We start from the raw sequence: 72089 nt of genomic DNA on the forward strand, positions 1-72089 counted from the left end.
TGGCGACCTTAAAAGTCTGTTTGCACTTGGACTAGTGTTCTTACATTTTTAAATCCTTTTGGGTCATAAGGTGTATTCGAAATCAAGCTGCTTTTTGCGACGTCAGGTCTGTTGCACATTTCATTAGCACTCGTGAATAAAATCAGTAAAACCGGGTCTGCTGTTATTTTGCTTTGTTTATTCTCCATAACTTTCCATATCTGGAAAGTAATCAAGAAATTTGTTATATGCTGCTGTTAAGACTAACGGCGGCGAAAAGTGATTGACAGTTCAAATGATATATGCCAAACAATCAGTATGGGGTGGCCTCTTAAGGTCTCTGACATGAATGACAATGCTACCATTTGAAATGCCTCTTTCTCTTTAGTAGCAATAGCTAGTATTTCATATACTAGCTAACAAGCTAGCAAAAAATTAAGGAAATATTTGGAAAGAAACAACAACATTCGACTACTTTTCCCGAAAACAAGTTCCAACAAACCGTCACAATATTCCGTGACCCAGAAACAGCTTTTGTGTACTAAATGCTGTAATTATACTAAATTCAGTAATTATTTCTGTTCCTTTAAAATAATAGATTCCATTTATTTTTAGCCTAAGCCGGAGCCTTTTGACAAAGTCAACGAACGAGTTATCAACTTAGTTAGATGGTGCTTTCTATGTTTCAAAAATCATGTTACAGCTTTCACATATCCTTTAAAACTATCACCCTATTTTCCTAGTAAGCGTAAGAATTTAGCATCTCACGGACTTTATTCAGTTCTTCTGTACGTGTACTTTTTTATCAACGTGCATACATTTGGTGCAGATAATACTGATATAAGATACCATAACTAGACTGGCATAGAGTTTTGTACCGCTGCCATGCTGGATATGATTTGCTTTGACTCTCCTGGTTAACATCGTCATTGCTTTTATAATGTCTGTGTAGTCTCTGATTTGATTTGTGTTGTCAGTATCGGTGGGTGTTGCCTTTGTTTTCCTCTGTTGTTGTTGTTTTGTCATCTTCCGTTGGCATGGCGTGATCACAAGTGCCTGACGTTGCGTTGCCTTTCCCAGCTGATTTTGTGTTATACAAAGTTAGTTTTTCTCGTAGCCACTCTAGATAAATAATAGGACAGTTGTTGCTATGATACTTGGAATAATGGAATCACAAATTCCGAATCAACTGCCATTATAGTTCTCTTGTACAACATCACCAAAGTACAGCATTTGTATCCTGTGACAATTACATGACACGATTTTTCATTTTACACTAGGGAACGATACAAATTACAAATCTACCTCAAGTATAAATGAGAAACCAATGACTGTACAAGAAATAATGGAAAGCTCGTAATACTGGATTTGTTTGAAAAATAAATGAATATTTTATGACAAATTGTCATTATCATGTCAATTGTCAAAGATCGTGAGCTATAAATATATTTAATCCATCCCAGTAGACTCTTTTACAGGGTTTCCCTTTTTTTATAATTTTTCTCTATATAAGATGGATCTGGAATACTTATTGTAATAGATATTCAAAGATAACACAAGAAACACATGTGCTTTGCATTTAAAATTAACGTTTTTACTATGTAGTCTGCTTTAAAAGCGATTGGAAAAAGAAACAACAAGAAGAAAATGTCATAGCTGACTATTGTACTTAACATTTCTTCATACTGACTATTCGTCGGTAGTTGGTATGTCGGCATTAGCGATCAAATCACAGATTACGTACGAGGACGACCGTTAAATCAGCAAATTTAAATGACAGAGTAAGATCATTGAGGTTCAGATTTTCAGTTACATCTGTTTAAAGTTTCATTTTCCGAAATAATAGGAAATAATCTATTTTTCTCAAAACTTACGTCGCAAATTGTGACAATATTGCTTGTTTTTTTTGTGTAAAGAATAGTTTTAAATGTATAAGCTTTTCAGCAATCACTGGCTCTAAAGACCACATGTGTTTTTCCCATTTTAGCTTTTACAGTGACCCACCTCCCAAATAAAGACAATATTTTGGCTCTCCCAAGGATGGTTTTTATATAGTCACACGTCAAATTTATATCAAATGAAACACTGGTAAAAGTAAAAAGCAGTACTGTTCAAACTTGTATTCTACTTAATGGGTTATATCTAACAATTCAATATTTAGTTGTACCGGTTTTGCGTCGACAAAACATTTTGTTTTACCAATTTAGTGGTCATACAAAGTGTTCTATTTACAGTATCTGTGTTGGTGTATATTATTTCAGTGGCTTTACAAAGTCTTTCATTTACGATTTCTGCGTTCCTGTAATTGTACTAGTTTTGCGTCAACACAAAAGATTTTGTTTTACCATTTCAGTAGCCGTACAAAGCCTTATATTTATGATTTCTGTGTTTCTGTAATTGTACACACTTTGCGTCGACAAAGCATTTTGTTTTACCATTTCAGTGGCCATGCAAAGTCTTATATTTATGGTATATGTGTTCCTGTAATTGTACCAATTTTCTGCCGACAGAGCAGTTTGTTTTACTATTTCAATAGCCATATACATTCAGTCGATTTACGAGTTCTGTGATAGATAAATTAATAACCATGCAGAATGTGGTAACTCTTGGGAGACTGTCTCATTCATTAAAAGCGGTTTGACTTGTTGATACATAGTAAAGTCAATATAACTCTGTCGTCATGTTAAAATGAAATATGAACTGAGCCTCGTATAACGAGTATTGGATTTATTACGAGTACTCAGGCTGTCGCGAGTCAACGAAAATAATTTGATTGGTTAAGAGAAGTTGGCACGTGGGAATCCAATTGTTTTTGCGGCTTTGAAATACATCTGCGAATATGTTAAAGCTGGATTCATGTTCAGTTTAAAACATAGCGTAGAACAAACAGTAGAGTAAAATTTTATTTCATCACAAATACCGGTAATAATGGAAAAACTAATAAAAGTTCTGGTATGTGTTTGCCTGTGCCTGGCTATTCTTAATGGTAAGTTCGAGTCATATTTACTATTTTCGTAAATTCAAATATTTTTAAATATGTTGGATGCATTTATTCGTTTGTAGTTTTTACTAAAAATGATCAGATTTATTATTGTACTATGTACACTTTAAGTTAGTTGATTGTTTTAATTTCAAAATCAGTTTTTCCTACAGCTTATCTGAAGGACAAAAGGAATGGGATGTTTTTGTTAAGCAATGACCTGTATAGGTGGAAAGGCATATATAGATTCTATAAATTCGCACATTTGGTCAGCTGTTTTAAATTATTGCATTTACGCATTTTGATGAAATGATGAACGAAATATTTCTACATTACTGTTAAATCATTTAATTTCGTTGGTATAACATTTCTTGATTTCGGCACAAATTGCTAATTCATGGGAACTTGAATTTGTGGCTTTAAACTTTGAAAGGGTTTTATTTGTTCTTTGGAACTGGTGCAACCAATCATGATACAGTGTGTTCACGCGCCATTATATATCGTCCGCATATGGCCGCCATACAACCGCAACTTCGCATTGAACTTAATTATTCGCCAAAATTAGTGAAATCAAACCGTATTTGGGTCCATCAAGTCCTTGTTTTACAAAAATGAACTAAATATCATTAGAAAGATATATTTATTGAGAGAAAGGAAACGCTTGCATCTAAGATTTTATAAAAATTGTTTAATATAAAAAGTTGCTTTAGATGAACTTTTACACACTTTATATAGAAAATAGAAGGGGAAAATGACGAAATGATGGCGTTATAAATCTTGGCGCGGGTCAGTCAAAATAAAAGATAAAAATTATTTTAAGAATAGCATGTGATGAAACAAATGATGAAAACGTATAAGCTTTTTACATCTAAGGATTCTCATTATTAATATTTTTGTTCTTAAGGATGTACGAGCGTTTTTTTTTTCAGGATATCCGCCATTTTGTGAAACGTTTCTCCGAATAGTGCTTTCTAACAAAAGTTTTGGCAAAAATTAATGATAGATAATTAAAATATGGCTAATAATGTACCAATTAAGCAAATAAATTCTACTTTTTGCGAAAAAAATTTATTTCACCCTTATTTTTGGCTGGTATTTGCCAAAAATTGACGTAAGATTTACAATGGGGTAGGGGTAGGTAATGTCAAATATCTATTAAAGAAGATTAGGTTTGGTTTTCAAATTTTCCTGACTGATACATATCATAATGGGCTATAATTGAAATAAAAGTTTTCAAGATGGCACATTATATTATCTAGAAAACATATATTAAAACAAAAAGAACAAAAAATATCAAAATTCACCAATTTTTAACAGATTTTTCTTAATAAATCTCGTAGATGCACGGTGACACAAACTTTTTTCTTTCCATTTTGAAGCATTGTTGTGGGTCATTAAAGCTGCAAAACTTCTTGAAAATCTTAACGTCAGAATTTTTTTTGTAGATCTAAATATGTTTTTTTTCCATTGACAATAAAGTGGGTGGGGTAATTATGACAATATGTAAAAATGAAAGAGAATTGTTAGTGACATTTATGCTTATATAATACTGGCATCACCTTGTATTCATATAAACCTGTAACACCTGAAATCCCTATAACATTAAGTGGGATATTATATGTTTCATAAAGTATCACCATTTTTCTAATTTTACAAAATTTCAGAAATGCTTAAGCAGTGGGTGAAGAAAATGCCCTATAAAATGAAAACGAGTTCGGTGACCTATGTTTTTTCTTCTCTTGTTTGTCATGGAAACAAATGTTCTTCAAGGTCACAGAGTATGAAAAAATTCTTTACGTTAGGAAAGATTCGCTCCTACATCGTTAAGTAAAATTAGTACTATGCCCTTCATATTTCTATATCTTACCGCTATCGATTAATGGATTTTTTAGCTAGAGTTTAAAATTCCTCGAAAATTCGGCCCTCACGAATATTAATGATTAAACAGTATGTGACATGATTAACATATAGCGCTCCACTACATCATGCTTTTAGTTGCCGCTTTTTATTCCTCCGAAAATAATAAAATTTCCTATATTCACATGGGATGAAGTTAAAGGATTTTAGCATGGTGTTAAACTGACAGAATTAATTGTATTGTTTCAGAAACAGAAAAAAAGCTAGATATAGAATTGCAGCAAACTATATTTTGAAGTAAATTAGATACCTTTTAAACCAGCCTCAATTTATGTGAAAAAAAAAAAAACCTGTTAGCATGTTTCTTATTGTCTTAAAACAAGCACGTTCCATTTATTAAAGGTGTTTGAAAATCCTGTCTTCGCTTGATTGTTTTAATGTTTATAACAAAACTAAGGAACTATGTACAGCTTTCCCCTTTTGCACGTTATACGGCAAAATGATGCAAATATTTTTTTAAAATTCGACTGAAATAAATTTACTTCTACTAAATGTTAACGGGTTTAGACATGTTTTGGTTATCCTCGTCAGGTTGATGTAAATGTAAATTCGACACAGAGACGCTTTCAGGAGAGAAACATTGAAAATCATGCAAATGAACATCCAGTTAATTACTGAATTAATTTAATAGTCCATCACGGTCCGAATCGATGACCATCAGTTATTATAGAATACGGTGGATCTGTTTTATAAGTCTCCAGATGAACATATTGCCTTTAGCAAGCACGCTCTACTTATTCTGCACTTTGTTTTTCTCCCTGTTGTCGCTGATTTCAGTTACGTTTCATAAATCTGGATTAACTAAAAAAAACAAAAGTTTAAAAGGAAAGTAACGCCAATGTTTAAAAAGGAGAAAATTTGTACCAGCCTCGAATTTTATGAATAAAAAAATGCTTTCGGGTAGCTAGAACATCCTTCTATTAGTAAAATTGAAAATTCGTCGTATACCGCCTTGATAAAAGGGATCATTCACTATGACCCATTGTGTAGGAAAACATATACCATAATGAGCAAAATAAGCAAATCATTCGAATTTCGTAAAATCATAAATTCTGGAGAGACGCAATATTACGTAAATTTTGAAATTTTGAATTTTATGGAACTTTACCAGTGATTCAAAAATCTAACATCTTGATTTTCGATTACTATTATTACTTAACCAAATGCACTAGGTATTTGTAATAGAACGGCCCATTGAAAGTTTAGGCCATTGACCTATTGAACTCAATAGGTATTTAAAAACATTTATAGAGTAAATTGTATTTTGTAAACTTCCACTACGGCTTAGTAGAAATCAGCTTGCATTTTGATGTTTACCGAGTTAAATATTAAACAAATTAAACAAATACTGTAACAAATGCCATTTTTTATTTTCATTATTCATGCAAACGGTACTTCTTTTGCAATTCCCTTGCTATCGTTAACAACTTTAATAGCTACACTTGGATACTTCGAAACCGCAACTGTCTAAATGTAATGCACTAAATCCTGTTTCCGCCATCGGCTTCACGACCTGATAGACAAACGACAACTGGAATTTTAATTAAGCATTAGATTTCAACTTCTTTGCTGTAAATCTACAGAGAAATATTGATAGCTTCAAGTATTGACTCAAAAATTGATGAATTTTGTGCGACGAGCATGGCAAAGAATGATTAAATACTCTTCTCTATTGAATATTATGTCATGAAAAACGACGTGTATTTTATATTATGTAGACAAGGGGAATGTAAACCTTTTCCCTACTCAATGTACTTATGAGTTGATGTTATTTGGAAGTACGACTTGAACTGAAACACCCTGTGAACTACACGATATTCAAGTTAAATATGCCATCATAATTTTAGCTTTGTTCTCAAGAAACAGCGTTAAGGAAAGTTCTTTGCTTGACAGATTACATTCAGTGTTAAAAACAATTATATAGGCTGCTTTGAACTTAAAGTCTCAAACATTAGGCAACTCAGTAAAAGTAAGTTTGCATTTTATCAGGTCAAAACTTTATGTAAATGCATTTTGTGTCATTCAGTTGACCTTCATTTTGGAAGTGTATGGCATCTGAAGCACATAGCTATGCTAATTGCGTCATGGTGAAGTTTTAGTAAAGTTTGAAAGGCATATCATGCTAAGTTCTGGAACGATTTGAATAAGAAGTGTTGTATTTATAAGTTATTTCAGTGTAATATGTATATTAAAATTATTTTTGCTAGTACAATCAGTATTAGATAGCAAATCGCATCTACCAATAGCAGCAAAAATTCCTGTTTATCTAAAACAGCGGAATCTTCAAAATTATTTCAATTTTGTGGGAGAAATATTTCGAATTCAGATCATAGATTTTCAACTACTTCATTATTACATTTCCTGGCGAACCATGGTCTACATAAACATTTTCTAGCTGTACTCCATTTTAATAATTCCCTTGTTTAAAATAATTTAGATATCAATTTGTCTTGTGACAGGGAAATCACTGAAAACAAGGTTAGGGGAATGTTTGTGGAACACACATATTCTGAATTACGTACGACTGATCACTTAACGTTTTCTCAAATGCCTTTGAATATAGATTTCTTGCGCTGTGTTTGAAAATCCCTTCAACAATTACATCTCTTTACAAATATTACGCACTACAAATGGTGTTACTTTAAAACATTTTTAAAAATGTAAAACATTATAAAGCACGTCGTTATAATGCATTTATAGGTCTGCCTTCCATTAATCCTGATTCAAGTGTTCTTCAGTTCAGTAAGTCTGAAACATTTGTAATAGACTTTGCATTGGAGAGACGGCACGTATATCAGAGAAATAATCTTAAAAGATTGTGTTGCATTTAAAACGTTTTGTTTTATCTGAACGTTTATTTTTAAATGTTATGTAACTTCGTATTATGCTTATCATCTCCTGTCGAGGACAAGGTCAAGTTGATATGTACAGTAAATATTCATAAACAAACCAATCTTTCCATTTCGTGAATGCAGTGAAACGTTAAATTCATTTATAGGCATTTGACAATGCTGGAAAGAGAGCAAAAGAGTTGTACTTTGATCATGATCAATTTGAAAGCATTACATACCTAAAATATCTTCAAAATTATTGTCCTATCCGCGGAAATTTCACAGATGGGGCAGAAATTAGTAAAATTCAAAAACTACAATTTTGTTTGTTTGTCTGTAAGTATATTTTTTTCAGATAACTTTAATATATGGTTTCAAACACTGTTTATGTATCTGTTTCAATCACTTGTCAGCATGGCCGGTGAACGCGGAGGCCTTGGGGAAATCAAAAGATACTCTTTTGGACACGTCTGTTTAGGAAAAGTATTAATGTGCGAACTTGGCTGAAATCCGAAATGTGCCACATTTCAAACTGTCGTCTTGCAAAGGAAGAAAAAACAAAAAAAACTCTCTTCTTTGAGTTCTGCTCAATCCTGGGCTAAAGGCACGGAGATTGCACTATCGTCCATATACAGGCTCAATCGAATCGAGCCTGCAAAATTTCATTTTTTTTGTCGTGTTGGGAAATCTGTGTGGAATTTCCATTTTTCGCTTCGTTAATGTTTTATATTTCATAGAATATGCGTTACCGGCAAGTAACTTTGAGGGACATAAAAGCGCAGAATATGCTTAGAATATAGGTTGTATATGTATCTTCTCAAAATTTACCCATAAAGCGTTTTACAAAGAAAACAATAACCCTGAAAAAACTTTCGGTATTTAGTGTTCTTCCGTAGTAATGTTTACAAAAACAACTAATGACAGTCTCCGTATGAATAACATATGTTAAGTACATTAGATAAAACAGATTACAGTCAAACCGGTATTTAAACAGCTAACCAAAGGGGCGACACAGTCTGGTTGCTTAACGCAGTTGGCTGCTTAAGACAAGTTGAAATAAGAACAAAATGTCAATTTGGAAAGTTGGATTACTGGCTATTCTTATTTCAAAACTTTTATCTGATTGGCGTAAATATATTTCTAAAAAGAAGACTTTTCTACGGATCATCCCTCAATTGTTTTGCTTACTGATTATAAATCGCGAAATTTGACTGATGAAACTAATTATCAGACGACTGCAGTCTGAAATGTTATTTCAGATACAGAAACGTGCTTTGTGTCCAGAGTTAATGTATTCTGGAATAATTCCAACGGATATTTTGAAACGGGTAGTTCATATTGACGTTTCAGATGCGAAAAATAAATTAACTTTTTGATTAATTTCGAAAGTATACTGGTACCTTTGAACTGACCTTTCTTGAATGTTCTATTTTCGTGAGTTTTGTTTCAAGTGTTAGAAAACGTTCTTCACGTGAATTCTAATTTATGCTGTCTTGTCTGTTAATTTGATTTTTTTTTTGCAAGTGTGAGATTGACTTACCGCAAAAGCATTTATTGTTTATGTGTTGTAATTTTCATATTTTGAAATACGAAATTTGAGCATAATATCTTTAAGCTTTTTTTTCTCATATTGTTACAACGGAGTATATCATGTGTGTGTTCTTTTTTCTTTCAAAAAGCATTCTACAGTTTAAAAACATCGCAGTGCATTTGATCAAAACTAAGTGCTGATGTCATTGTTTATTAAGATGGAATGATTTTACAATCTATTACATGGTACATGGTACGCATTCATTTTTCCCAGTAATTTTAACCTTCCCAACGGTAAACTTTGCGAAGTTTGAGAATATCTATTATATGTACCTTACTCTGAAAGTATTACTAAATTGTCATTTTGGCACCAAGCTGTATTGATCCAGAATCATTCCTTTGCATTTGGTTAAAGGGTGGCATCAAATTTTAACATGTAACAATCAAGTTGAGGATGAAATGACATTTTTGTTTGCCCGCTGTGGTAGTATTTGTGCTAAAATAACATGTTTGTAGGCCGATGAAATTTGTTGCAGAGAGGGCGTATTCAAGTAGCACATTAAATTCAAAAGTACATTAGCTTCGTCATTGTCAGGAGTAAGGAAATCGTAAAGGTCGAGTGTGCATGTGATTACCATGGCATAATTATTCAGAAAACAATGTTAGTGTCTAGCAATTATAAATATTTCTGCAGATGACTCTCTCCGCAGTGCCATAATCAGATGACGCAGTTTGTGATAATTATATTTGCTTGTTTGGTTTTTGGTGCAGCTCAGTGTAAGACCATGAACATTCCAAAAGTTAAAAGTTTGAAACTGAGTTTCTTAATATGGAAGAATATGTACAGTATCATAACTAGTGCGGCACAAGAATAAGTTATCAGAAGCTTTTTTACTTGAAATAAATCGTTCAGTTCTTCCGTTTATATGTGCAATGTAGTGTTTATAGGTGTGGAGAGTGAGAGCCTTATTGCGTTTACGAACATTCTTATTTTATTTTTTAATTCACATTGCCTTGACACATTTAGTGTCTCGTCCCTTTCAAACTCCACTAACAGAAGTAATTTGAATAACAAACTTTAAAACGTCCTGTCAAAGCGCAGGCTTTCCATTGTCAACGCCCGAAAAAAATGAAAATGCACGTATCTCAGAAGACTTGCCGTATGTAAAAATAATGTAGAATATCATGTGATGTGTGTTTCGTTTAATAAATTTCATGTGAATAAGACTGAGTTAATGAGAACAGATTTTCTGTATATTTTTATCAATAAAAAGTATTAAATTGATAAAACAAATAATTATAATGAAAGGTTACAATATCAGATTTGAAATTCTTGTAGTAGATGCATTATTTTTGAAAAAGAAAAAAATCAAGACGTCCTTGTTGGCTAGTTTTGAAGTTATGACATCACTGTACATCTTTTGTGAACGACCCACGTAGCTTTTTAAATCAAATATCACGTTCGGGAGGTCATCCTTTGAGGTTACCAAAAATACCGTATATATAAAGTTACTGTGTAATCAACTTCAGTAATAAAGTATCTTTTGTTTATTTGTCGACCTGGGGAACATCGTCCAGTTTGAGAGCACATATGCCTCATTTTCCCATTCTTAGATATTATGTTAAGTGACACTGATTAATCTTTGCAAATGACAAAAATGATTTTAAAAGAAACTGGCATCACTATCCAGACAGAATACACAGGACAAAATATGAACCACATGGGATAAAATATTACTCAGTGTGAGAGCAAATGCGTCTAAATTTCCCACGCTCTTTCTTTTCAAATCTGTGCTAGTGATACTTTGAAATTCACTTTGTATGATTTTCTGGCTAAGGAAATGGTTCTGAAAGGTCAAATTAAATATTCATTTGTCTATGAATCTTGTGTACGTGACTAAAAGTATTAATGATATTATGCAATATATTATATATTTACTTGTTTCAGTGTAAGATTGAAATATCTTTCACTAGTAAATATCAGATGTAATATTTTCACGATTGGCATAGCCACGAGTGACAATGTAAGATATGGTGTTCATGAGTGAAAGATAATTGAGCCGCGCCATGAGAAAACCGACATAGTGCGTTTGCGCATCCGCGCAGTCTGGTCAGGATCCATGCTGTTCACTTTCAAAGCCTATTGCACATAGAGAAAGCATTAGCAAACAGCATGGATCCTGACCAGACTGCCCGGATGCGCAGGCTGGTCTGGATCCATGTTGGTCGCAAACGCACAATGTTGGTTTTCCCATGGTGCGGCTCATTTTGATCTTACATGTAAAACAAACACATTTTCTCTGTATTTCACGTTTTGACTAAATATTTCCATTTTACAGTTTCTTACCAGTGAAAATATATATTTGATATTTTTCACTGTGGCAATACCAGATACACATTTTTGTATATTTCATTCTAATATGAAAAATATGTAATAAATATTTGTAAATACGTTCTTCGGTCTTTTATCAAATATCAGTTTGTGATAATTAGGATGCAGATATTTTTTTTGCTTTGAAGATCTTACCCTGTCTTACTAGCGCGTTCAGTTTATCAGGAAAGTCGCTTAGGGAAAATATATGGAAATCACGCAGTGATACTACACCAGATATGAACACCACTTAATAGTCGTGTGACGCATTTTATCATTTTCACTTATAAATTTGTTTCAAACTTCAATAAAAATGTTCTACTGATCAAACGCATCTCTCACTGCTATTTAGAATTAACTGTCTCCCAATGGTCACATCAAACGCGACTTACTAAAAAGCATTTTATAATTTATCTTAACACAACAAATTAATTGCTTTCTATGCATAAACGTCCCATTCCATAACATTGCAGCCTACAAGTTTGTCAATGTTTAATTAGAAAAAAACAGCCAAGATAATGACACTTGAAATTAAAAAGGAATGTACTCATGGCATTCAGTTTGTCAATTGTCTGCATTATTTTCATTTGTCACTGAAAAGTTGTTTGAAAATCTGAAATTTATTCAATGCCAACTGTGACAAAGTCTCCTACGAATCAAAACAACGTTTCTAGACCGCATCGACGAAACGTAACGTTGAATGACGTAAAATGGAATGACATTCCATTCTTGGACAAGAACTGGTACAAAGTCACGAATGTTGTTGATGACATGATGCTTTTCTTGCTCTCTGTCCAAAATGGTCCCATATGTGCTTCATTTGATTAATGCAATTGACTGGATTCATGTCTAACGAGCAAACCGACAACTGAATTACGTTGAAATTATGTCTGGCGAGGTATTATTGCGTCAGACGAGTGTTATGTGACATTGTTTTATCGTGAATGCTGATGTAGGAACGGAACCATCACTGGATAGAAAACGTCGTAAAGTTAACGCTTGGCATTTGGATTGTAAGAAATGTTGACCGGGTGTGTTTCCCGACCCCCGCTTTAACCCGCACCAAACCATAAAATTGCCCCCACCAAACCAATCTTGCTTCAACATCTAATTATCAGTAAAACGTTCATCTAGGTTGTAGGAAACGCGTACCCTATAACCAACAATACTAAGATTGAAACGGGGCTCGCCGCAAAACAACAACGTTATCCATAGAACATGAGTCCAACGTAAATGAGATTGATCTAAGAACAGCCGAGGGTTAAGATTACGATTATATATAATCGGGTCAAAGTAGGGACGTCAAGCCATAAATAGAATTGTGTTTGCGCTCAAACGGTTAAAAAGCCTTTGTTTATATATTTCATATTAATTAAAGATAATTGTAGCAGTTTTAAACATGTTACTTAGATGCGTTAACGTCATGCACCGATCTTGATATGCTGTCGTTACCAACGGCCTTCCTGAGCTAAAGCTATATCTGACTCTTCCAGATCGATGCAAACGCTATCGCAGATTGATAATTTTGGTGTGAAATTGTCTTGCAAAAGCACTGACATTTAGCCGTGGAATCATATAAACGAGGCGAATTCAATCTGAAATGTGATTGATTGCTTACATTAGGGTTCATTAAAACAGCCATAGACAAACAAAACGTGTAAAAAATGTCGCTCCATGTGCACGTCTTAAAGGTTCAGTAACACCATTTTCGTCAGTTTCGAGCACACATATCTGATAAAATGTTAGACATGTTAGAGAAATAAAGACGCAAGTGTGCGTGTATTTATACTGGAAAAATTCTCCAAGCTATTCCTGGATGTTAAAAAAGTAGAAAATATAAAAGTGCACAGTTACGCGAACCGGCATTCATGCGATTAACTCTGCTGGTCCCACTACAAGCATATACAGACAACACGTTCGAAAACGGCCTACATGCATAAGTGCACTTGAAAACATCACAAGCATATATAGCGCGCGTCCGTACACAACATACAAACTTTTTTTTATCATATACCTATATAAATTCTGTCAAAATTATGGCTTTTATTTTACAAGTAAATACGACAGGCAGGAAAAAATCCGTATTTTTGTCCTGTATGTTGCTGGACTGCTTTCATTTAATATGCATGACCTAATACAGTTCTCTAAATGGCGCATACGAAAACTCTTCGCTAATATTTTCTAATACTTATAACATCAATAATATCGAAATATGACATCTTATCAGCATGTCCAGATTTCCTGCCATTGTCTTGAAGGTCTGTCAATAGGCAATCAAAAATACTAAAAATAATGCAATGAAACCATGGTCACGTGATTGAGAGATGTGATGAAAACGCTAATATTGCGCAGGTAGACATCAGGAAATACCCACTTAAACTTTCATTTTACCTAGCAGCTCGGCACAAACTTTGAAGCATATAACGTAGATTAGAATCATCCACAGAGAGTTCTCGTAACAATCAAGAATAAGTAAAGCTTACAGCCGGCATGAAAATGGCCTTTAAGAGCCCGCAGATGCATATCCTCTGAATTGCTACCATCATACCACAGCGTTTAGCTCTTTTATAAGTATAGAGTTAATTGTCTTGAAACAATACAGCGCTCAATCTTGATCGTTTCTAGCATAATATAAATAAATACTAATCAAACACTAATCTAAAGCATAAAAATCCTGTTCAGATCTATTATAGGATCCTTTTCCATCTTATGATAAAAATACACAACAGTCGCAGTTCTGGATCTTTAAATAACAACTCTAATTGAATTCTTTATATTTAATTCCCAATGGGTGTAAATCAGTAAAAGAATCCACTTGAAATTTAAAAACACCCATACACCTTGTTTAATAGTGAAGCGATATTGTCATTCAAATAGAATCAATTCAGTCTGATTTTTTATTTCATGACCAGGAAATTAAAGCAGGATTGCCGTATTGTTTCATAGAATGTGCAGTTTTTGTCGTGTTTTCCAAACAAAATATCTGTCTGAGCAAACAAGGCTTTGATTAAATTCACTTTCTATCGAAGATGATTGCCTTTACAAAAGAAGAGGAATAACGCAATACCGCAACACGACAATAGTATTCATGGTATCTTCAATTTACGGTTGGAATTCTAGCTCCGGCAGACGATAATTTACAAATGTGAGAGATTGGAGAAGGTAGGATGGCAAATGATACTAAGTATTTATTAGATTTGTAATTCAATTTTTACCGCAATTAGATAGCACATGTTTGGGCAAAGCTTTGATTGTAATGTTTGAGGAGTTCGTACTTTAAGGCGATGGTTTCCACTAAAATCTATTGGCGCATCGGTTTCAACAACTTCATCTGAAAATATAATCTCTTGAGGCAACAACAAATTTCGTAGGACTGGAAATCAATGCAAACAAGACTAAGATCTAGCACATCTTCGCGTATCAGGCTGCTCAAACCAGACTAAAATATATAACAAGTTGTTAACAGCTTTACCTATCTAGAAAGTGTTGCAAGAAAAACGAGAGGAGCTGGTGAGGACATCAAAGTCACTATCGGAAAAGCATAGTATGTCGTTCATTCTACGACCAGTCTGACTGAACAGGATTATAAACAAGAAGACCAAACTTCATATGCCCCTATCAAGTGTCAAGTCATTTCCACTGTATGCCTCGGAAACCTGGAAACAGAAGAAAAATACATAAGACAAATATCTTTTACAGATATTACAAATCAGGTGACCAAACAGATCTCAAAGAAGTATGCTGAAGGACACCCATAGACGTTACCATAAAGGGACGAAGACGGAAGTGGATCGCAATTTCTCAGTTGTGAGGCCGTATGCTCCAATTCCAATGTCATATGCGCCACTCGGAGCAAAGAGGATTAAATGTGTGACAATGGCAAGGTGAAAAAGTCCCCACATAAACTGAATCGTGTGTTTTTAATCGTACTTTTTCATGATCAAACTGAATTTAAACAACGTAACATATATTATTTTGATGTAAGCATTTTTAAAACGCTTTTTTACAGCTATGGTACTGTGTGAGGTATCTACAATTTGACATTTTCAATACAGTTCATTTGATCCTGTCCACTCGTTTTTTTTCCTTTGACATATATCTCGAAATGTTATAACGTCTCTCATGTGTAAGTAACAGAGCGCTTAAAAGTTCAAAGACAATGTTACAATGAGTTCTACAAAAACCTCATGTAGCCTGTACAGAGCGTACAGAACCTCTCTAACACGTTTCTCGTCAAGTTATACTTTGATTTAGAAAAATGGAATATATACTATACATGAAACTAGAAATATCAACTTGAAAGGAATTGATTTACATCTTGCAACACTTCCCTTTAAAATGATAAAAAGTATTTGATTATAACGAAGTCTGTCAGACGACAGCTTAATAATATTGTAAAGCATGCACCAGGGACTAGACTGTTGTTAATAATTTTGAAATTGTTTCAGTCTTGACAAAATTATTACGAACAAGCTTCAGCGTCTGTCTTTCTGAGTTTATGAAATCATATCTCATTGAAATTATAAATTAAAAGAAATTATAAAGACATGTCTAACGGAGTTTATGAAGTCGTGTCTCATTGAAATTATAAATTAAAAGAAATTATAAAGACATGTCTAACGGAGTTTATGAAGTCGTGTCTCATAATTACGAAATGGTAATGATATTTTTGACACAATAGTGTTCTCAGTCCTGAAAATTGTTACGGAAAGGACTTGCTGTAACGTTATTTAGTTTTACTTTATACTAATTTATCTTAGATCGATTAAGATATAAGCTTATTTTTTGGTTGGGTTTAACGTTGCACCGACACAATTATAGGTCATATGGCGACTTTCCAGCTTATAGTTCAAACATCTTTTTTTATCCAATGACAAGCGAAGGATTTTCAAAAAAGTAACCAACTTATTTTCATATTATTTCATAACTGAAAACATTGGTCCACTTAATCATGAAGTGGTATAAAACGGCTTTAAAACCCTTCTTGACTTGGGAAAACCTTCCGCAATTGTTGTTGTATTCATCGTTCCGCCTACTATGGTTTTCCCACATTCAGGGATGCGGAGCAACTGCCAAAACAGGGACTGCATACAAGAAATAATGTATCTATATATATAAATAAAAAAAATATGTTGTTTTTCTTCTTCTTTATAATACAAGCTGTACTTTCATAGTTCAAGTTTTACCTTTCTGCACCTTTCACTCTTTGTATTAACTCCACGATTTTAATACAGCATTAGAGCCTGAAGTGCACTTTTTGTTGCTATTTATATATATATCTGATTTTTCCTATTGTTTATTAAATTCAAATGTAAACCGGAGGTCAATTAACCTCTACTGGTCTAAAAACAAACCTGCTTATTATACTTTCATTGAATAAGAATGTAATATTGTGTTCTACAAACTACTCGATAAGTGAGTCGTCTAGTATGTATTTATTATTACATCCGCATTATTTTGTGTACAGACAATGTTGACCACATCTCCCAGGGAAATTTAAATTCAAATCTTAAAGATTTTTCTCAAAGTCACCTTTGCAAAATAAAACAGAAACAGATTTTTTAATAAGATATTGTAAAAAGTCACTATGTACAAATGTGCAATTTTTTAAGAAAAATATCTTTCTACTGATTTAAGGTAATTCCAAAGAAGGGTTCCCTATTGAGACGGAGATGTTGCTGATTGACGAAAAGGGGCGTTTTAACTTTAAGTCGGCTATAGATACACTTATTACTTACTTACTTATTACTTAATTGCATTAGAAAGTCAATAACTGATCTATAACCTATATGTAAAGCTTATTTGGATCACTCTCGCTTCCTTGAGAAACCAATAGGAGAGATCGTGTTTGTATACAAATCCGTTGTATATTCTATTTTTAGAACTGATAAGACAAAGACCGGGTGGGCTGTCGCCGAACGTCCATGATTTTTTGTAAACATTGATGTTTTTCTAACGGCTTAAACTTTCTTAAATCATAAATGATATCAATAATCTTTTGATCAATGGAAAGGATATAAAACAAGCAATTTATTGATAACTTTTAATTTTTATTTCGAAATAAATCCGATTAATTATGAACGCTTAACTTACAGTGATTTTTCTAAAAGTTTGGAGCATCGCTACGCCGCTATTAAAATCATATGTCATTTAAAATGGTTATAAATTTTCAAATGTTATTTGAATGTAAAAATATGAAAATCGTTAGCATTTCAAAACTTTTTGAATTTTTAAAATCCATAAATGAACGAAAAAGTTATTAGAAATTAAAAATTCCGATCCCATACACAAACGATGTAAAAATATTTGTTTTGCCCACCGTCAGATAAACAGGTGTTGATGTGTGACGTCAGGGCGATCTCTCCTATACTGGTGTGATATGAGAAGGCGTAGTTTCGACCCCAGTGGGGCTCAAATCCATGGATTCCGGGTTGAGTGGCCGACACCTTAACCACCTTTCCCCTTGACCTTGTTTGATGTTGACATGCCCATAATTATAGATTAATTCTATGCTTGGTAGCAAAATTGTCATTACATTATTACTATTATACTATTATTACATTACATTACATTACATTATATTACTTATGTCGACAAAAATCATTTCCGTTCTGCAAACTTTTAAGAGTAGGTATATGAGTTAGGATGCGATTTGTTATTTAATAGTGACCCAAAAATATCTTTCCAGACAGGCAGATAGACATAAGAGTTATTTCCCATGATAACAACTCCAGCGATAGGACAAACAGACCTTGTGATTTTAAAAACAAGAATTATTAAAGTATTTACTGTATCATGAATAATAAACTACAAATGTAGTTTACAAAAAGACAGAATTCCAAATGAATACATATAATAATATCTATATGAAATCTGTCATGAAGCGAACAACATATCCAAGAAAAGCGATAGCAACTTCGATTTTAATGAGTCTGTTCATCAGAGGTTATGAAATGCATAACATCCATAATTCTCCCTTAGGCTTAAGCTTAACCTTTATTATACCTTTTTTACAAAAATAACACATAACAAGGCATTCCAAACTGACGGCTGCTAGCATACCGCTCGCCAGGCATTTATTTATTGTGAGGCAACACAATCATTATACAGACATAAACTAATAAAATTATCATTATGGTTTATGTACGAAAAATGAATAGTGAAAAGTGAAAACACAAACATTCTCTATACAAGACAATATATTTGATATTGTAATAAAAGCAAAGGAACTTAATTCTTGCAAATTTGGACGGATAGAACATGTTTTTAAGCATATATACGAGTATTGACTCTGCAACGTTTATTACGAGCTTCAGCAAGCTTTTCTATCTTACAGAAATACAATTTGTTGTTTTAGTATTTAAATTAAGCCTTTAAAAAAAGTCGTAATGAATTCTTTCTTCTTATTGCTGATAAAAAAAATCTAAAGAAATTAAAGAAAGATGCTTTAAATGCAGTAAAATACTTGCATTAAGTTTTAAAACAAGTCATTCTATTTACGCTTGAAATGATGAAATATAAAATCTTTGACAACATTAGTTGCTAGCTTCTTAACAAATAACATCAAATATTCATGATCGTGCCGATATGTTAGTCTTAAACAATTCTGTAAATCAAAAGAAACATGCCTTCACTAGACATAATAATCACTGAAATATCACGAGAAAAAAAAAAAGAAAATGAACTCGCAGTTGCAGTGATATATTTGAGATTTGTGTATAGATTTAGGTGTAGTTATCAAATTGGGATGTATCTGTTCCACTGTGCATGTCTGTTTTTTGCATATTTATTGAAAACACGGCTGTGTAAATCGAACAATTTAATTCGTTCCACTGAATTTGTAAATGCATATCACTTGATTGCAGGATTAGAATCTATTCGTATTCATTATAGTGAATTTAGTTGATGAGACATGAAATATTATGCATGTTACATTAGAATTAATTTCAGAGGCTTTGCTTATTCCCATTGATTTCGCGTATCGCTGGGTGAAATAGCTTAAAAATCTGTTTGGTCAGTCCTCACGGAGCCAGTTCAATAGACAGATCAGTCGTTAGAGTCCTAACATAATTCCTCTTTGATAGCACTTTGAAAAAAAGTACCAAATAGATTATTCTAGGTATGAACATGTAGAAAACTTATTTTTAAAAAATAGTTTCAGTCGAAAAGAAATAAAAACTTATAATTACGATTTCTGGACCACAAGAGACTAATGTCTTAGTTAAATTCCTAGGGATCAAGACCGACAAATTCCAATGGTTCTGTTAATGGTTGTTACATAGAAAACGTGACATTTTAAGCTGCTTTTAAACTTTTCTGAATTCTTATTTAATACCATGAAATGTTCTTTTAGATAGTTTGCTATGAAACATTCCACGTTCAGCTAATTATTGCGGAAGAATTTGTACATTACACGATAATAATTTAAACAGAATAAAAAATCTTTATATTATACTGGAAATTGACATTACACTGAAATGATTTACTAAAAAAACCCAAGTTTTAACTGGTGTCATACGCAACTAGGTACACAGATAAATGTCAGGTAGGATAATTATTAGTGTCATTGATTGATCTCTAGAACATGTACTATATTTAAATGTTGTGTGCGCCGCATTGGCGCAAATCTCGATCGTAGTATCGTGATTGTCCGTGTGAGCTGTATGATCTCGGGGACGATTTGATAAAAGACAATGTGTCTGAAATCATCCATTCTCTATCTATGATTCATATGGAAACATTTACAGTTACTTCTGGAGAACAGGTATGTATTGGTACAGAATCTAGGAACACTGGTTTGGTTAACTGCCTGCCGTTATGTAACTGAAGTACTGTTCAAAAACGGCCCTAAACCAAAAGCACACAAAAAAGCAACTCGTGCGTTTGACATATTTATACAAGCAGTTAAAGCGTCGAAAAATGATGAAAGTGTATTTTCTTTGAAAAAAGAAGAAGATATTTTTGTAAAATTTAGGACGTTTGCTTCCTCTTGCAGCTAGTAAATATTGTCATTATTTTTAATATGTTTTATTATGACAAACAATTGTATACGAGGAATAATATTACAAAATAAAAATAAACACAACTGAGGATAGGTACCAGACACCAGATAATGTAATAAATTTCTTTACAATTTGTTATAGTTGTACATATTACTAAGGTACGAATATGTTATATTTACTGTTAAATCTTGGTTATAAAAATATTAAACATTGATAGTAACATATTTATTGTACAACCGTTACGGCACTCAGGGCATAAACCGTTACCGTGAAGTATGGAAAAATTGCCGTGTTTTCTCATTTCTTTGAGAATTTTGATTAAGAATACTTCTGTTTCTAAGAATTCCGTTGACAAATTAGGAATGGAAGGCTTGGTTGTAGTGGCATACCCTATTATGGTACGAAAAAGGCAAAAGAAGTAGAGCAAACGCCAACTTACTGACCTAAGTTATGTACAAGGTAACTTAGCTTCTTGTTAAAGCTAGTCAACAACACGTTTGTTATGCTCAACATAACTGAAACTGAAAGATCTGTGAAATACAAAGTACTGGTATACACAAAATGGAAACAAGTTTCATTTAGAAAAACCGGTAGTCTCTTTTTCGGTTTTATATATTGCTATAGCTGGTTCTCCGCTTGTCAATGTAATTGTAGTTTAGGCGATTTTATTGTTTTATTAAAATCGGTTAATTATTGAGAACTAAAGGTTTTTTTTACCTTTAGAATCAAGTAGATCTGGTTTTGTTCTGTAATTCCAGTTTAAATCTAATCAGATTTGTTTACTCTGTTTTTTTTTTTATCGGTAAGGTCACGTTAAAAAGTAGTCTTTGTAGTGATACATGTGGAGTAGTTCAAAATGTAGATCCATATGGTAATATGATAAGGATGTGGTGGTTTTATTTTTGAATTAGTATCATTTAACCTAAAAACACACACACACAAATCGTTTAAATTACATTCTCTATTTTATAGTTCAACGAAATCATGTAGAAATTGGAGAGGATTTTGGACATTTGCAGTAACTTAAAAAAATCGTATTATTGTAAAAAAATCCCAAAGATGCATGATGTCTTCATCAGACAATAAGATAAGCCAAATCTACATATATAAACAAGTCAAAGACGAACGTTTGAAAGTCGCAAAGAGCAACTCAAAACGACACGGGTTCTCAGGTTGCCAAAGCAATCGCAATTTCTTGTCCAGAGGAAGCATAATATAATAGAATAAATCATAACTTCAGACATCAGTTTTTGTTGTTATAGTGTGTTTCATTCTTTTCCTTTTTATTCATGATTGTTGCATTTTTTTTAAAACGTACGAACTAGTTCAACTGCCTCGTATATTATCTGTCAAAATCGTCTCGGCACCGTAAACTTGCGTCCTGTGGGACCAGTATGGTTTCAGGTGATAGTGTTTTATTCAACCAACAGTTTTAATGTATGGTAAATTGACACTAAAAGGCATGCCAGTAATATGATAAATTACCAGACTCAATTTATTAAATATGGGCACCATGAACACTTTGACGGCTTGATATGTGTTTGAACATAACACATAAATATAATTTATAATTGAGCCGTGTCATGAGAAAATCAACATAGTGGGTTTGCGACCAGCATGGATCCAGACCAGCCTGCGCATCCGCGCAGTCTGGTCAGGCTCCATGCTGTTCGCTTTTAAAGCCTATTGGAATTGGAGAAACTGTTAGCGAACAGCATGGAGCCTGACCAGACTGCGCGGATGCGCAGGCTGGTCTGGATCCATGCTGGTCGCACACCCACTATGTTGGGTTTCTCATGGCACGGCTCAATTGATGCCATCGTATCCGACTACAATTTATATACTTTCAGTTCATACGATGTGCCATTAAGCCACAATAATACAAATATCTACTGGAGTTACTGTTATTTCTACACAGTTAACAAAAATGCTACAGGATAAATCATACATCGAAACAGTATATTCTTTCATAGTGTTGGCTTTATGGGAAAATACACAAATGCTAGAAACACTTTTTATAAGTAAAGTCGACTCTCGAAAAAGCATTGCATTGTTTCTGAAAGCGCTTCACTAAACTGTCACATATGCATACACTTTTCATTTACCTTCAGTTTCACAATGTACGCTGAATAGCATAGATTTCAAAAATGTATTAAAATATAGATCAAATATTTGTCTGCCGCATTCATCATGCAATTCCCAGGAAAGCATTTTTTTACACTGGAAATCATTTCAAAATCCATTAAGTTGTATAATGTTTTACAATGTCGCCTGCTTGCTCTATTATTTTCAGATTACTTAAGATAAATATAGAGCATGAATTCAGATCCTATTGATAGTACTTAGTGACGCTGAAATTTCACATTCATATGCCTTCGGAGACCGAAAAAATAAAACATGTCGGCAGATAGAGAGATGCGAATGTCTCAACAGTTCAATGATTGAGAATAATCCATGCAGTACGCTATATGAGAACCTAAACACATGAACACATAAACACAAATAAGAGAAGGGCCTCGGTGGTCGAATTGTTAAGGACGCTGACTTTGAATCACTCGCCCCTTGCTAATAAATGTGGATTCAAAACCTCGCTTTTGGTATAAAATACTTTAAGCCATACAGCTGATTTGCGGAATTTTGATGGTTCTACCCAGGTGCCTGGAGAAGGACGTGTGGTCTTCCCCAAGCATCAAAGTTGAAAAAGATTAGCATTAAAATTTTATCCTAAAATGTGCCAGCGCAACTCTAAACCAAGCAAAAAGAGAATGAATGATATAACTAACGTTCATGCATGATAAAAAGTCAGCAGGGCACCGCCTTGGAACGGTTTAAAAATCCTCCCTGAGAAGTTAAAACACATTTTTCGGCACCAACCCTGTTTCTAAATCCACAACCCAAACAATATTATTTTAGCGTTATGGCGGATGCATGGCTACTCTTGAATTTTTATTTTTAAAAAATGAAACCATATTTAAACACTGTTTTGTATGTCCAGCATAATTGAAAAATATGCATTTAGTATCAATTGCATATGCATTTAAGACATTCAAATATCAATTCTGCAATAACATAACATGATTAAACACCATTTTTGTTATACATGTATGCTACACACAACAAAATATGAATTATAACAAGAGAATATTACTGAATACAAACTGAACTCAATAATAGAAGCTTTTGTCTGTAGATTTTTTGAAACCCTAAAAAATCACAACTTCTCAAAACATTGCATTAAAACTCCAAATTTTAATTACCGTAAAACTCCAAATTTTAATGTAAAATGTAAGAACCGAAACAGTTTTAATCTGTACTGCTATTAATATGCTCAAACACCTAAATAATATTTTCGCTTCTTTCCTATTCAGTCTACAGGCAATTCTGAATTTCATATCAGAATAAAACTTTTTGATACAATAAAAATCATACATTTGTACCAGTTGGGAACCTTAATACAAATGTATATTTGTGATAAACTGTAGAGATAAGTTCATTATACTGGAGTAGTTGCAAATAAAATACCTACCTATGCATTGAGTTATTTTCTCCATTAAGGTGTCATTCAACGAGGGTTAAACGTACTGCGTTATTGTATTGTGTAATACAGGTTACCAACTGAATAAAATTCAAAAGAAGTTCTTTAAGAAGCATTGAACACATCCATGAAAAGAGTAGCAGACTTGCCTTGTATAAAAGACTTCATTGTCATAAGTCCTCGCATGGCACCGGTTTCAGTTTTTTTTTTCAAATATTATCAGTAATTTCAACAGGTCAGAAACTATTAACAACACGAAGACCAAGTACAGGGAGACATTTTACGGACCACCACATGGTACTTAAAGACTGTTGTAGTCAAAGTTAATGAAATCTATACGATTGTCCTTTAGAACACACGCCAAAATGATTGCAGACTTGTTTGGATTGAAACTGTTTGTGATAAAGCCGCATGGCCCCTAATAGTTATTTCTACCATTGGATCCAAACTAATCCAGACTTTTCAAGATGTGTTTCATATTTGGACATTACATCAGTGAGAAACAAAGTGCTTGTATCTTGCCAAGAACTTCGTACATGCATAACTATTTAAAGTTCAGTAAGCTCCAGAACGTTATGCAATTTAAGAGAAAAGAAAAATGAGATACTATTATTGATTTAAACACAGTCGCAACATAAAGGGAACAATGTATATCATATAAATCAGGAAACAATCAGTCTCTAGAAAATACCCCTGAAAAGAAGTTAATAGAAATGCTATGACGCCGAGACTTTTTCTGACAAACAAACAGTATTATGATTTGTCAGCTTTAAACGTTGGGAAGCATCACTTGTCATTCTCGTCCATATAGGTTTATTCCCAGTGCCTTGGATGTATTCGCCAATAATGCTGAACCGTCGATAAGCTGGAGCTCTCCTACTATCTCAGTAGATTACCAAACTCTGGGTCTCTGTCTCAGCTTTCTGATGTTCAGCCTATATTTGCTATCGTCTATAGCATTCAACAACCCTTAAGGTAAAACTCCTATGCGCTGGCCCTATAGCTCGAAACCTTGTTGAAATTCTGCAACTTTTCTTTAGTCTATGAACTTCAAACGTTTTCTTTTTAATAATTTATCCGCCCTGACAGTGTAGTTGCAATAACTTCCTTATCAACGTACTGGGATAAATTATTAGCTGAATCCTCGATGTGTCTTCTTCGAGCGCTAGATACCGAATGCCCTCTCTGTCATCTGCTTGTCAATGTAATTGTAGTTTAGGCGATTTTATTGTTTTATTAAAATCGGTTAATTATTGAGAACTAAAGGTTTTTTACCTTTAGAATCAAGTAGATCTGGTTTTGTTCTGTAATTCCAGTTTAAATCTAATCAGATTTGTTTACTCTGTTTTTTTTTTTTATCGGTTAGGTCACGTTAAAAAGTAGTCTTTGTAGTGATACATGTGAAGTAGTTCAAAATGTAGATCCATATGGTAATATGATAAGGATGTGGTGGTTTTATTTTTGAATTAGTATCATTTAACCGAAAAACACACACACACAAATCGTTTAAATTACATTCTCTATTTTATAGTTCAACGAAATCATGTAGAAATTGGAGAGGATTTTGGACATTTTCAGTAACTTAAAAAAATCGTATTATTGTAAAAAAAATCCCAAAGATGCATGATGTCTTCATCAGACAATAAGATAAGCCAAATCTACATATATAAACAAGTCAAAGACGAACGTTTGAAAGTCGCAAAGAGCAACTCAAAACGACACGGGTTCTCAGATTGCCAAAGCAATCGCAATTTCTTGTCCAGAGGAAGCATAATATAATAGAATAAATCATAACTTCAGACATCAGATTTTGTTGTTATAGTGTGTTTCATTCTTTTCCTTTTTATTCATTGTTGTATTTTTTTTAAAACGTACGAACTAGTTCAACTGCCTCAAATATTATTTGTCAAAACCGTCTCGGCACCGTAAACTTGCGTCCTGTGGGACCAGTATGGTTTCAGGTGATAGTGTTTTATTCAACCAATAGTTTTAATGTATGGTAAATTGACACTAAAAGGCATGCCAGTAATATGATAAATTACCAGACTCAATTTATTAAATATGGGCACCATGAACACTTTGACGGCTTGATATGTGTTTGAACATAACACATAAATAATATTATAATTTATAATTGATGCCATCGTATCCGACTACAATTTATATACTTTCAGTTCATACGATGTGCCATTAAGCCACAACAATACAAATATCTACTGGAGTTACTGTTATTTCTACACAGTTAACAAAAATGCTACAGGATAAATCATACATCGAAACAGTATATTCTTTCATAGTGTTGGCTTTATGAGAAAATACACAAATGCTAGAAACACTTTTTATAAGTAAAGTCGACTCTCCAAAAAGCATTGCATTGTTTCTGAAAGCGATTCACTAAACTGTCACATATGCATACACTTTTCATTTACCTTCAGCTTCACAATGTACGCTGAATAGCATAGATTTCAAAAATGTATTAAAATATAGATCAAATATTTGTCTGCCGAATTCATCATGCAATTCCCAGGAAAGCATTTTTTTACACTGGAAATCATTTCAAAATCCATTAAGTTGTATAATGTTTTACAATGTCGTCTGCTTGCTCTATTATTTTCAGATTACTTAAGATAAATATAGAGCATGAATTCAGATCCTATTGATAGTACTTAGTGACGCTGAAATTTCACATTCATATGCCTTCGGAGACCGAAAAAATAACACATGTCGGCAGATAGAGAGATGCGAATGTCTCAACAGTTCAATGACTGAGAATAATCCATGCAGTACGCTATATGAGAACCTGAACACATGAACACATAAACACAAATAAGAGAAGGGCCTCGGTGGTCGAATTGTTCAGGACCCTGACTTTGAATCACTCGCCCCTTGCTAATAAATGTGGATTCAAAACCTCGCTTTTGGTATAAAATACTTTATGTGAGGAAGCCATGCAGCTGGTTTGCGGAATTTTGATGGTTCTACCCAGGTGGTCTTCCCCAAGCATCAAAGTTGAAAAAGACGAGCATTAAAATTTTATCCTAAAATGTGCCAGCGCAACTCTAAACCAAGCAAAAAGAGAATGAATGATATAACTAACGTTCATGCATGATAAAAAGTCAGCAGGGCACCGCCTTGGAACGGTTTAAAAATCCTCCCTGAGAAGTTAAAACATATTTTTCGGCACCAACCCTGTTTCTAAATCCACAACCCAAACAATTATTATTTTAGCGTTATGGCGGATGCATGGCTACTCTTGAATTCTTATTTTTAAAAATGAAACCATATTTAAACACTGTTTTGTATGTCCAGCATAATTGAAAAATATGCATTTAGTATCAATTGCATATGCATTTAAGACATTCAAATATCAATTCTGCAATAACATAACATGATTAAACACCATTTTTGTTATACATGTATGCTACACACAACAAAATACGAATTAAAACAAGAGAATATTACTGAATACAAACTGAACTCAATAATAGAAGCTTTTTGTCTGTAGATTTTTTGAAACCCTAAAAAATCACAACTTCTCAAAACATTGCATTAAAACTCCAAATTTTAATTACCGTAAAACTCCAAGTTTTAATGTAAAATGTAAGAACCGAAACAGTTTTAATCTGTACTGCTATTAATATGCTCAAACACCTAAATAATATTTTCGCTTCTTTCCTATTCAGTCTACAGGCAATTCTGAATTTCATATCAGAATAAAACTTTTTGATACGATAAAAATCATACATTTGTACCAGTTGGGAACCTTAATACAAATGTATATTTGTGATAAACTGTAGAGATAAGTTCATTATACTGGAGTAGTTGCAAATAAAATACCTACCTATGCATTGAGTTATTTTCTCCATTAAGGTGTCATTCAACGAGGGTTAAACGTACTGCGTTATTGTATTGTGTAATACAGGTTACCAACTGAATAAAATTCAAAAGAAGTTCTTTAAGAAGCATTGAACACATCCATGAAAAGAGTAGCAGACTTGTCTTGTATAAAAGACTTCATTGTCATAAGTCCTCGCATGGCACCGGTTTCAGTTTTTTTTTTTCAAATATTATCAGTAATTTCAACAGGTCAGAAACTATTAACAACACGAAGACCAAGTATAGGGAGACATTTTACGGACCACCACATGGTACTCAAAGACTGTTGTAGTCAAAGTTAATGAAATCTATACGTTGTCCTTTAGAACACACGCCAAAATGATTGCAGACTTGTTTGGATTGAAACTGTTTGTGATAAAGCCGCATGGCCCCTAATAGTTATTTCTACCATTGGATCCAAACTAATCCAGACTTTTCAAGATTTGTTTCATATTTGGACATTACATCAGTGAGAAACAAAGTGCTTGTATCTTGCCAAGAACTTCGTACATGCATAACTATTTAAAGTTCAGTAAGCTCCAGAACGTTATGCAATTTAAGAGAGAAGAAAAATGAGATACTATTATTGACTTAAACACAGTCGCAACATAAAGGGAACAATGTATATCATATAAATCAGGAAACAATCAGTCTCTTGAAAATACCCCTGAAAAGAAGTTAATAGAAATGCTATGACGCCGAGACTTTTTCTGACAAACAAACAGTATTATGATTTGTCAGCTTTAAACGTTGGGAAGCATCACTTGTCATTCTCGTCCATATAGGTTTATTCCCAGTGCCTTGGCTGTACTTCGCCAATAATGCTGAACCGTCGATAAGCTGGAGCTCTCCTACTATCTCAGTAGATTACCAAACTCTGGGTCTCTGTCTCAGCTTTCTGATGTTCAGCCTATATTTGCTATCGTCTATAGCATTCGATAACCCTTAAGGTAAAACTCCTATGCGCTGGCCCTATAGCTCGAAACCTTGTTGAAATTCTGCAACTTTTCTTTAGTCTATGAACTTCAAACGTTTTCTTTTTAATAATTTATCCGCCCTGACAGTGTAGTTGCTATAACTTCCTTATCAACGTACTGGGATAAATTATTAGTTGAATCCTCGATGTGTCTTCTTCGAGCGCTGGATACCGAATGCCCTCTCTGTCATCCATCTACCTATTTATACCGCAGCAGACATGCTATTTTTAGAACTTGTTTCTGATTGGTCCAAAGTTAAACATAGCTTTTAACAACGAGTACTTGCTCTATCAAATACCTGGTTCCCTTTAACTTTTGTATATGACATAATGTGTGATGCTGGGATCCTCATAATGCTAATGGGATCCAGCTATCCCCATAATGAACCCAAATTAGCTAGAAATGACCCAAAGTCTATGTTTAACAGCAAATCAACAATAATTATAACAAAGATAGCATGAAAAAGGAGTAAAGCACTATCTGTGCTTATGTGTTACGTTAGCAATACATTGAATATACAAATTATTCTGTCAACTGTGATCATTTTATTTCTAGCGCAAACAAGACCTAACACTGTTTTATACGATCTTGAACATGATCATTTTATTTCTAAAACTATCAATAGCTGCCAGTATACCACATTACTTTGACCTTTCATTATTTTATTTCCAGCACTGACAAGAGCTGCCAGTATACCATACGACCTTGACCTCGATGAGTACAGTCCAGAAGAAATTGAAGAAGCAATGCAAATAATCGATGACGTACCTACAAAGAGGGCAATGTGTGGTAGTGGATATACATATCAAGCAATTATACGAGAATGCGTTCCTTCACTTGGGGTAAAAAACAATGTCTTGTGTTTTTTTAGATCAAATGATATGCGTCATAACACCATCTAAGTAGGAGTTGTTAGCGTACTGTACCTACAACAATATGTTTCTGTAGGAGAAGACCTCTATAAGCTGTTGCTTTCGGCTCTGATCCTTTTTCAGGCATTATCTTATGTACCGTGTATCATGAATTGTAAATATTGCAATTTTGTTTGAAATAAACTATGTTTAAACTAAATGATATATTTTCTGTGTGCTAACAACTCCTACTTAGATGGTGTTGCAACACATGGCTTTATAAAGTGTTCTTATTTACATTTTGGACTAATACAATGTAAGAAAATGTCAATTTACTTTTTCAGTTTAGAGTCAAAATGCAAAATTGCCTAGCAAACTCTAGTTGTAGTGATATCATTGGGACAAGCAGAATATGTGCGTTATATCCCGACTTTCATGTATACGATAGCGAAGACATTTAAACAAAACTCGCGTAGTGAAAGATTTCTATAACGTACTTATTGATTATGCGTTGCATTTAGGCTTTTACATGTGAACTATGTTTGATCGTGAATGAAAGAAACGTATTTTCTCTTTCTTTTATGTCGTCAATGTTTTTACAAATTATTACAAGTCTCATCTTTCAAAGGGTAAAATAAATGTACGAGGTACCGTGACATCTCGCCGCTTCGCGGCTGATTCGAATTAGAGAGTCAGCTTTTTTATTTTAGTTATTTCATATCACAAATATAAACTATATATATGTCTAATCAATTTTTGAAAATGTGTTCTGGAAAGCACATTTCAACGTGCATATAAATATACAAATGTATACGTGCAAGATGCTTGACAAAATCCATTAGATTAACGAACGATTGCAAATATAAAAACTGTTATGCGTATTTGCTAGCAATGAATAAAAAAATAAATACATACATTATATAAAAAAAGTTTTGTTTTTTTTAAACAAACAAACAAACAAACATATCATGTCTTTCTGACTACCCTGCATTTTAGTATATTTTATCCATTTCTGGAAAGTACTAACAAAAATTCATATTCATATGGAATAATTACACACGCGATATGACATTACTAATTCTATAGGAATTTCATGAAGCCAGTATATGACGTCTCAAAAAACTTATTAGGTTTTTTAAGTTGAACATGAAAAGCATACTTTGTTTTTTTTAGGCTCTGCGAGGACGAGGTCGAGGACGAAACGGCAGACGTGGAAGGCGTGGCTTATCAAAGTGGTCATGGAGACGATATTAAAACAGTTATTTAGACTTATTTTTAGATATTATAAAAAAGTTTTATGAAATAAAGTTCATTGGAATGACATATCGTTGTTTATGTACTAATCTTTCTCTTCTACAACATTAAAATGATAAACTTTAGACTTAACAAGATGATATAAAATAGAAAAAAATGTCAATATTCAATTTTGATCAGTTTCGTTTAGATTTACCGGAAGTCTCTAATTTGTCAATCGTTTTTATTTTTTATTTGGCCTTAAAATAAGTTATTAAACCATTCGTATAATTATACATCCATCGCCCAGCATTTCGAACAGTTGGCTTTTAGAATAATGCCTCGTACCAAAAGCTGTTTAGAAAGAAATTGCGAAGACATGAACAACTAAAAAATACGGAAGGTATTAGTACCAGGTGCATTTTGTCTATTAACTCGAAATTTCGAGTTACGTATCTCGAAATGTCGAGTTACTAAGTCGAAATTTCGATTTACTAACAACAATTGTTTACGTTGATGTATAGGTCCTGGCCAAGATTAGGTACCTGGTGTATCCACCGGGTAGCCCTACAGGGTCATATAATTAAGATGACAGGGCAGCGTTTGCTCATAGTAAATGTCACTTTCTTGCATACCAGACGGGGATTTCTGGTACTTTTACCGATGCTTGAAAAAAAAAACCGACGTGTAAGATGACTATCGTGCTTTAAACGACGCATTACAAATTACATATATCGATATGTGGAAGGTTTATGTAGTTATCTATATTTTATTTAAAAAAAAAAAAAATAAAAAAATCATAAAAAACACTCTATAAGAAATAGTTCTAAAAAGAAAGCCGTTCGATTGATTTTATTTTCATTATAATTTCTTGATATCGGTGTGCAAGAAAAAGATTCTTGCACTGGTTATAGGTGCAGATGGGAAAATCCGGTTCTCGGGTATCTGTTTAGTCAGTAACTCTGCTGGAGCCTCATTACCGTCTAAACAATTACCATCGAGGCCGGAATTTCCCATCTGCACCTACAGCCAGTGAAATAATCTTATAATTTATACCATGCCTATTTATTTATTTATTTTGTTGGGATTAACGTCGCCTAGTTTGAACCCATTTAGCAATGAAATATAGACATACCTTAAATGAACGTGTAGTTAGGAGTCTGACTAAGATCTGGTACCTGGACAGATCTACATTTTGAGGAGAGGTCATAGAAGGTGACCGGGAAGTATTCAAACTTAAAATATTTCACTATTTTGACTATATCTGCAAGGTTTTCGACCTAGGTCGAGCCCTACCACTTAGTAACTCGAAATTTCGACTTAGTAACTCTAAATATCGGGTTAATAAATAACATACACCTAGCACTTATACTCTTTCGTAACTTAACGTATATATGTCTGAAGAATTTAATTTCAATATGTCGCCTCGTGGACATTATTACCTTTGTTTGCAAAATTTTGTCGTCAAAGCCTGTGTAAATCATTTATTACTGTAAATGTGTTTACTTTGATTGATTTGTAGATCATTATATAGCCTCTCTGTGACCAAGCGCTAAAGTAATACAGACAATGACAGAAAAAATCATTTCTCTCAATATGTTTGGATAAAAAAATAAAAGTAACATTTCCTCGGTAGTGATAGTAAAGTGATACCTAAAAGATGGTCATAGCTACATGCTTAAAAGGAAATATACACAAATATCACAACAGAAATAAAAACTCTAGTGTTTTTATTGTTCTTGTTCTTATTTTGATGACTTAACACGAACACTTATACTTGTCCACTTGAATGACAAATGTTAGAACAGGTCAGAAGTGATAATTTCTCTGTAAAATTGTATGATGTATAAAATATCATTTGGAATTGGCAAGCGGTTCATTCATGCATGTTTACATAAACACACACGCAAAAAAGAATCTCTTGAAGACAAATTTCGTTTTGGTCTTATAGATTTGTAGATCAAAAGCTGCAGTACGTTTCAAAAGTTCAATAGGAAAATTCATATGCAAGTAACACGGTTACCAATAAAAGACTTTGCATTGAAATTTGAAAATTGAATTTTTCAAAGAGACGGTGTACACACACATGTTAAAGATGTATAGAAAAAAAAAACAAATAGAGATATAACAAACACAAAGAGACATACTTTAAGGAGGAACGCAGCAGGGAGACAGCCCTATTGAAACAGTCATTGGCAAATCTACAAAGGCAGTTCAACCAAGATTAACGGTACCATAACTCACTCTTAAACTTTCACTCGCCTCAAAAATTACAAAGCATTAAATAAAATTGCTCCCCACAAAAAGTTAATGCCGAACTCTACATTAACGCATTGAAATTAAATATATGAGACACAAATATGCTCATTTAAAGAAACAGTAGGCACCGGGGACAGATATCAAACACTTTCGTCCCGTTTTCTAAAATTTAATGTAAACGCCTATCAAACCGTAAAAATTAAGGAAAGAAAGCCGATGATAAATTCTCATTACGCTGACGAGTTCAGCTAACCTGTGCAAACAGTATTATGACTATCTGTTAAGAAACTACGGAATTCTGTTTCCGCCTCAGCATTTGAAGTAAAGTTTTTAATTTTAATTCGCACCTATATAAATTTACCACAAAAAATTGAAAAATGGAAGTTTATGACTCAATCATTATAAAGCAAAAATGGTGGCTCGTTTCTACCATATCGTGTTGTCGTCTTATTGCCCCTATCAGCACGAGAACACGACAAAAGTAGGGCGACGGTACAACAATTTGTTTTCCGTTACGCTCGCGCCGTATGTCTTCATGCCCTCGTACTGGTGTGAAGCCACGTGACAACATGAGAACACGACTAAGTAGCATTCTGCTGGAGCGCCATGTGACAAGATAACACGCCTACTGGTTGGTGTGAGCTAAAGGACCTATATGCCCGCTTAAACGTTACCCGAATACCGATAGAAAATAACTGCATTCGTCAACAACATTAAATAAAATGAAAATAATACACGCAAATGGGTACTAAGTGACGAGTAATCACTCTGTTTTTTCTCCCTTTAATTGAAAACTACGGATGTTTTATTATTCTGAGCATGTCAACCGGAAGGAGCAACAAAGGCACAATAACGTGTAGTGCCCTCGTGTTATCGTGTGATGCCCCGCCAGCAAAAAGACCGATACTATGACATAATATTGCTGTGTTTTGTTCTTGTGCTATCACGACAGTTAATTTCAAGTTATCTGTTTTTGTTAATCTGACATGTTAATTGGAGAAAAAGAATTCCGTAGAAAACTGATGAGGCGAAATTCAACACATGTTGTAAGGTGCGTGACGGTAATGGTTCTGGGAAGAATCTCCTACTATGTTAAACATATGCTGTTGACATTAAAAGACACTTTAAGTCAAAATAAAGTAGTACTATACCATAAGAACATGCCATTGATAGAGAAGTTATGTTATTTCAGCCCTGTAACGAAAACTGAATGTCGCACTAGACAGCTTGTTAGTTGCTAAAGATACAAGGAATTCCATGAAACATACAAAACGTATGAACCGCGCCATGAGAAAACCAGCATAGTGCGTTTGCGACCAGCATGGATCCAGACCAGCCTACGCATCCGCAATCCATGCAGTTCGCTTTCAAAGGCTATTGCAATGAGAGAAACCATTAGCGAACAGCATGGATCCTGACCAGACTGCGCGGATGCGCAGGCTGGTCTGGATCCATGCTGGTCGCAAATGCACTATGTTGGTTTTCTCACGGTGCGGCTCATATTCTCCTTACTTGTTGCAACTCAGGTTCTTTTTCATGATATTTATACGTGCCTACGATCGGCAAATGTTGTACTGTCAATAATGGTTTCAAACACAGTTATTAAATCTTCCATCAGCTGTAATCATGTTTATTGTAAGTCACGCACACAGACAAAGTGTCTTATTGCAGCTAACATCGTGTTTACAAAGCCTTCTTCTTCTTCTTCTTCTTCTATTCAGAAACATTTGGAATACATTTCCGAATGCTAACTTATCGGCCGAAGTAAATGCATAGAAACTATGCTAAGTGAAATACCTTATTGTTTTTGCATCTTTTCCTGTTTTATTTTAAAATCTTAATCCATTTACTAATAGGAATCACTGAAAAAAATGATATCTGATATAGTGTTACTGTTGTCCCTAGAGGAGCATCAAAGTTGCAAATTCAACAGATTTTTTTAAAGGCACTCATGTTTTGCGTCAATTAAATTGATTAAAATTCTGCGACACAATTAGTTGTTGGCTTCAACCGACAAATTGATTAAGTACTGAATATGATTATGCCGACAAAAAATCACTTTATTGTTAACTGAAAAAAAAATCGTATAATGATTAATAATCAGCTTGTTGGCTTTTAGTGAGTCAGATTTGAACCAGGTGCATTGAAATGAATTGAATGTACCAGTTGCTGTTCTACTATAACAGTACGTTATGCTTCGTTATTTGTTTCCACATAATAGGTGACCACACATGAATATGATATTTACCTAATAACCATTTGAAAAGCTTGCACAAAATACAATTTATTTGAGCCGCGCCATGACAAAACCAACATAGTGCGTTTGCGACCAGCATGGATCCAGACCAGCATGCGCATCCGCGCAGTCTGGTCAGAATCCATGCTGTTCGCTAACGGTTTCTCTAATTTAAATAGGCTTTGAAAGCGAACAGAAAGCGAACAGCATGGATCCAGACCAGACTGCGCGGATGCGCAGGCTGGTCTGGATCCATGCTGGTCGCAAACGCACTATGTTGGTTTTCTCATGGTGCGGCTCATTTTACTATTGATGTTTGAGCATTTTATGTAGACCCTTGTGTTCCCTAGGCAAACTTTTGTACATAGAAAATAGCTAATTCTCAAAACAAATACATTCTCGTTAAATGCAATGAAAGCTTTCGTGGTTAAGTTCTCAGCATGATATGTTTGATTTGAATAAAAGATGTTTTCTGGTTTAATATACAATGCACATTTACAATGAAAACAATATAAAATGTCGGAGCATTTTTATATCAACTAAACAGTGGCCAAATTTATCTACACGTTTTACGTCATTGCTGCTGTGACGTCATATGATCTCTGTTACTATGTGACCTTTACGAGTGCTGCCATAATCAAAATGTATCACAACCATGTTTATCAGTCATTGGCGATGCAGCTCTGGTCCGAAGTAAAGTAAAAGCGGATGGAAACAGCGCATGAGACTGATGAGTGCTTGAATGCATTCTTTCCATCTGTTGTTAATACACCGCTAACAAAACTGTTTTATACAAAAATAATAAGTACGACATTCGACCAAAAACATGGTTTAACTAAAGATCTATTAGGGACTTCAGGCTTAGTTAATTCGAGACGCTATTTTAGCCAGACAATATGTTGGCAGTCTTTAAAACAGTATTTATTCTGTTAGTACCCGTTGTGCTGTTGAGATGGTGTTACTGATAAAGAAAACACATTTGTTTTGCCAAAAAAAAAAAAAAAAAAAAAAAGAAGACACAGAATGCCATTTAGACAAATAAAAACACAATCTACATAAATGTATTGTCTTAACAAGACCGCTAACAGTGGAATAAATGAGACTTGACAGCAAACTCTGATACGTAATAGTGAAACGCGCACAACATGTGCTTGATGAATACATTTAATCATGATTCCAGTTTTGGTATCATTTCATCATTTCGATGCATGTCTTCATTCATTTCTGTAATTATCAACAGATATGAAATCATATTGTGGATTGCTGAACACGATAATATACGTTTGGAATGGTATTTGAAAAAGAACGCTAGGACGATTAAAAAAAATAAAACGCAAGCGATCATTTCTGCATTCTAGCTATGGACAATTTATCTTATAATTGTTGCACTAGATACATCTTACATATCGTTTACTTACACTTTGTTATAAAATCTTATCTTTAAGCGTGATATAATTTCTTTTGATATCATAGCATATTTTTTAAAATTATTAAAAACTTCCATTTGATGAAAGGATAGATTGATATTACCTCAGTAAATCTGGCAACATATAAAACAAAGAATTTTTTAAAAAGTATCGGTGTTGCACATTACCTCTCATGAACAGACTCAATCAAACCGAGTCTGCTATTATTCTTCTTAGTTGCATTCTTTGCGTCCAAAGGATCTTTTTACAGATTTTTATTAAGATATAAAAGTGGGTTTAAAACCACGACTTCTGCTGAAACTTTATTAGTTTATCTTTTTAATGTCATTAATTTTAAAGTTAAAACCGATTAACACTTTCTTTTTTCATTCCCGGACACATGAATGTCATATTTACTTATAACTTTGTAAAATCGACGAGTGAACAAGGAAACTGTTTCAAACTTAGAATACATTGGTTTATCATCATTTCTCATTGAAAAACTGTTGCTTAAATATTTTACTTTAACATATAAAATAGTTCCTTTTAACTGTTTCTGTCACATGTTGCATTCCCCTGCAATTATTTCGTTATTTTTTAATGCATAAGCTAATGGTCATGATATTAGGTAGGGTCCTTTTTGTCAAAACCGACAAAGTATAATAGACGCTTCATAAGTGACCATTGATGTTATGGTGTGATACTGCCGTTCAAACGACAAAGAATTAATTATATAAATAAATTATATAAATCTCCAGATTTAAAACCAAGATGATAACTTTGGAACCGATTGTAAGAAAATATAATATGACTGTTATGTCTAAAAGACCGACTTGACAATTAATCCAGAAATTAAATCTACGAACTTCAATATTAATGTCATTTGAAAAGCTACGCACAGGTGCGATTCAATAATCTAGAACATGGCAAAAGTCTATTGTTCGGTTATATTGCGTGTGTGTTTGGGTTTAACGTCTTTTTCAACAATTTTCCAGTCATATAAACGACGGTGTCTGCTTGTAGCAGTGAGCACAACGCTAAATTTTATAGTGCTGCCTAACTGGAATATCAGGCCGTAGACACGTGACATGATACCCCGCCCAGTTACATTATACTGACACCGGACTTACTAGTCCTAGTACTATCCTCTTAATGCTGAGCGCCAAGCGAGGAAGCTACTAGTACTTTTTTACGTCGTTGGTGCGATGCGGCCAGGGATCGAACCTATGACCTCCCGCACTCGAAGCGGGCGCTCTACCACTAGGCTACCAAGTCGTTCTCTGTTATATAAGTTCTGATTATAAACAATTAATGTGCAATAAAGTTTATCTAAACATAGTTGCTTGACCATTTACGATGGCGACCGCTTAGTTCCTTTAAAAATAAATCGCAGTATATTCTGTTTGTTTCCAAGAAACTCGTATAATTGATTTGTATCGAAAATAGCTTTACAAAATTTGTTAATGAAATTTTACTGAGGTCCCATTCATGAGAGCGGTACACCATTAGGGCGCAAAAATGTAAAATGTGTGATCCGTCTTCACCTTATCATAACAAAACATAGTGTCGACATTTCAGCTAAACGTTCATATCAAAAACACGTAAGTACATGTATACGAGTGATCAAACGCGTCAAGTAAAATGACGAAATATTCATGTTGAACACATCAGAATGTTTCTAGGACCATAGCTTATAAGTGACATCACGGAATATCCAAAGAACATTCAGGAATCGCGCTCCGAGGACGACCGAAAAACTGCGATGCATAAATAAGGCGTCTGGGCACATGAGAGAATTATCTGGATGCTGCAACTTTACAATTGTACAGCGCTGTATACTTTAAATATTACCAACAATATACATTTGTATCAATACGGATCTGTTCTAAACTTATTTGTAACTGTTAAGCGAATATCCCAATATGATTTTAAACTAGAAAGTAATTGTAACAAAATAACTATCGTTGGACTAGAGTAAAGTGTGATATTGTTATTTAGTTAATATGATAATACGAATACCTTATTACTCAAACCGATGCAAATATTAATGGGATGTCGACCAAATTCTCAAAATATTTCTAAATAATAACAGAAATTGAAAACGGATGCTATAATGTAATTGGGAAGTGTATGAGAATTAATAGTCGTGAATTTTATACTATAGATTGTAGAATTTTCTCTTTGACTTTATTTAGCGAGTATATGTTTAGCAGTGTTATTCTCGTGGTAAAGAAATCGCAAACTTTAAATGCTTGTTTAAGGACAGGATGACGATTGGTATTCGCGAATATTTTGAACTCACGATGACATTATTCATAAATATTTTGAAAGAAGACATTATTTGCAAATATATTGAATACAAGATGACATTATTTATAATTATTTTTAATTCACGAAGACATTATTTGCAAATATTTTTAACTCACGATGACATTATTTGCAAATGTTTTGAATTCACGAAGACATTATTAGCAAATATCTTTAATTCACGATGACATTATTCGAAAAATTCACGATGTCATCGTTCGCGAATATTTTGAATTCACGATGACATTATTCGCGGATATTTGGTATTCACGATGATATTATTCGCGATTGTTAGCGAAAACTATAGTCAACGCGAATTTTACCCAATCTTCATTATACTATGAACAGATAACAATTTGTTTAATTTAATATTTTCACATTAAAATATTCTCGATGATTATTATAGCATCTGGTATCATAGACAATATAAATTGTAATCTATCATTGATGAAACCATACGAATTTGTATAATTATGAAAATTGGTCAGAATATTTCCCTATACTCGTAAGTGTCTTCTTTGATGCATTGTTTGCGATAAGTGTAACATTATACTTAATGACGTTAAAGAAGAGCAAATGAAGATATGCCAATACTCACTTAAACACACTCTAGCACGCTATCAGTTGTTTGTATACTCTCAGCAAAGCAAACTTATTGTCACGAATATGAAAAGAAATGAATTTGGAAAGTATATTTAGCATATTTTTTCTGATAATAAGCCGCTTATACTTTAAGAAGTTTAGAACGATGAATATCATTTATAGAGACAGACACATTGAAAACTACTTCTATTACAGCAATACAATTTTCTGAAAATGATGCATTTAGCACTTGTTTTAAATTATATTGTCTAAGTGTTTCTTTGAAAAAATGATAAAATAGTCCTGAAATTTTCGAAAATGGTTTACCGTTTTGAGAAAAAAATGTTCATAAATGTAGCCGTGTTGATTTGCACTTTCTTATTCTAAAAGTTCATATTTACAGATAATTAAAAAAAATGTACAAGAAAAAAGTTCGCAGACTAATTACGTTTCCTTTCTATCTTTACAATCTTTTTGACGTCGTCTCTCCCATACCAGATACAGCATACTATCAGGAGTTCAATATGAAATGTTCGCGTGGGGACATCAGCACTCAACTGTTGTCTCTCATTCCATCTGATAATCAGATAAAAACATGCCCTTTGACATTTGATGATTTTAATTTACAAAGATTCTAAAAGGCTCTTGCTGACTGTAAAACTACTACTTAAAACGGAATAGATCAAACGACATCTGCTATTCCACTATTGTACATGTCGTTTCAACGCCAGTCACTAAACATGCCTTTAAGGAAATCAATACCTAATCACATGTAACATGTATTTGTACATGCATTTGTACTTTTGTAAAACTAAATTATTTTGAAACAGATTTTTTTTTTACAAAAAAAAAAAGAAAAACAAAGGTTATGACATCTTATAGTTTCAGAAAGTAATAGATAGTGGATGCGGCTATTATAAAGAAACACTTAATATACACTTTACACTTGTAAAATATTTATTGTATATAAATCATTTTCACTTAAGACATTACTAAGAGTAAACATTGTTTAAACATAATGCATGTCTTACATTTCGATATACAATGTTAGTAAAACCCTTTTGAAATACAATATCTACTTAACAGATATTCAAAGCCTCCATTTATGAGGGATAGTGATGCTTCTCCTTCCCCCAGCCTATCATAGAGCCGGGCCTGCCTATTTTTATAATATCGATATACTCTGTTAACACTTCATAAACTATGTCAAAATGAATTGAATAATGTAACCGGGAATAGTAGCAAACGCTAAGATGAGATTTCGTAAAAGTGTTCCGAATTTATAATTTTAGTACATAATACATTTAAGATCCATAGTAATCCATGAGTATTTCTCCTTTACTTCAATTTTTGTTATATCTCATACGATATGTCACCATAAGAAAAAAACAAAGACTGTGCAATACCATTTTTAAAGCAATAATGTTTTAATTGTTATACATCTGTACTTAATAATAGTCGACTTTTTAAATTCAGTCACATGCTGACATGTTTTAAAAGAAAGTGAGAGAAGTACAATCCATTAAGGCCAATTTATTGCAAAATAAATTTTCAGAAAACAGTATTTGCACTTCCTAAAGAAATGTACATTTATAAATAGACATACCGTTGGAACTTAATGGCTTGTACGTGTTTTAGCGATAGATAATTTACAGCAAATAATCAGATTTTAAACTTGAGTTCATTTATTGGCTATTTGAATCTCAAACTTACCTCGAACCAATGTTCCTACAGCCAAAGCAATAACTCCTAAAGCGAAAGAATCAAGCTCAGCGATCTTCCATGTCATTATTTCTGATACTGCACAGCCACTGATGCCCATATGTTTCACCTAAGTTGAACAAAGTCAGAAATGAACCAGGGCTATCTTTAAAGCTGTTGAACACCCACCTCACAGACGCCGCTTTGATACAGGGTAAGTAAAAGAAGGTTGTGCTCATTACGTTTGGCATTCAAATATGATATTGACCTTGAGCCTTGTCATGGGTTGTGCAGTGTACATGTCATCTTGATTAGGTTAACAATTGATGTTAGTCTTTTGACAATCTAGTGGTCAAGATGATATAGAGCGGACAATTTTAAACTCCTGATCTTTGACTTCTAATCGTGACCTTGACCTTGGAACTAGTGACCAAGGTTGTGTAGAATTGATGCTACTCTAATCAAATTCATTTCAGTGGTTTAGAAGATACTGAGCGGACTAACTGATCCTTTACTTCTAAGTGTGACCTTAATGTTGGAATTGGTGCACTCTATACGTCGTCTTGATATTTCTAATATCTGGTAGCACATTTTCTTGTTTGTGCAGTGTTTCCGCAACTTTGATCCCTACTATAAGAAAAAAACACACGATAAACGATTTGAAAGAAACTCCATACTTAATCTGCATATGGCTTATGTCGGTAAACTAACGCTTTTTAATCATCCAAGCGATGGTCTCAACAACAGTAGGTGTTACCGTATCAGGTTGTGTTTGGAATGTATCCTGACATCCACTGATAAAATTTCTCTCTCCCTACTGCAAATTTCTAATACAATATAAAGATGAATATGTGGTAATAAGATTACAGAGATGTTATATCCGAGCTTATTTACTTTTTTCCTACCTGCAATGTAAAGTTAATCTTTAAAAGTCAAACCACTACGGTCTGTAATATGTCATTTATTTTCACAAGTAAAAAGCGAAGGTTAAAGTTGAACACCTACTAATAACTACTAACCTTTCATTTGTAACTTAAGATCTATTTTGAAATATCAGTAGGTATAATAGGGTTATTATTATAGTACCCTGATCTGCAATGATGTATTGTTGCCGGGATTTGACATCACGAAGCGATTGCGTCGATTTTGATGCGGTCTGATAAACTCTATGAATGCCGCATGCATCAGTTTAGATCAAGGTTGTGTTTTTAAGACCCTTTATATAATTATAAACCTCTGTCTACTTGCAGGCTATAATTTAGACAATTAAAACATACATCACATTTGACACAGTGACTTTTTTGACGCATGGATCGTCGAGACACCATCATCACATTTTGACGTCATTTTTGACGTAACAATTTAAAAGTGAATGTTTTCATAAAATGAAAAAAAAATCAGACTTTCATGTATCTGAATACATTGGCTTAGGTAAAGCTGATAGTTCTTGCAATAATAAACAGATGGCTAACTGGTGTTTTCTTCCACCTTGAAAAACTGGGAAGTCGCCATATAAACTGTTCCTGGTTTGATGCGACTGTAAACAAAAAAATAATGTTTCAACCATTTCAATGTACTGATCTTTTGATGTACTCGATACTTTATGTTTTGCTTGGCTGGCGGTAGCTCTTGGTTTTTCAACCAACGGATAAATTGTTAATAAGATGAAATGTTTGGAGCAACGTGCAGATACACTATTTTTCAAACGTCGTTTTTGAAATTAATTTTGAAGCATTTTACGTAATTTAAAAGATATATATTTATTTATTGACTATTACGTCTTTTGTGGTCTACAGTGAAATTCTGTTCACTTATAAATAAAGGAAATGGTTTTAAAAAGTCTTCAGGGAAAAATTAAATAGATTCATAGCTCGTGAGGTTGGATTATTGACATTGTAATGACAATTTGTTATCAAATATTCAATATTTATTTCAAAGAAATCCAGTTTTATCAGCTTTCCATTATTTCATATACATCCGTTGTTTTCTCATTCAATTTGAGAGGCAGATTTGTGATCTGTATTGTTCGCAAATGAAAAATAAAACCCAGGCAATAAAAATAAAATCCATGTCATGTCATTACTAATGGATACATTTCAATATGATATACTTTAGTGATGTACAACAGAAATATATCAGTTGTTGTTTTCAGGATTTGTGAATCCGCTTTTCCATGTCTCAAAGAAACATCCGTCTTTTTGATCAATTATCGGTGGAATACAAATGTAAAGACAACTGGCAACACAATACAATCTGAGGGTAACAGCCAAGTATCATATCATGCACAACGTTCAACCGAGATTGACAACGCAGTGCCGAGATCCAAGATCATAACATGTGTCTGGCGTACTGCCGATCATATATTTGAACTTTTAAATTAGTTTTCAGATCGTATATATGATGCAATCAGTTCACAACGTGTAACTGCATATACATCGAATCAAAGTTCTGTCTTAAGTAGTGGACGATGCCTCTTGCACAGAAAAGTTTGTATAGACAAATAATTCATTTCTACGATATATGGATACACATGGCGTAAAGTTTTGCCAAATTTTTAAAAAGACCCAAAACCTCCACGCTAAATAAAATAGGACTGGCACAAATTCGGAACATTCGTTTAATGCAGCGTAACAGGATGTGTGAAACCAAATATCTAAAACGATTATTTGAAAGGATAGAACGCAACCAAGAAAAAAAGTACAAGACACAGTTTTGTTTTATTCAATAAGTTCTTTCATTACGGTTTATCAAATCTGCAACACCATCAAGCCCTATTGCCACCAGCTTAGAAGAAACTCAATTGATGAATATAATCAATGAATTCCTGATCCAAAACGAAATAAGAGCGAATTTAGAACGTAGTACACGGTATGCTGTATAGTTTGTTAATAATAGCAATGTGAATTTTAAACTTTAGCCTGCTAAATTTCTAAAACGGTCTGGGCCTTCATTCAATTTAGGCAGTACCATTTTTTATTCAAAGGGATGTGTACTGAAATTTTACTGACTGAATAACGAACAGTGCAAACCAAAATCAGACTGCACGGATGTACAGGCTGATCTTGGTCTGCAGTGGTAGCAAAGGCAGAATCAATTGCCGCCATCAGGCTTTAGGTTAAAAATTTTAGTCATGAAGATTTTTGACATTGTTTTATTAGCTAGAAATCTTAGGTTATGATCCAGCTTTTATCAACAGCCCAAATGTGTACTACTAAAGAGAAATGGGTTTAGAGGTTGCCTGAACTCTTTATTCGTTCAGCACCCGATATCTAAGGTAGCTAAGATCTAGATTATAGATCAGAGGTTGCATGATGCCATCCTATAATGACTGTTAGACGTAAATTAATGGAAGTATCGGTAAGTTTCTGTCATCAGACAAGATCGATCCATGTCTACCAAAGTCTAAGAGGACACAACTATTTTGTATTTATAATAGAATAGAAGTGTGTGAAGAACCGCTAAAGCTGCTTATCAAACAACATAAACAGAAGGTATCTTCTGACGATATAAAGCATAGTCGATGCAAACGTTTGCATAAGAATCAATAACAGTGTTAGCTTTATGATAGGAGATAGAAGGCATTGTGTCTGAAGTCATTCCTCCTCCGTCTCTAATTCATGTGGAGGAGTTGGAAGTTACTACAGAAAACAGGTTAGTACTGGTACGTAATCGAGGTAACTGCCCACCGTTACATAGCTGCAATACTGTAAATAAACGACGCAAACACAAAACAAACAAACGGACGTATAAATGTTATGTAACATTCCGTTTGTTTCCCTGTTAAACGAAGAAGACTGAAAATGACGTTATCATGTTTGTACGTCACAAGTATAAGTCATAGCGACACACGTCATAGCAAGGCCAATAGATATGAATGCAAATATTTGAGGGATGTCGTCAACGCTGTAGACAATAAGCATTTATATCGTATTAGAATTGAAATGATATATCCCAAACTATGGCTTTTCTTGTCGTCGCTCAAACTCATATTACCATTCCACTCTCGTGATATAATTCAATCGCGTCTGAAGTTCAAACAATCATATTTTCTCAACATCGAGATGAATGTTTGGGATGTTATATATCTTGAAAATATGTAAGTTTACAAGACATTATTTACCATGTACATATATTTACAACACTTGTCAGACATCAATCATTTACTTGAAACGCATTTTACAGGACCCGATAAATCATAGTCTCCTAAACATGTATGTATGATGAAGCTGTGCACAGAATGTCTTTTTTTTCTTTTGATTAGATAATTTCATTTAGGTTCCCACAAATCCTATAATAGAACGTACGCCTAATACAAATGGAAATTCCGAGTGGAATAATAAGAAAATAATGCCAACCTTGAAACACTTATCTGAATCGTAAACAATTCATTAGAATTACATAATCATCGAACTACAAACACACTTTTCCATACACTGGAAAATTCTAGATGTGTGAAGATAAAAAACGCGTGTGTTATTTTATTGAGACTTACGTAACAATCGTACATATTGTTATCTAGAGAATAATAAATGGAGAGCTGTGAATCCCATGACTGTGAGCATTAACACTAGTTAGAAGGAATTCGCGTTTTAAGACATTTTAAGAAATGTCAAGGCCAGACACTGCTATTGATTTTTCTACAGAATTACATAATTGTGAAAAATATCAAAGTAGGGCTCCAATTAAACAATTGTCCTGCCTCAGAGGTGCCATTATGATTGTGAAAAATAGCCTTTCATAACTAGTTTATATCAACAGTTGTAAGTGTTACAATGCTTTTGACGCTACAATGCTTCTATTTATTTCCTTCATTGTGTTAACTGGGCTTTACTTTGACTGTGAATTGGAATCTGGCCGATCGGAGAGTTAACAGGCATTGGACACAAGTTTTTACAGTCTGAAACATGATTTTTTCCATTACTAATATCGAAATGTTTGACTGTAGTTTTTGTTATTCCAACCCGATCTTGAATTATAGATGAACAATGTATTTGGCAAAACGTCAATTATTTCCAAACCACTGAGTAAATACAGAACAAATTGAATAAGTGGTATCTATGCATCTAAGCAGTTGTTCCTTTTTCAGCTTCTACATCTATCCGAGTAATTTCATCTGTGTTATGACTTTTTAAACATGTTCAGTCTTATTACTTGGATTTTAGAAGAGTTTGATTGTTTTAAATGGGTAGATTTTGTTACAGTACTTCTGTATTCTTATGTGGTGATCATTTCCCCAGCTGATGCTCCTTCTGTGTTCAGACAAGTTTCATCAACTTCTCGTATAATGTCTTTTATGTTCTGCATTTGTTGTAAGGTAAAGCAGTATCTTCATACTCGTACAAATTTCTTAAATAACAATTTTTAAGGTTTAGGAGTATATCTTCAAAACACAGAAATATTTGTGAAACGGACAACATCTTAACCAAAAATCTACCTGACCATTACATGTCCTGCCGTACTGTTCCGTACGATGGATACTTAAAATATGCTCAAACAAATTGTTCCCCTTTAAAATTAATACCATTTGTAAAGCAATAAAGATAAACAATCGCTGTTACGTTCAACCTAGTAATGAGAAATTTCAACACTGGGAGATAATTGCAAATGCATCGAAACGAAGATATGTAACATTTCTTTGAAAATGGTGAGGGTTTAAAGCGCTGAACTGTACAAAAGTATAGCCATTTTATGCAGCCTTTTTCTGGAATTCAATGTATACATCAGTTATCTCAGACTTGTTGTGTAGAGTAATATACATATTTTATATGAGCCGCGCCATGAGAAAATCAACATAGTGGGTTTGCGACCAGCATGGATCCAGACCAGCCTGCGCATCCGCGCAGTCTGGTCAGGATCCATGCTGTTCGCTAATGGTTTCTCTAATTGTAGTAGGCTTTAAAAGCGAACAGCATGGATCCTGACCAGACTGCGCGGATGCGCAGGCTTGTCTGGATCCATGCTGGTCGCAAACCCACTATGTTGGTTTTCTCATGGCACGGCTCATATGTTGTTCAATTTTCATGCGAAACAACATTTTCTTTCTATGGTTTGGTGCTTTTTGATTTTTTTCTGAAACTTAATCAGAATAAAAGTTGCACAGAACATTTGACGTTTATAGTTCTGAATGCTCACCATTAGCGTTGTCATATCGACTTCTATGTATGGTTTGCTGCTTAATTCACTGGCTGTTTATAGTTCAGTATTTCCAAACATTAGAATTTATATTTTCTACTTCTGTTAAATGTTTGGTTTTTGTTTCATTTATTGTATTTGATGTTTATATATCAGTATGTCCACCATTAGTCCTGTCATTTCTTTTTTTGTGTGTTAAGTTTGGTTTGCTGATAGTTTTATTGTTTATAGTTTCTTATGTGCATTTTAAGAATTGTCAATTTATACGTCTGTTATATGTTTGTTTTGCTGATAAGGCTTTTCATTCTTGTAGAGTCGTTGCTTTTGTTTTTGGGGTTCATGCTTGTTTTATTCACAATTGTTAACCTGGTCTGAATAAATCAAGGAAAGATTAGATCCAAGCGGACTGACTCCAGATCGTACAACAATGACAAAGGAAAATAAATTAAAACACCAGGAAGTTATTGCTATATTTCTTTAGAAAGCTTTGAAACTAAGCTACTGACAGATAATATGTTATAGAAACATATGAGAATTAGTTGTTTCTACTGGTTGTTCCTTTTCAAAACTGAAGTGTTTGTCATGGCTTACCGAAGCTAAATTTTCTAATGAAAAATTAAAAGCTTTATGCCAACGGTCTTTAGATACGAATTACTCGTGCCGCATTGGTCAAAATGGTAGGAAGGGTTTCATTACTAAGGCAACCCGGTTTCGATTAACGACTCTGACAAGTTCTTTTTTTAGCAATTTTTAAGATAGTTTCTAATGCAGAGGCACAGCTCAAGTTCTAATGTTCATTATGTGACAAGACTTCAATAGTAAAGAAAGATGTGATGTCCCCAAAAACAAAGGAACAGCTCTATGCATATGATAAGCCTTATCAACAAAACGAACACATAACAGAGATATTAATTGTCAATTCTATTGTTGTACATACTGATATATAAACATCAAATACGAGAAATGAAACAATCAGCACACCAAACTAAAAACAGTAGTAGACAGGACAATACTTGTTGTGAACATACCGATATATATATGAGCCGCGCCAAGAGAAAACCATCATAGCATCCGCGCAGTCTGGTCAGGATCCATGCTGTTCGCTAACAGTTTCTCTAAATTGCAATAGGCTTTGAAAGCAACAACATGGATCCTGGATCCATGCTGGTCGCAAACGCACTATGTTGATTTTCTCATGGCGCGGCTCATATATATAAACACCATATACAATAAATGAGCATACCAAACAATTAACAGAAAGAGAAAATATTAACGCTAATGGAGGAAATACTAAACTACAAACAAATGAAATAGCCAGCAAGCTGTTCTTACAGCAAAAGTAGAAATGACAACGATAATGGTAAGCATTTTTGACTAAAACATATTTGTGTGTCTTATAGGGGATGTGTGTTTTAAACGCGGCCATTTCTATTGTGTCTTTGTATTTGTTTTGTTTGTTGTTTGCAGTTTGATGCCTATGCATTATGCATTAGACCATCGTTGTCTTCAGAACAATTATCTCTGCCAGTTTTGTCAAAGCATCTTGCCCCAATTTCACGAAAAAACTTAAGTAATTACTTAGTTAAGTCTGTTATTTTAAAATCATGCTGTTGCTGAAGCTATTGCTATTTAATGTTGATTTTTTCTATACCAATGTATTTATAGCTAAATTAAACTATGGTTAGTAGTATTTGTCTGCAGTAATTATTTCAGTATTGCAAATATTATATTTCTATTTAAGCACGATATAACGAACTTAAGTATTTACTTATGTATATTTCTTATTTCTATTCTTCATTTTCTGTAAAATTCAGAGTTGTTGTACTTTGATCTACGAAGTAGTCATGTACGGGTGTGATATAGATGAAAAAGTCAACATTGAAGACGCATAAAGGGCAAAGACAAGCATTTGAAATAACAGATTTAACTTAGCAATTACTTAAGTTTTTTCGTGAAATTTGGCCTGATTCCAAGTGCTATACTATCTAATGTAAGTGTTCCGGATTCTTCTAGTGGTGATTTTGCAATTGATGCCTTGAAGTCTTAAATTTTTTCTGGGACAGTAAATATTATGGAGTAGTAGTATTGTCAGTTTCTAGTTCCTTGGTCTGAGAAGAATCCAAAGTATAAATTATCTGTTCACAGTTGATTGCATTTCTATGTTAAAATTGACGTTTATTTTATACTAAAAGGAAAATTTCTAAGAAAAATTAATCAGACAATATACCATGTATACATACAAGGGACATAAATAACAAAATCACTTGCTACTATACTTTCCTGTGGTATTTCCCTTACTTTGCATAACATAATAAATGTGAAGCTTCCTTATGGTGTAGTTTGAAATTGTACACTTCGTCGCTCTTTTTTTGTAAGCTTTTGCACAGTAACTTTAATTCTTGTGACAAAATCTGCGCAGATATCGGAGTGGATACCAATCCTAACAGTTGGCTGAATAATTACGTGCTATATTGGTTGCTATTTATAGAACAACTTACAGAATTACTACCTCTGCGATTCGGAAACGTCTAAACTCCATCCAGATCTAATTAACATAAAATGACAAATGGACGCATCCTCGGATTACATCATGATCAGGCATGCGGGTATAACGTAGATCCACCGAACTTTGGTTTCACATAAAACAGAACTGCACAATGAATATGAAAGACCGTCGTACAATGACATTCCACAATTATGGACCAGCTGATAGTCCATGTACAATAAGTAATGTTCTATCTTGTTTTAAAATAAGTAACAACTAAACCAACATTTGTCCTACACGGATTAAAGCATGTCAGTTTTAAACATTTTTTGAAAATTATTGATTTAGTATCATTCATTATTTACGACACTTTTTTCCACTGATTTTTGCTAAATATTATATCAGATTAATCAGTTTTTCTATAAATGCATTTTTGTTAGAAAACCAAAACCTTGATGAAGACCAAAATCAAAAGCCAGCACCTGTATTGGCAGAATGGTGTTAATAATATACACATATTGAATGGCTGACAAATAATTTGAATATATGTTTTATAACATGACATGAGAAATAAATTTTCAAAATTTCGTTTTTTAGTAAAAATCCGACTTTAGCCCAGGATTCTTCGGTTTTGAGGTATAGTTCGGTCAGCACCACAAACTATGGACCAGTAAATTTTATGAGGAGTATGCCATAAGTATTTTTTTTACAATTTTATGTCAACAACGTGGCACTCTAGCGTTTTCTTACAGGAAGGAAAAGATAACTCCACAAGTATCAGGTAAATATTGTTTTTATGATGTGAATCTAAGATATAATTGTAAAACAAATGTTGTTTAAGGTAATATTATACCACGTGGTCGCGCATGCATTACAGTTAGTGTAAATGCACGACATTTTAAGCACATAAATATGAGACATTTCATTGTACTATAACCTTACCGTTTTCAAATGAATATAACATTTAATTTTTGTATATCTCCTTAAATGCATCCGGGACGTTTCTTTCTTTCAAAAGACACAACTGACTCTAAGAAGAAAATGTCAGTGAGGCGGGAATATATTTGTGGTCAGGTGTTTGGAGGTGTTTTATTCTGTGCTGGTTTTGTCGGTGGAATTATTGTTGGTATCTATGTTTATCATGGAGGACCTGACAGCGAGGTTACTTGTAAGGTAAAGCTTTATTCAATTTGATTTTGACCTGTGAATTATATAAATTGGAGAGTCCACTAGTGAAATACATTTATGAAAAATAAACTTTGTATTTATGGTAGAGGAAGCATACAGTGTCCACCCGGCCGTCCGTCCGTCTGTCCACTCTTTGTCCGAATAACTACAATTTCATATACAGCTGATTTACCGTAACATGTTATGTAATGATTTAAATTAATGTTATATACAAAGTATGACACCAAATTTTGCTAGTTCTGTGCCGTTTATCTATAGTTTTCAAAGGCCTAAACTTACAGAAATGTACTATGAAAGGTCGTTGCGCATATTGCGCTAGACATGGATTCTTCATGCCCAGATTAGGAGTTCATTCGAAATTTTGCAAAATGCTGTGAATGGCTCAGTTCTACTATAAGCCTTGTCCACATAACTCCTGCTACAGTTTTCAAGGTATCTGGCCCGAACTTAAGAAATATATCAGCATGGAATGAAATTGCGCATGTGTTAGACATGATTATTCCATGTCCTGATGAGAAGTCACGGCCATTTGAAATTAGAAAAGTTATGGCCATTTGAAATTTAACAGTATGTTGTAAGTTGCTCAATATAACATGTCCGAGTATCTACTCCTTACCCAAACAAACAGGAAAGTACCACTATGATATTAGTTTTGACATATTATCTGGACTGAATGTACCATGACCGGCTAGGGAGTTTTGCTCCTTCGAAATCTAGCTAAAAGGAAAACACTCTTGTCCGGATATCCCCATTACATTTTTCAATGGTTTGTACTCAAAGGTATTTTGCGCATATTGTCAGAAAATATATGAACTATGCCTGTTCCAAGAGCTATGACCCACTGATATTTTACAAAATAAAATATTTTTCTATAAAGATATCTCAGGCTTAGTTAAAACAAAACTAAAAGCATTGCTTTTAAGTAAAATTGCTTATATTGTCAGTTTATTTAGGTATAAATACTCAACCTTAATAAATGCACCCCACCCAACACTATATTTACCAAAAACATTTTCCCCGCCTATTATCAGTCGTATATCTCTGTATCAAAGCGTCACCACAGTAAACGAATTCCCTTCTATTTACATCTCCCAAGAAGTATATAAAGTAACAGTAACCATTGTTAACATAATTATATCATTTCACTTATAGTTTGCTTTCAAAGACACAAGGATGTAGAAGCTGGGAATTTGATCAAAAATATATAAAAAAAAAAATATGAAGGTTTATTTTATAAGTCTTTGATATTGTGGAAGTTTGCATCAAAATCGATTAACAGGTTTGAGCTATTTTAGCAAATATCGCTCATGAAAGCATAAAATTTGTAGAGATTCAAGAAATGTAAGTATCTTAACCTTTAGCCTGTTGGCGGCAAGTCATTCTGCCTTTGCGACCAGTGCAGACTAAGATCAGCATGCACTTCCGTGCAGGCTGCACATGGTCTGCACTGTTCGCAATTCAATCAGTAAATTTTCAGTGAACACCTCTTTGACTAATAAATGATATTGCCCAAATTAAATGATGGACCAGTTTATTTTAGAAATTTAGCAGGCTAAAGGTCAAGATGAGATAGCAAACACAGCTAAAAATGATATTAAATTGAATAGGATTCATCAAGTGTAATTATCTCAAAAAGTTAGTAATACCGCTGAAGATTGCATACAATTTGGAAGAGATTAAAGAAATTTAGAATATCCGGTTACTGTCTTATGAATTTAGAGTACGATGATCGGAAGAAAATACGAAATTCGAGTCTTGTCTAGCCTAAAAAGAATGGGTTTATGAACGCAGAAAACACAATGACACGCAAGTTAATAAGCTACGTTACTTGCTAATGAACTTTTTTTTTTTAAAAATCCCTAACATTATAAAATGAAAGAAAAAATAATACTAACCTTGTTTTGTACTTTATGTATATATTGTTAATCTCAGTTGAATTTGCTACAGAGTGAAGGTTTAGACGAAGCTCAGCTATAAGCTGAGATAACCGTCATCGGTAAGCAAAAGATAGACCCAAGTTAAATTTATACAGGCCATAACGCCGATTGAATCAGAAAACAGATAACCGTTTCCTCAACGATCTTAATGCCATAACGGTCCCTTTCAAGTTGAAATATTCCATGATTCAAGTGTAGAAATCTAAGTGCCTAAGAAAGTAAGGAAGTCTATGTCACACTTCCGATGTTAAGCGCAATTTCCGTTCTGAAAATATATTTTGGTAATTGCAGATTCGTACGTCACGTATCTGATAAAAATATTATTTATAAGAAATCGTTATGCAATCTAACTAAAATTACATACTCCGTTTGTGTAGATAACTGCATCCAAGTTCACAATATGAAAAAAATTAAAGGAACTGTTTTCGAAAAAGACTTTTTTGAGCCGAAAAAAATGATTCTGTGTAAAATGTTTGATAAAGAAAATGGACAACTCTGCTAAGATTTTATTAGAGTCTTAAGCGACTACTCTACCTTCAGACACGGAAAATTGTGCATAGTTACTACAGGCGGACTCAAACAGTCACTTAGTGGTGGGTCAATGATTACTAAATGGAAACGAAAAATATGCAAAGATGAAATCAAGTAATTATAACAGGCGATTTTTATGACAACGAAAAGAAAAAAAAATGCACAGAAATGTACAAGGTTATATCCTGATTGGAAGTCAAATGTCCCTGCTGCCTGTACATATGCGTCAAAATATGAGATAACCATCAAGACTTATGACAGAATCAAGGAACACAGTTTCAGGACTATTAGATATAGGCATGTTTTACCATCTATTGTATGTAATGTAGATAAATTGCTTGTTGTTTTCCTTAAACAAGATGGCATCGACAGAATAATCAAACATGAAATCCGACAAAATTTTATTTCGCCACTAACCTTATAGAGCAAAATTTATCATACCTCTTGATTTTAAGCAAAAGATAAACAGACACGTACTTTTTTATTTCAGAACATACCAGAGTGGCTCAAAAATGGAGAAACAAATTCAACAACAACTCTTCCATCTACCGAAGTAACCGAAATGAAAAAGTAAGATTAAATAAAGTAACTCATATAGTAGTCATATATTTTGGGTAAAAAATTCTACACGCTCTATCTGAGAAAATATTAAGATATATACCTTTTAATTTTATAAAGGATCTTAAGTGTAAACCTATTGATTTATAGAGCCTTTCTGTTTCTCTCTCGCATTCTCTCTGTCGTTTGCTCACTAATTTATGTCACCTAATATTATATCAAAATTTATAGCTTTAAACTATATCATTCAAGTCTAAATATACAATCAGAAGATTTTTGTTTCGAAATCTGTATAGTACTCAGGGTGGCCAACTCACATGATTTGGATACCGTACACGCAAAAATGAGTGGGCAAAAATGAGTGCTTTCCTCTGCACAAAGCGTCTACCATCTGTTCTCAGTACTGTTCTCAGACCTCAGACACTTTGCCATACTGCTTTTTCTTTGAAAGACTGTGTAGATACCGTACATACTTTCGCAGGTAGTGTAACGTCGACACCCTTTATCATATGAAGATTTGTCAAGTAATAAGGAAATCATAGACAAAATGTTACTTTCTCAGTGTGTGCGATGTACTGGAACCGCTGATCACACAGTATTTAATTTTGGCAAATAGTGAGGCTGTGTAAGGCCATCTACAAGTTTCTTTTATATACTTTAAATTGTTTAATCCTTTGACTTCGTCTCCGTTAACAATTTCAGTACTATTTTATAACATTATTATACCTATTGCTAGTTTTTTTTTATATAAGACTGTCTAACTATAAGTATAATGTTATTAGGATACGTAACCTGACCTGTAAATGGATGCCTTGAACACTGAACACTGTAACTTATGTCTTCATAACATTTTCATTTGAAAACAACATAAAGTTGAATTGCGTTCTTTCTTATCACGGAAGAGACAAGTCTATTTATTACATACCGATGAGAAATTTAGATACGTTTGGACTCTCCAAAGCTTTCCTTACTGATTTTCCTTGTTGAGTTTTTAATCTAAACCATTCGACTTGGTCCGTAAATATGTAAACAAATCCAGTTTGATATATATTGTAAAGGGAATAATACACACTTATTTTGAACGTTTTTAAATAAAAGAATAAAAACCAAACAAACTACGAAAGAAATTGCTGTTTTATAATTTAATTTATATGTACAAAACGCGTTCTAACCTGATTTAAATATGTTTAAATTCAGAAAAAAATGACATAAAATAAACAAAGACGATACTGAGTCTGATTCGTTATGTAATAAATGCCGGGGTATGTATAATGAGTTCTAAACAGATGACGATAAAGTGTTGCGTATAACACCCTGAATCAATGAAGCTAGAAATAATAATAAAAAATAAAAATGATTTAACTTAAACGATCATGGAACTGTTACACAAAGGTTCATAAGTTTCATTCTTGGTTCTCTCCTAAGTTTGGAATTTTTAAACACATTAATTTTGATTATTTTTTTCAAATGTGTGTTAAATTCAATTTTATGAAACATCAACCTTATTTTTCGGATTCTAAAAATAACCTAGTAGTTAACATGAATGTACTTAAAAAGATGTTCGTGAAACGCCTTACCCTCGAGTTCCAATTTTGTCTTAACTCTCCCCATTCCTAAAGATCCTAGTATGAAGCAGACGTTTGCTATACTTAAACAACAGACTAACGTATGTTTTAAAATTCATTAACTTTATAGGACTGTTTGTTCTACACAGACACACTAATAACAATGCGAGATAACTGTGTCAAACATGATACTTAGATACATGTTTTGATAGAAATCACATTTATTTAACATTATAACACCGGTGAAACAAGTCTTACCGGGAAGAAAGCCAGCAAGATGGTTTCAGATTTTTTCTAACAAACCCATGCCTAAAAAACTGAATTTTAAAGCTTTTAATAGATACATATTAACCACATTTCGCTTACCTTAATTCTACATGTTTACAGAAAGACGTTTACTTATACAATTAACAGTCAAATACAAGAGCCATATTTCAACAACAGTGTTACCATGGAGATCGAGAAGCACAGCCCTCTAATGCACTATATGGAAAAGGCGGTTGATAAGGACCCCGAAGTTTTCACAAGGTGCACTAAATATTTTAGAAATATGTTTATTTGCATTCAATCAATACTTAAAGCATTTTTTCCTGATGGAAAGATTGGCTTTAAAGTTTGTGTGTATTTTGTTATGTCCCATTCACTAAGTGGTTGTTAAGAATAGAAAAACAAAACAACAAATGTTTATTTTCGTGTAGACAACATTCATTTGGAGAACGATATTAATGGACTCCCTTTAGGACGATTTAACGTCATTTACAAAAAGTATCCTAACAAAATGTAGTCTATGGAAACAATACCTTAAAATTGGCTACAAATATGTCCAAAAGAATATCCAGTTATAGCTCAAAAATATTTTCTTCTAATGGCAAAAATTGAATCGAACTGCCAATGTCATTTTTGAGTTGACTGAAGGAATCTTCAACTTAAAATCAATGACAGCATTTCTATCGCAAGGCAAATTGCAATTAACCGTAGGCATGTCGTTTGTTTTCATTTCTATCTGAAGGTTGTAAAATCAGATAATCGGTAATAGGGTTTTTCTGATCCTTATGCAAAGAAACCAATGGCTTCGCGTGTATCGATACTACACACCTAGTACGTTAAAGAACCAGATTGTCTGTCTATGCGTTAATTAGCTAGAAAGGACGTATCTTGTCGATCCTCTGTTCACGCGGAGGAGGATGGCTTTCTCTCGCTCTGTCCCTCTGGTCAGATCACTCAGTATCTGAACCAGCTATAGCTGAGGATGCATGGCGGAGTGAATGTCTTGTATATCCTATCATATTCTAACGATGGAACTCAGGATCAATGACTTACCTGTAGAAATGGTTCTATATATTGTCAAAGATCATACTTTTGCATCATTATCATTTAATACTTGGTTAAAAGCTGGCAACTTGTCCCTTAAGATTTGATGAGAAATCCTAAAAATGCTAAATTAGTCTATTTACTACATAACATTTTCTGATCCGTTTCTCTTGCACAAATTTGTTTTATTCTTCAGATTCAAAGCTACTTACTACTCAAAATCAGGATATTTTATCGACTCTATCAATAATATGACCTCAAACTACGCACTGGACAAGACTTACTGGCAAATATTTAATACATCAGGGGCTCTTAAAGTCGGTAAGTATATATATCGTAAAGATTACCTGCCAACATGTGCAAATTTCATGAGCTGAGCATTAACTGCAAACGTTTAAAGAAGACGTATAAAATTATGAAATCAGTACTCTTTCCCCTGCTTTGATTTTCCAAAGCAAAAGTTAATTCTCTATATAAGAATGACAACTCGCTAGAACTTTCATGTTGTCATCAGTAAATCGATAGTTATCGTCATCAATTGGCAGTCTTCTTCTCGTTTTTTGCGGGTTAATTGTTGTAATATTACGGTATATTATGAAATGAATCTGTGTATCAAGTTTGCATGTATGACCGACCTGTGTTGAATACATGTTTTCAAGGACTAAATATCAAAACTTTAAGAACATCTTTTCTGAACAATTATTCCTGTGTTACAAAACACTTACTGTATATAGCCTTCCGTTCAATAGTTCAAACATTTGCACTTGAATTTTCGGACTTCGGGCAAGAGTTTTGTATATTTAATGGATGTACACTTATATATAATCCTTCATCAGTAGCTCCAATGAACGTAAAATGTATATATTAATACATTTAATTTATGATTGTTTCTGCCTTTTAGGTGTCGGTACATACATTCCAGTGGAAGGGGATGTCGTGCTATTCAATTTTACTGTCCGCAGCCGTGGGTAGGAGAAGCATTCCTCAGTTACAATTCTTGTAGCGGGAAGAACTTGACAAGAAGTGCCGTGACGAATGTGTCAAATCATCCGACAGTCAAAATTTCTTACAAATGTTATTATACGTTATATTGTACTTTTAACGAAGTTTTTAAGAGACAGAGTAACCTCATATCTCATGTAAAAGGTAAAAGCGCAAATGACACAATGCGTTATACCATTATACATGTTACTGTATTCAGCTGCCAATTGCATTTTTTTTCGGCCTAACTTGCACCAATAATAGATAAATGGAAAAATGCAGATGCTATAGAAATGATCTTCTTGCATGTCAAACAGGTTCTTCTCAGGATCTTGTCGGTGCTGTAAAAACTCGTCATTTCCACCAGTGAAAGAATCTTGCATTATGAAACTGCTTTCGAAACACATACAGTATAAATAACGCTGCAAAATAAGTCTTAGTGCTTTTTCAGTCGCCAGTACCTAACGTGGTAGGCATTTATTTGCATTGTTGTTTATTAGCAAAATTTTTTATTATTATGTCTTAATAAAGAGCATTTTATAAACTGTAAGCTCTTAAGATGGGAAATTCATAGGATTGTTAGGTAAAAACATTGCCTGATACTAATGGTAGATACGAGCTGAGATACTTTTCAAAAAAAGGAGACTTGCGAAATAACCACCTTCCCGCCCTCTCGTAATTCATCAATGGCAAAATCAGATGTAAATGATTACCCAAGAGATAAATTAACAAATGTTTCTCGGGTCAGAGGTGTTCAACCTCTTGACAATTTTTTCTAAGTTACTAACACTTTCATAGTACATTTAGACTTCTGATATTCATATTTCTTGTCACAGATACAATATATATTTTCTTTTGATATACGATTACTGTCTTAACAAAACCGTGCTATAAAAATAACATTGTGCACTTTTTATGACTTTAAATAGATTCATAATTTTTCTCAGTTTCAAATTAGTTATATTGTATCGGTGCCGAAAGCGATAGCTGAATGCGTTGGTCATATTTAGGAAAAGTATTCGAGATATTTCATTTCCTAATTTTTGTAGGAAAATACTTCCAACACTATTCCATTGCCTACAATGTAGATAACTGTGTGCAAACATCTCTGAGTCTTCATTTCACTCACCATCCTTATGCCTTCAAGTCTTCTTCCCTACTTGGGGTTTAAGCTACTGCACTTGTTAACTTTCCCAAGTTGTGTGTCTGAACACCGATATTTGCAAAGGGTCATACTCGTCTGGTCATCAAATTTCAAATAAGCTGTTTCAAGGAGGAAATCTAAGCCATCTTGCAACGTTTTATCAGCTATGAAACTTGCCAAGTATCAAGTTGACAATTATTATGCACCGAATCATAACAAAAACCTATTACGCAAAATTGCTATGAAGCTGCTATCAAAAGTACATAAAGTTTACAATTTAAAAGTAAATAGATTTGCGTCTTTCTGATGTAGGGATTTAATTACAAAGTCATGCAAACATAAATTGTAATGCTATATACAGCTCGTCTTTATACAGGACATTTTTTTTAGAAAGGCAATTCAAAAGATTAAAATATATTTGTTTCTGTTTTTGCTTTTGTTGGGTTTAACTTCACATCGACACATTATTGGTCATATGAGGACTTTCCAGCTTTGATGGCGGGGGAAGCCCCCAGAAGCCTTTCAGGACATTATTCCATCACCGACTTTCCTTATGCCAGCTGGATCGCTTCCCACACATAAAAATGTATGCTCCAAGCAGGGCTTAAATCGACATTGGTGAGGGCATGTTTTTGTTTTTTTGTCACTATAAAATGACTCTTTTTAAAATAGGAATGCAATACTGTAGAATAAAGAAAGATTATAGCATGCATTTTTGTTTCATTTTCAGTCGTTTCGATCACATTGAATCATGTACATTTTACTTTTAGTCGGACGCTATAATTTTAAATATTCTTTTTAATTACTGTTATGTTTATTTGAATGTTGTATTATGAATTAGACATGAAGCCCTACTACATAACCAATCAGAAAAAATGTGCATAACATGATAATTATTATGGTAACTTTATTTAGTGTTGTTATATTTTCTGGTCCTTTGGGATCATGGAGTCCACCATTCAACATATGTGTAATAGAGTTCCGCTTAAAAGGATGCAGGCGACATGAGAGTGGTTGCACATTTCATTACCTCTTAGTCAAACCGAGTCTGCTATTAATCTTTTTGGTTGCATTCTTTGCTTCCAAAGGATCTTTTTACAGATTATATTAATTAACTTTGTCAAAATGGTGAACAATTAATAATGATTTCCAAAGAAAATGATTTGTGACCATGATAATTTGTGTGAGTCCTCAAATTCTTAATTATACCAGATCGTATACATGACATACCAGGCCTAATTGTACATTTTAAAGAGAATATTGCTCATACTGAACAAGACTTATTCAAAATTTTATAGTTTTTCGATATGTGAAAATGGACGACTGTTATTCCAGGTGAAGTTTAACCATTATTATATGTTCTAAAAATAACCTAAATTTCATTGGCCGAAACCGCTCGTCGTTTTTCAAAACATATTTCACGTTTAAAGGATAGTGGGTTTTCCTCATTTAACAAAACTTTCTAATAATAGAATGGAAGTTGAACTGACATGTAGCTCTAGTTACAATATGACCTGTAGGAAAACACAGCTACAAGAGTTATCCCAGCCAATGACAACTGGCCAAAATGCTCTGGTTACAATCAACTTCAATATGTATACACAATGATTCCAGAAATTTTAAGTGTGTTCATTTAAACTTTACTAGGTTTTCACACCGTTATTGTTACTTTCAAACATTAAATATGTTGCAATAAATATATTTTACTTATTCATAAAGCTGAACACATACAATAAAACAGTTACTGACTCTTGAGCCATTGGATATAATGTGATATTTTTATCATTATACCACATTTATATAGCACTCTTCATACAAAATATGTATGCTCAGACGTGCTTTGAACACATACATACATACTATGGAAATTCCATACAGAAATGAGTTACAGTAGTCTACTTTCGATGTAACCAGAGAGTTCATAAGAGACTTGGTAGCATCAGCTGTGATGTATTGCCTTATGTGGCATATTTGCCGTAGTTGTGCATTACTCGTTCTACATAGAGAGTTAACATGCTGTGTCATGTCCATGTTTTTATCTATTCTTGCACCGAGATTCTTCACACAAACTGATGGTTTAATCCAAGAGGGCCCTTACTTTCACGCAGATATCTTCGGGTATTTTTGTGTGATTTGTGTGAAACAAAATGACCTCAGTTTTGTCAGTATTGAGCTTCAGCATTTTCTGATGCATCCAGGAGACTATGTCTTTGAGACAGATCTCAGTTCGAGATAGGGCTTCATGTTGGTAGGAAATATTTGTTGGTTTAAACAACAAGTATAGTTGTGAGTCATCAGCATAAAAGTGATGATACAGTCATTGGCTTCTGCAGATTGAACTGACGGGTTTTGTGTATATGACAAAGTTTTTCGGTCCTAGGACAGATCCTTGTGGTACACTGTATTTCATATGGACTGGCGAAGATATTCGCCAGTTACTGAGACTGTTTGGTAGCGGTCATTCAGATAAGAAGTTATCCACCAAAGTGGTTTTCCAATGATCTCGAAGTCCTTTTCTAAGCGTTTTAGCATTGTTTCATGGTCGATAGTATCAAACGCAGCTGACAAGTCAAGCATTACCATTGTGATTTCGTCCCGATCCAGGGACTGAAGAATGTCATTTTGAATTTCGAGAAGTGCAGTTACTGTCGAGTGATGCTTTCTGTATGCAGACTGGTGTTGTTCATGTAGGTTCTACGAAGTCAAGTAGCACACAATGCGTTTATCTACTACTTTTTCCAACACTTTGGAGACAAAAGCTAGGTTTGATACAGGCCTGTAGTTCTTTAGGTCATTCACCGGAAGAGGGCAAAACAGACGAGGTCAATATTGCCCTCTTCCGGTGAATATTACATCATATCCAAAGGCTCAAGTCACAATTATTGCATATTATTTACTACAGAAAACTCGATATTACACAAAAAGGGATTATAGTTTTATTACATTTAAAGCTACTTGCTACTCGCCCCACAGTTTGTATGAAACTGACAGCGATAAAGTGAGTGAAAATAAGAGTTACAGTTACATAATTGTGAAAAGTAGGACAAATGTTGGTCTTCCATATAAATTCAAAAGTGATACAAACGATTTACAAGCTCTTTTCTGTACAAAATCTTTGGAAATGTATTACTAAGTCTCCATATTTTGACTTAAACAATTGTTTTTTCAAAGAAAAAAGTTTGGTCATATAATGAAGATTAAAAGAACATGAATATCTAATTCTAAACTAGTTGAAAGACAAGCTAAATAAAAAAGACATGTCTCAGTTAGAAATCGAACTCTGATTTCCTCAGCAATAAATAGAGGATATTCAAGTCTTTTGCATGAGTATGTTTTTCTTTATTTTTTTAAATTTTCTTCGAGTGTAATGAAAATGAAATATGAAATTTTCATACCTTGAGGTCAAAATAAAAACCATGTTCATGCAAAAAAAAAAAAAAAAAAGAAAAAACTTGATTTTTTGTTTATTATATACCTTAGTGATTTAATACGTCGTTTGTTTACATTTACTATGATTTAGAACGAGCGACAACAACTACAAATCCGTACAGGCGAAATTCAGTCTTATTTTAGAAATAGACGAAAAACGTTACGTTTACAGCATCTGCAAAGACATTAAATAGAAAGTGTAGTTGTACGAGTTACGTATAACACTCAGTTTCCAATAAATTCGACATTTTGTTCTGGTTTTCTTTTCTGGCGTTTCAAACGTTCTTCCGAGTTATGTCCGAGTTAAAGGAAGGTTAAATGCCGTATACTCGTACAAATACCTGTTAGAATGGCTGCGATCATTTTTGATTCTATATTTTGACTTAAAAAGTTTACTTCATTATCTATATACATTCCATTCCACTTCAAATGTTAGATCTGCCAAAGTCACTGCCCAAGAATACTAAAGTAGTTCCAGAAAACCAGTCCATTCAGTTACAACAGTTACAACACACAATAATTAGTTTGTTTAACTTTTCATAAACCTTTAGTACATTTTAATCGACCTGGCGGGGCGTCGCTTTGCGACGGTCTACTGCATTATTTTGCAGGATATGCAGTATATTCGGCATTTTGATTTCTTTTTTACTGGCCATCTACTTTATATTGTAACCACTGTAGCTCAACCAATTTACTCGTTTTTTGATAGATTTGCATTATTTGCATAAGTCAGAGATTAACCCCGCCCCACCAGGTCGAATAAAACGCACTATAGAGTGTTTTGTGATATACACTTGTAAAGATTACACGCACGAAACGGTAACAATTCATTTGTGGACAATAGATTGATGCAATAACAAAAGCAATCAACTACAACGGTGTGAATAACTTGACAGCATACGAAAAACTCGTGAGATAAAGATAACGGGTCATTGTATTAAGCGAAACATCAAAGTTTATTTCTGCGTCAAAAGATGCTGCTGATAGTTCAAATGTGCGTATTCCGAATTTATTTCTTCGTGACACTCTCGATCCGCAGATTTAGCAGAAATTAAAACTCCGCAGAATTAACCCGGTATATAATAAATAGCTTTCTTTCATATTGAACATTACTCCAAAGAATAATTTATACTTAATGATTATTTTATATAAAGCTTATTAACATCGTTATCCCAACACATACGCTCTGCAATTTTCAATGGAAAAATCGTTTTAAAGCTTTCTTAAGACAGGACAACTAGCAGTAACTTCAGTGCATGCTGACATTTTCTTTCTTTCAAAAGACAGCTAGACTCAGACAAGATGACGTCTGTGAGACTGGAATTTATCTGTGGTCAATTGTTTGGCGTTCTCCTATTCTGTGCTGGTTTTGTCGGAAATAATTGCAAGGTAAACAAGCCTTATTTTTGACAAAAAAGAAAACACTACTGAAACTCTTGTCTGGATATCTCCTCTTACAGTTTCCAATTGTTTGTACTCAAAAGTTTTTTTTGCGCATATTGTAAGAAAATATATGAACTATGCATGTTTCAAGAGCTATGTACCATTGAAATTTTACAAAATGAAATATTTTGCAATAAAGATATCCCGGGCTTAGTTACAACAAAACTGAAAGCATTGCTTTTTAAGTGAAATTGCGCATATTATCCGGTTATCTAAATATAAATACCCAACCTTAATAAATGCACAACACTAACCACATTATTTACCAAAAACACTTTTTTCCGCCAATTGTTCTATCATAGTTGCATCATACACTGATGCAACGATGACAGGTGAAACTAGATTGTATGTTTCTTGTACTTAAATCCTTTTGTATGTAATCTATAGATTTTATCTGGGCCGAATTGTTTCATTTTCAATTTATTTATTTGGTTTTACGGCGCACCAACACAGTTTCATTTTCATGACATCACATTACCATAGTACACGTAACTATAAAATATAAAATGACTCTTTTTAAAACATGATTGAAATACTAAAGAATAAAGAAAGATTATAGCATGCATTTTTGTTTCATTTTCAGTCGTTTCGCTCAAATGAAATCGTGTACATTTTACTGTTGATTTAACTGGATATTCTCCATTTTTAGTCGGACCAGTGACTCTTTGCTAATATTTTATTTGTGTACAATCGAGTTACTATTCATGCTATGTGTTTAAATATGCATTTTAATTACTTCTTATATGTTTTTTGAATGTCGAATTGCAAAGTGAAAATAAAATTCAAATATGTAACCATTCAGAACAAAATGTGTTTAATATATTTCATCATTGTTGTAATTTTGATTTTCTTTGTCAAAACAGTGAACAATAAAAACGAATTCCAAAGAAAATGATTTGTGACTATGATGATTATTTGTGTATGTCTTCCTCTTGTAGGTTCTTATTTATACCAGACTTATACCTAACATAGCAAGCCATTTTTGAATCGATTGTCTCACAATCGATCCAAAGTTTACAATGTAGAAATTTGCTTACTGCAGACCGAACAAAAGTAGTACCATAGGTACAAACAAATAGTTCCGTGCAATACATTTATTTAACCATCAAAACATAACTATTTTGCCACGACGGTATTTTTAACTGTCGAACGTCAATTTCAACGTATTTTTCAGTCCGTATAATATGCATTTCTGTTGTTTTTGTTCTGTCTGCAGTAACATATTAATGCGCGAAAACTACCGGACAAACGCCGAAGATATAAATAGATTTATTGGCTAATATATTTACGACTATTTTGGATTCTGGCTAATACATTTGCGATTATAGTAGCATAGCATAGCGAGACACGGGAAAGTTTTGAATTGTAAATATTTGTGAATGAGAAATATTTGTTCGATTTATAGATGTTTTGTTTTTGATTTTCTTAATTATTCATTCCGCCAGAAGCGTTTAAATACAAATGTACATGTATTTCATCAAAATGTTGATACAGTGATGAAAAGACCGGGCTAGGAACATTACTCGTTATTTTTTTAAGCAAAGGTTCACTTTGAACAACATGCTACACTTTAATATTGATTATCCTCCGCGCCTAATTCATAGATGTGTCACTCAGTTTGCATGCCTATATCGGATTGACAGCAGTCAGAATATTGGCGGGTAGGCGCTATGTCTACCCGATATAAAAGTATGACCCACACCATTTTTCCTAACGATTAGGCATAGTGCTATGTGTGTGAGATATGATTAAAAATCCCCTCAGTCAGTACCTAACCATTCATATATGTTAAACACATCAAAAACAACAAAGGGCAAGTATTGGCCAGATGTCGTAAGAATGTAATTTAATTATAATAAATGTAAGCTGTTTGGAATGCCGATGTCAACGTTGATGATTTTTTTTGTCAATAACAGTGAACTGCGTAAAAGACGGAGTATCCCCAGTGTACGAATAGACAATCGATATCATCGGTCCGACTTAAAACCAGTGAGTAAAACTATAATGGGCTGACATCATTTTTACGATATCTATCCAAAATAAAAGAGATAGTGGCCCAAGGATGGATTAGATAACACTTTTATAAAGTGCTGAAACGTTTTCAAAACGGAACAGAAATTATTTCAGGGACTAAATCTTCCGCTGGCTTTGCAGACCTTCATTTTGGAAATTTGTATAGAAATGTTGTTTTATTTTTTGAAAAATATATTACGTACTAGTAAATCAAACAGTTATTTGTTTCTAAATGCTTAAAAGCATCAAGTTTAGTTAAACGGTCAAAAGTATTCATGAATGCAATTACGGGCTAATACTGATGGCGGGTTATGGTTTTATCGGTCACGCAAAATGTTGCAAAGTACTCTGTCTTATTTTACTTGCAGTATTTTAATTCATATGTACACAGAGTATAGCTTACGGATAACAGATCAGATGCTAATAAATTATATGTTTCGAGAAATGGTTGACGAGGAGTATGTATTAAACATATTTTTACCTGCGGAGAAGGCAGTGGCTGGGTAGCCGGTTCCGTCGATGTCAAATAGGTTATGTTAATTGATAAATGGTAAATACAATATAATCTTCAAAATCTTGTACAATCTGTGTTGTTCAAAGACAATCGGTCCTCTAGTACTTTCAGTCCTTTGATTGTATATTGTAAAGGAAATACTGCTCTTAGTGCAAAAGATAGCTTATTCAAAATTTCTTAGTTTTTGACATGTGAAAATGATCGACTTGCATACCAAGTGAAGTGATGTACATATAAAGGATATCACATATGACATGAGTGTTTTTTATACTGAATTTATCAAACTCATTGAATAAAATAATAAAACAATAAAATACGAGGCTTTGCCGAGCATTTATTAATTTTATTCAATGAGTTTAATGAATTCAGTGCGAGAATATACAAATGTAATATCACATGTAAGCTTTTCAAAATTTCTTCTCTCTTTATCTATCATAAACCAAGTAAATTCGACCAACGTCTCCTATAAATAAACGACGTCAACGTCAAAGCTTTATTACACTTAATACTTATCAAATTTATGTAATGGCTTTATTTCACCCCCACGACGTCAAACATGTAATAAATGACGATTATACGGAGTCTCATTCATGTCATATTTGACTTATATACTTCAGTGTTATTAATTTATTATATTTGCTGGTCCTTTTGGATCATGGAGTCCATTCAACATATGTGTAATAGAGTTCCGCTCAAGCCGGTGAAAGGGGGCATAAGAGTTGTTGCACATTTCATTACTCAGTCAAACCGAGTCTGCTATTATTCTTCTTGGTTGCATTCTTTGCTTCTAAAGGATCTTTTTACAGATTTTATTAACTATCACAACAGCAACCTTTAAGTGCCATGTGTCGGCTGTAAAAAGTCTCCACGTACTTGGATTCAGTGTTGTTATATTTTCTGGTCCTTTGGGATCATGGAGTCCATTCAACATATATGTAATAGAGTTCCTCCTTAAGCCGGTGCTAGGGGGCGTGAGAGGTGTTGCACATTTCATTTACCTCTCATGAACAGACTCAATCAAACCGAGTCTGCTATTATTCTTCTTGGTTGCATTCTTTGCTTCCAAAGGTTCGTTTTACAGATTTTATTATATTGTTTGGATCGACAAATGATAAAGAGAGTCAAAATAGAGTGACAGTTACATATTAGTGAAAAGAAGGACAAAAATTGTATTTTATATATAATTTTCAAAAGCGTTTTAAACGGTTTAAGAGCACCTGTCTGTTAATTTTTATGGAAAATGTATTACTAAGATACTTTCAAATATCTTTTTAATACGTTTATTCACTGATCAGTTTCACAGTAAGCAAATTTTATCGATTTACGAGAGAGAAAAAGAAATCCGTGTAGGGAGTATGAACGAGGTTTAGGGAAAAATGTGACACTCAATAATCGTTGGTTTCGAAGAACTGGTTAATACAAGGTAACATAATCAAGAATTGTTGACCTAAATTATGCCGGAGAAAACATAATGAAACATGTTGTTTTATAAATAGATGTTAAAAAAATTACTAGGATGGTTGAAATTCAATAAGATATTTCTTGTCATCCAATACAGAAGCCTACGTAAGAACATTAGTGCCAGGTGTATGTTAATTATTAACTAACTTCGAGGTACGAAATTTCGCGTAACTAAGTCGAAATTTCGAGTTAATATCTCAAAATTTTGAGTTACGTATCTCGAAATTACGAGTTATTAAGACTAAATTTCGAGTTACTAAGTAGAAATTTAGGGTTATAATTAAGTCGAAATTTCGAGTTACGTATCTCGAAATTTCGAGTTACTAACTACAATAGTTTACGTTGATGTATAAGGCCTGACCAAGATTAGGCATCCTACAGGGTCATAGGATTAAGATGACCGGGCAGCATTTGCTCATAAAAGATATCACTATTTAAACCATGTTTAAGTCTCGAAGGTTTTCGACCTAGTTTGAACCCATAGGGCAAGGAAATATAGACATACCCTACCTGAACGTGAGGTAATAAGTGTGACCAAGACTAGGTACCTGGATCGATCTAGATTTTGAGGAGAGGTCATAGAAGGTGATCGGGAAGTATTCAAACTTAAAAAATGCCACTATTGTGATCATATCTGGAAAGTTTTCGACCTAGTTCTAGCCCCTACCACCTGAACATATACTATACATGTAAACGAAGGTATATATCTTGGATACAGTTTGAAATCTGGAGTAGCTGTAGAGGCTATGGGGTAGGTCATACATTGATTATGGTACATGTTGGGTACAGTATATGGATGTGTAGATAGAATGTTCCACTTTGAAGAGTCAAAAGTCGTCCATTACATTTTTGGCCTTTGACAGACGGATAGACGTTCAAATTTTGCAGTTAAAAGTCTAAATTTCGTGTTATTAACTTGAAATTTCTAGATACTTAAGTATAAATTTCGACCTAGTAAGTTGAAATTTCGAGTTAGTAAGTCAAAATGTGAGTTATGCATCTCGAAATTTCGAGTTAATAAATCGAACTCGAAATTTCGAGTTAATAAAAAACACACCAGGCACTATTGCTCCTCCGTAGAAACCACAGTTACATGTAGTAAAATAATAAGAAGTATTTCTTATGAAAATTAATAACATCCGTAATACAGTTATTAATTAGTTGAAAGGAAACAAGTCATACAAAATATTATGTAAACGTTATTGGGTGAATTCCCTTGTCCAGTTGGAAAAAATCATACTTACACTTTTATGAAAATATTTGGTCTTGCAATTTCGCATTTCGAGCTACAAGAAAACATTGCCTTCACGGCGATTGATGTACAATAACATGTTTAGACCGCATACATTTTCTTGAAGCAATACCTTCACGATGAGAAATAGTAAATGTTAAAAATGAATTATGTTTCTAAAAGTTATAGAATATAAAAGTAATTATCAAGTAAATTAATATACTTAATTCTCAAGTTAATTTGTGTTTGTACGACGTGAATCTATATATTGCGAAACAAATGTTGCTTAAGGCATTACAACAGGGTCACGCTTCGATTAAAATTTGTATAAATACACGTCGCTTAAACGCATAACTATTAGACCATTTTGAACTAAGCAGGTGAAATATATTTTGTGTATACATAACTTTAAATGCATGCCGACATTTTCTTTCCATCAAAAGACGCGCTAGACTCTGACAAGAAGATGTCTGTGAGACGGGACTTTATCTGTGGTCAATTGTTTGGCGTGCTTTTAGTCTGTGCTGGTTTTGTCGGAGGAATTATTGTTGGTATCTACGTTTATCATGGAGGACCGGATAGTGAAGTTACTTGTAAGGTAATTAAGTTTTGATGAATTTTATTTTGACTTGTGAATTATATCATATAATGAATTCCGGAGAATGAGGTGGTATAGTTTCCGCCATGTCCATCCGTCTATCCGACCGTCCATCCGATCTCCTCCTACACTTTAGTTTAGAACTGATTTATCATATATTACGTAAAGCTTTGTTATGTTTCATGTTAATCTAAGTTCTTCTTTTTCAAAAATAAAAAAAATATGACAATATATTACCTTTCCTCTACCATGTGCAAATGAGTTGGTTTAAAACGTGCAGACTGATATATAATACACTAATTGTATTTAAGGCAAAATAAACATGTACGTATCTTTCAGAACCTACCAGACTGGCTTAAAGATGGAGAAAAAACTACGAAGTATGTCCAAACAAAGTATACAACAACTTCTCCATCTACTGTAGTGACAGAAATGGAAAAGTAAGATGGAATAAAAACTCCTTGGTCATGTTATTTTGCTTGAAATGCAACCTGTACCATTTCAGATATGTTAGAATATTTATATTTTATAACTGACTGTAGACGCATAGAGGGTAAGTGTTACTCTCTCTCTCTCTCTCTCTCTCTCTGTCTCTCTCTCTCTCTCTCTCTCTCTCTCTCTGCGTGTCTCTCTCTCTTGTCCAGTGACTCAGGTCTATTGACAGGTATATACATGATAAAAATAAAAGGTAAGGGTAGATTTCTCGGAAACACATAGCTTCCCCCAACAGCCATAAACTATATATTTCGAGGCTAAATGCACAACCAGAAGCCTCAGATTTTCAAAATATGTATATCATTACTTGTTGCACAATGGTGTATGTGGTCAATATTGAAGCTGCATTTGTTTACCTGCAATTTTTCTTTATAAACTTTAATTAACAATTACGTTCCACAATTCAGTATTGTCCCGCATGAACTTAATTTGATTGCAGTTTCAATCGTATTTGTTGTAACTTCTTTCTAGGATTTTTTTTTTGGATAAAATATAAAATCATGTTTATAATAGTTTCTGATAAAATACTAAATCATTTTGTTCATAACATATTGCTAGTTAGCTGATGAAATATTAAATAATGTTCACAAAAACATATTGCTAGTTAACTTATTATGGCTGTTTTGCTATTATACTGTCAAACTATAAATATAGCCTAACAAGGATATGAAACTATTCAAGCTACCTAACGTTTAATTGGACAACTTTAACACATTAATGTATATTTACATAACATACATTCATTTAAATATACTAATTTTTAAATTATGGGTTTCACTGCGTTCTTTCTTAAAACTTCGCTTTAAATAAATAAATACCGATGAGAAATACTATCCATATTTCTCTTCTTTGTTGATTATAAAATGGTGTTGATTATCAAATATACGTAAACATGTTATGTTGATCTAAACTATTCGACAAAAAACGTTAGTATACAAATAAAACCCGGTTGCTCAGGATTGGTCACTATGTATTTTGCGCTTCATTGATTAAGGAAGTATGAAATACAAAAAAATAAAAAATAATAAAAAAATCGTACGCGCTAATTGCAAAATGTGAATTAGTCAAACTGAACATCATATTTATTATTTGAGATTTGTTATATCAGACTGATATCATCTTTGTTGAAAGCATTTAATGTAATTAGTATTTTTTGAATTTCATTAGAGCTTATCATGACTGAATCATGCATGCCTTTATTTTATATTGAAATAAATTATACTAAACTATGTTTTCTTAGTTTTGATTTGTGTTTTCTTTCATTTGAAATGTTCTGTATGACTTTCTATAAAGTAGCAAAATAATAGCAGACACGGTTTGACCGAGTCTGTTCAATAGATGTAATGATAGAAGCAGCGTACGTCATGTACTCCTACTGAATTAACCCTTACAATGCTTGCCTTTGCGACCAGTGAAGACCAAGATCATCCTTCACACCCATGAGTCTGATAATAGTCTGCACTGTTTGCTATTCAGTCAGTAAATTTTCAGTAAACATCC

General features: G+C 33.5%; 2 protein-coding genes across 3 annotated transcripts in view; both read left to right on the forward strand.

The window, feature by feature from the left end:
* The first annotated feature begins 2692 nt into the window (after window positions 1-2692).
* On the forward strand, window positions 2693-31172 carry LOC123531981 (uncharacterized). The gene is made up of 3 exons (XM_045313307.2): window positions 2693-2965; window positions 29671-29840; window positions 31023-31172. Exons 1-3 carry the CDS (start codon window positions 2908-2910, stop codon window positions 31101-31103), a joined length of 309 nt encoding a protein of 102 aa, XP_045169242.1. The 5' UTR covers window positions 2693-2907; the 3' UTR covers window positions 31104-31172.
* A 38657-nt stretch (window positions 31173-69829) lies between these two features.
* The window catches only part of LOC123531789 (cobalamin binding intrinsic factor-like), a 7909-nt gene continuing 5649 nt past the window's right edge, over window positions 69830-72089 (forward strand). The window contains exons 1-2 of one of the 2 annotated variants that reach the window (XM_045313033.2): window positions 69830-70094; window positions 70434-70534. In XM_045313033.2, the coding sequence (XP_045168968.2) occupies window positions 69909-70094; window positions 70434-70534 (287 nt within the window). In that variant the 5' untranslated portion in view covers window positions 69830-69908. The remainder of the gene's footprint in view (window positions 70095-70433; window positions 70535-72089) is intronic. The other variant, XM_053517548.1, reaches the window with a different exon arrangement.

Source organism: Mercenaria mercenaria, chromosome 11 (genome assembly GCF_021730395.1).
Source record: "Mercenaria mercenaria strain notata chromosome 11, MADL_Memer_1, whole genome shotgun sequence".
NCBI lineage: Eukaryota > Metazoa > Mollusca > Bivalvia > Venerida > Veneridae > Mercenaria > Mercenaria mercenaria.

What these genes read in the sequence shown, in the direction of transcription:
- LOC123531981 (XM_045313307.2), top strand. Translation starts at nt 2,908, where the DNA reads ATGGAAAAACTAATAAAAGTTCTGGTATGTGTTTGCCTGTGCCTGGCT. An exon ending in GTGCCTGGCTATTCTTAATG is followed by an intron (nt 2,966 to 29,670) that starts GTAAGTTCGAGT and finishes TTTTATTTCCAG; the next exon opens with CACTGACAAGAGCTGCCAGT. An exon ending in AATGCGTTCCTTCACTTGGG is followed by an intron (nt 29,841 to 31,022) that starts GTAAAAAACAAT and finishes TGTTTTTTTTAG; the next exon opens with GCTCTGCGAGGACGAGGTCG.